Genomic DNA, 72,089 nt, shown 5'->3' with positions numbered 1-72,089 from the left:
TCCTGCCCTCAGAAACCTAGTACAACATCATTCAGCCAAAAGGCCTCTTAGATCATCAAGCAAACTACTACTAGAAGTCACCAACAGCTACAATAGCTTTGGAGATGCACTATATAGTAGTTCAGTGGCTAAAAAATGTAACTCTGTTCCCCACTAGCATTCAAAACACATCATCCAAAGCTTCCTTTAAAGACCTCATCAGACAACATCTCAAGCAAAGTTGGCAGTGCCATGATTGCTCCCCAGGCTAGTGAAAGTGGATAAGGTACACATAATAAACCTAGAGTACTTGATTAAGATTGAAAACTATTCTCACAAACACTGGCTAATCTACAATGTATGTATTCTACCTATGTTCCAAATTTCAGCTGTACACCACAAATCTATTAAGTACCTTTATTTTTAAATATTTTTTGTTTGTCTTCTCCACTGTAACTGTTGATGCACTGCATACCACTGTAAAAACATGTCTTTTGTAATTTGTGTGTATACTGATCATGTCTAAATGTATCTGTAATTTTTGTATGTGGAGCTTTTCTCCCCGGGCCTCTGCTGAAAAGGGGCCTTTTCGGCTCAGTCAGACACCCGCAGTTAACAAATGTAAAATAAATAAAATAAATTACCGCTATTGTCAGAAATTGCTTATTCTTAATTATTATTGCTCTAGATAAGTAGTTTGGTGCTAGTTTGTTATTTCTGCTTTATTCTGCCTGTTTTTCTGCTGTTGGCCATCGTTTCCCGCTAGGCCTTATTCTCCCTATCCCGCCTGCCACCTAACACTTTTAATAGCCCATTTTAGTTAGAGGGCTCTTTTTACCTTTATTTTCTGTATTTTAAAAGTTGTTTGAAGACAGTTTGTTTAAATTAGAGAGCTGCTTTACCATTAGCCCATTTAGGTTAGAGAGCTTCCCCTTCTTTCAGTCTTCCAGGCATAGCCCGTTTAAGTTAGAGGGCTGTATCCTCCTTTTTTTCCCTGTCTTTTGCAATTACAGTTGATTGTTTAACTATTGTTGTGGCTGCTGCTGCTGTTAAAAAAAAACAAAAAAACTACTCTAGCTTTTTTCATGTTACTACCCCTTGTTCAGGATGTCTTCTAAAGATTTGGAACTCTCTGGTATAAAACAATGTGAGAAATGTGGAGAGAAAATGTCCCTAACTGATAGACACACTATTTGTGTATATTGCCTAGGAGCTGTCCACCTCCAGGAGGCTTGTTCAATTTGTCATTCTTTTAATCACAGGGATCTTCTGAAGGGGAAAAATCAAATTAATACTAAGAGGTCTCTTAAAAAAACCCTTTTCGGAAGCAATACAAGAAGGTCTGGGGTCATCAAAGTCTGACCAGTCTACATCTTCAAGATCTGATAAGCCTGGGAAGAGGTCTTCCTCTTCCCGTACTCAATCAGAGCTTTCCAAAAATATTACTAAAATTTCGACACTGAATCCTAAGGCTTTTGGATCCGAAAAATCTACTGCTCTGGCACCATCAGTCTTGGTGCCGGTGGAGTTTGAGTTGCAGACCTGGTCCCCTGTTTTGGAGCCGTTCTCACCTACTCTTAGATCACCTGTACTCCAACCTTCCAAATCTCCAGCCCCCTCCACTTAGTCTTCCAGGAGCCTATCCGACAATGACATGGATCAAGTGGTACAGATCCCGGCATTGGCCAAGCTGTTATCGGATCCAACCCCGAGGGCTTTAGATCTGACCACATCCTCCACTTCTGCTTCGATTACTCCTTCGATCCGACCTCGGATTTTGGAGCCGGAATGTTTGGAGCTGATATTGGTGGAACCATTGGAACTGCGACTTATTACGCCATCTTTGGATCAGATCATTGCTCCAACGTCCTCTGCTCTAATGGAGCTCAAGGAGTCTAGGAGCTGACTCTCTGTCTGGTCGGGTCCGGGGAGGTGAGTCGGATTGGACTGTTGTCAGGTCTGAACTTACTTCTCGGGGCATCGGCTAAGGTGAGCACGGCTCCTACCTCAGCCTCAGAGCTATCCTCCTTGATTCCAGGGATTCCCCTCAGCTGCTTTGCATACAGGGATTTCCTCAGGTCAGGGGTTGGGGACTTTTGAAGTGATGAGAGTGTTGTCTCCACAGGCAGTTCTGCTATCATCTCTGGACATTCTTCCCCCAAAAGCACCGGTGTCTGCTTCTATACCCTTGCATTCACAGGGATGCAGAGATCCTAGGCCTAAGAATGCCCCACAGGTGCCCTTCACTCTTCTGAAACATTTCCAGAGTACCCCTCTGAAGAGATCCCTCGGAAGAGGTTATGTAAGAGGAAGCATCCAGACTCCTCAGTGGAGTCAATCACTTCAGATACAGACCTCGATGAAGCTGAAGGGTCCCCATGGTTGCCTCCTGATGATGTCTCCTTTGGAGACATCTTAGAAATACTTAAACAGAGAGGCGGCTGGAAGTCCACCAACCCTTCAGCAGAGGAGTCTGTATACCTGAAGGCCTTTGCATCTCACCCTTCCTCCTCGTGGGTGTCTCCGCCTTTCAACAAATGTCTGGGTTTAGTTTCTCAAAAGGCATGAGTGTCTCCAGATTCAGTGGAACCTGTTTCTCTGAGGCCAGATAAGTTCATCACCTCCCCCTCAGACAAAAACCTTTTAACTAAGGGAGTCCCAGTAGATGTTATGGTGGTGGTGGTGGCAGCCACCAAGAAGGAACCCTGAGACGACTTCTGTTCATCCACTAAACAAGGAGTCTCGCACAATGGACAGATATGGAAAGCCCATTTTTTTCTTCAGTGACTTTTGCTCTCAGATTGCTGAATTACCTGACCTACTTTACTAGATTACAGAGAGATCATCTGAAGGAGTTAGGAGATACTCTCCATGGTTCAGTAGCTGAAGGGCTGTCAGAGAAAGTTTCATCTCACCTCTCTACCTTAAATTCAGTGGTCAGCTCTCCATGAGACTGATTTCTTATGCAGCAGATGGAGCGAGTAGAGCAGCGATTTCAGGAATTTCCCTAAGGAGACATTCTTGGATGCACTTGTGTGACTTCGCAGAACACTTTAAATCTTTTTCTGTGAATGCCTCATTCAATGGCTCATCTCTATTTGGCCCCAAAGTCAACGGCACACTAACCAGGTGAGAACAAGAAGGAAAGGCTTTCTCTGCCATAGGAGTCCGTTTTTCCCTACCTACCAGACCATATCCCAAAGGTCAGAAAAGAAGTGGAAATATGTGGTTTCGAAAATCCCAGAGAGCTTTCCAGGACACACGTGGTGAATCTTCCCCCAGGGGCAGAGGGGGAAGTAGTAATGGAAGACACCAACCATGTGGCAGAGGGGGTCTGCAGAATCAGGGTGACAGAGAGTCTTTCTATGGTAAGCCTTTTCAACTCTCCTGAAGGGAGGCCCGCTTGTCCATCTCTTGAGGCATTCAGGGGCTGCTTATCATTGTACTCAGAAGTCTGGTTACGAATGACAAAAAACAAGTGGATACAAAGCATTATATCCAGAGGTTACTCCATACCCTTTTATTTCCCTGTCCCAAACATAAAAAAGATCCCAAACGTTCCACCCAGTTAGAGGGAACAGGCAGCATTAGAAATTCAAAAGTTGCTAGACAAAAGAGTCATCCAAACAGTCCTAGCAGACTAAATAGGATCTGGAACTTACTTAAGATTTTGTTTAGTTCCAAAGAAAACAGGGAACTGGAGACCAGTTCTGGATCTCAGAAATCTAAACAAATCTGTAAGAAAGTCCAAGTCCTGGATGGTAACACTGCAGTCAATACTCCCTTTTGTGGGACAAGATGAGTGGGTGTGCTCGATAGACCTCCAGGATGCATACTACCACATAAGAATGGACAGGTGATCCAGGAGACACCTGTGCTTTCAAAGGAGCCAGTCACTATCAGTTTTGAGCTCTGCCCTTTGGCCTCACTACAGCTCCCATAGTGTTCATCAAATGTGTGGCAGTAGTCGCTGCTCACTTGAGGTGCCTAGGATTCCTGGTGTTTCCATATTTAGATGACTGGCTCTTAACCACCACCACCAAGCATCTACTAATAAAAGAGAGAAACACCACCTTGCAACTCTGTTATTACCTAGGAATTACAATAAACTACAAGAAATCTGCCTTGCTGCCTTCTCAGCATGTCGTTTTTATAGGAGCAGAATTGGAGACAAGGATGATGGCCAAACTTTCTCCAGAAAGAGTGCAAGTTCTACGACGTCAGGTTTTAAATATTCTTACAAAGAAAAAAGCACAAGCAAGGACAGTCCTAAAAGTCTTTGGGACCATGACAGCAGCAGTAACCTTGATCCCATTAGCATGTCTGCACATGAGAATTCTCCAATGGCTACTGTCCACTCAGTGGTCAGTCCAGGAACTGCCTATGTCCCACAAAATATTGGTTTTACTCCTCCCATGTGAGTCTAGGTCAGCCATTTGTACTTCCCCAACCATTAGCCAAGGTGGCCATGGACACCTCTCAGATAGGATGGGGGAGGCATTATCTGGGAAAGACAGTCCAAGGCACTTGGCAGGATCAAGAGGCCCATTTACACATCAATGTCGTAGAGATGAGAGCGGTGCTACTTGCCTTGCAAGCATTGCAGGACTCTCTTCCGCTGGGAACTACTGCAATACAGACAGACAGCATGTCAGTTGTATGGTATATAAACAAACAAGGAGGAACCAGATCTTGTCCCCTTTGTTGAGAGGCCCTGAAAGTATGGCAGTGGTCGACCTCCTCCCAGCACTTTCTGATAGCAATGCACATCACGGGGAAATCCAAAGTGATAGCAGACAGACTTTGCACAGCAATTCTTATGCCTCATGAGTGGTCCCTAAAACAGGAAGTAGAGGAAAAGATTTTCCGCAAATATGGCCAGCAACCTTTTGTGACATGCATGAATGCCAAATGCAGCAGCTGCCTTGCCCTTATCCCCTCTCCGGGGGTGTCACAAAGGGATGCACTTGTCCACGATTGGCTCTCGGATCTCCTCTATACCTTTCCTCCCTTCCCATTAAGACTCAGTTGTGCAGAAAGCCAATTGCTTCAGAAAGGACTTGATACTCATTGCTCCATATTGGCCTCGTCAAATCTGGTTCCCCTAAATATGGCCTCGTCTTAGGGAGTAGCCTTGGATTCTGGACCCAGTTCCAGACCCTCTGACTCTTGCATCAAGAACGCTCCATCCTTCCCTTCAGACTCTCTAATTGACAGCTTGGCTGCTCCAGTTCCAACCATAGCCAGGTTTCCTAACCTCTCTTCATCAGTTAAACACATCCTAATATCTTCTCATAAGGCTTCAATGAGAAAGATATATAGAAGCAAATGGAAAAGATTCTCATTATGGGCTTCTCATAATCATATTGACCCGTTTTCTGCCCCAGTAAATTCCATACTAGAATTCTTGGCAAAACTATTCAATGAAGGCACAGCCGCAACTATCATTAGAGTTCAGCTAGCAACGATATCCAGTTTCCATTTAGATGAATCAGGCCTCAGTATTATGTCTCACAGATTAGGCAAAGCCTTTCTTAACGGTACCTTATTATTAAGACCATCTATCAAAGAGCCAGCATCATCTTGCAAACTCAAATTCTTGACATGGAAAACTATTCTCTTGATAACAATTACTTCTGCTAGAAGAGTGTCATAGCTGCAAACCTTGTCAATAAAGCCCCCTTATTTGATATTCCATAGGGACAGGATATCCTTATGAACAAATCCTTCCTTTTTGCCAAAAGTATGTTCAGAATCAAATTTGAACCAATCCATAGAGCTGCCAGTCTTTTATTCAAATTATGAGAATAAGGCAGAATACATGTTACACCAACTGGATGTGCATAGACAATTATGTTTCTACTTATACAGGACTAAGGACTTCAGAAAATCTGACCAACTATTTATATATTGTTCAAATTCAAAGAAAGGTACTCCATTCTCTAAAGTGACACTTTCATAATGGCTTTCATATTGCATAACCTTTGTTTATAAATCTCAAAACAGAGATCTTCCCCATAGAGTTAAACCCCACTCTACAAGAGCCATTGTAACTTCTTCTGCCTTTCTGGCTAGACTACCAATTGATACCATTTGTGCTTTGGAAACATGGGCAAGACCACATACCTTTATCATTCATTACAAAGTTAATTTGGCCTCCAGGAACAGGGCCTCTTTTGATTCCATGGTTCTGAAGAATATTCTCCCTTGACCCACCCAAGAAAGATGGTGCTAGGGATGCTGTCCCATCCTGGTAAGAATGAAGATGAGATAGGACAATAGCACATAAAGAAGTTATGTACTCACCATAATGTTCTATGTGTGTTGTACATCTTCACATGCATTCTTACATCCCACCCTCCTTTCCCTAGCCTTTTTACTCCTGGAAAACCTAGTTGGCGCAATTGAGTATCATTACTCTCTGACCTTCTTTATTGCTCTCTAAGTTACTAAACTGCCTTTATTTTGTATTCTTTTATTATAACTGCAAAAAAGATCTGGGGAGCTTTCTTAGTGCATGCTGAGATAGGGTTTAGCCACAAGCTAGTGGAAGACCTTGAGCTTGTATATAAGGCTGAGTCGGATCTGCACCCATCTTGGTAAGAATGAAGGCGAAGATGGATAACACACATGGAATGTTATGGTGAGTACATAATTTATTTTTTGAGGTAGGTGAGGTTTTTGGGAAGAAAGAGTAAGTGTTTTGTCTTTTTAGGGTTAAGAATAAACTGGTTTTGAGAAAGCCAAGTTTTGACAGAGTTAAAGAATACTTGAGAGTAGCAGAGATAAGATCAGAGGGAAGTGTCAGAGATGGTGATGACCGTAGCGTCATCTGCATATTGTATGAGGAATGACTGGGTGCAGGAGGTATGGAGAAAATTAGTGATGATATTAAAGAGAAATGGGCCAAGGATAGATCTGTGGTGGACACCCATCTTCACTGGGAGAGGAGGGGAGAGAGCTGAGAGCCATCTCACTGATTGCTGGTGGTCAGAGAGAGAGCTGGAAAACCAGGTTTTCTCAAAAAGACTGGGTTGTCCAGTATCCAAAGTCACTATAGCTAAATGGATAACAGATTGTATTTTCTAGATTTGTTTTGAAAAATGCATGATATTATCCAAGCCTTCTAAGGCTAATTCAACCAGATCCGTGACCACATCATCCGCTTTTTGGTCCAGAACATCTGTTGACGACATTTGTGCTATAGTTACATGTTCCAATACTCATATTTTTGTTTCTCGTTAGAAAATTGTATATTATTACTAGAAAGAGAGCCTGCTTTGGTTCAGCAGTGTTTCAGAATGTCCTTCCATGAGGGCTACTCAAGAGCAACTTAGCTGGGGACTCTATCCTATAAGTTGAAGAAGAATAAAAAGGAAAACATCAGATTTAAAATTTATGATCTGATGTTGTCAGTTTTCATTCATTCTTCAACTAATGGGTTGGATCCAATCCTTGGATCGGACTCAGGCATTACATTAGCTCGCGGCCTCCAAAAACTCTAGAGCTCCGTCCCTAGTTATAATGTACTAACCCCCAACATCTGTCAGATCTCGTTTGACACTTTCACTTCTAGACATAATTGCCTTCAGTTCTTGAGTGTAGAGTGAGAGATACATCTTTTGTTGATATGTCTTATCTAAAAACTAGTTACTTATGACTACTTATTTCATCTTTAATTTTATTAAGTCATTACAGCTGTAGTCCTTTATTTCATACACCTTTGAGTGTACGCTTTCCTACCCTACTCCTTCTATAGTTAGTGTATACCTGTTTCCTTACCATAGTTGGTATTTTTTCCACTTTACAAGTTAATTGTATTTCTTCATTACCATTGTTGGTACGTAACTTTTCCTCCTCTTTCTAGTTAAAAAAAAGAGTTTAGTTGAGTACTTCTGTTATTACTTTAATAGTTTTCTCTCTTCAAAATGTCTGAAAAGGTCCTTCAGGATTTAAAGTGTGATACGTGTGGGCACAAGTTGCCTTATTCCGATGCTCACAGTCTTTGTGTTTATTGCTTCGGCCAGGATCATTTACAATAGGATTGCAGTATCTGACATGGGTTCAACCCCTGAGCACTAGCTGACAGGAAAAACAAATTGATTTTGAAAGGCTTGCTGCCAACTTCTTTCTCCAAAGCCACTACTGGGGCTCAATCCCCAAACACAAAGCTAGAAACCCTACAAAAAGTCTAAACCTTCTGAGTCTTCAGCCTCTTCTTATAGGATCATAGGTGGTTACTAGGCTAATGGCTCCAGGGCCCTTACACGCCTAGCCAAGTTCAACCCATGTTCCCAAGAGTGTCTGGCTTAAGCAGACACTAAAATCATCACTTATTGCCCCTGTCCAAGAGGGACGCAGGTGGAACCCCTGGGGCAGATTTCCAATTACCCATCCAATCATCCAAATTATGCTTAAATAGGGCCAATGACGGGCTTTGTTTAACAGGAATATGAAGCCTGTTCCAAAGGTGGGGCAACTTCTGAGAGACAAATCTGTCTCTCCAGCAATTTCTGCTGATGTCACATACCAGGTCAAGGTCCTTTAAGAGAGCGACCCATGTGCTGTTTGATTTGTGAATGTGCAACATTTCCATTAAAGCTGGGTCAGAGATTGCTGTGCTTGCAATGCACATGTCACCTCTGAGCAGTCTGTACAACACAGGGTAAAGTGACAATGATTTCAGTCTGTCCTCATAAGACAGATCTTGAAGATCTTGAATTTTCTTTGTAAGGAGCCTTTCTGGTCTCTCCAGTTGTTGCAAGTGTTTGGAAAGGAACATACCAAAGGGAGTGTTGTACTCTATTATAGGCCTGATGTGGGAAGAGTACAGGGGGTTATAACCTCTTTTTTGTGGAGACAGTGCCCTTACTTATGAGGCAAGCAATATAAAATGCCCTTCTTACCACTGTGGAGACATGGTGATCGAAGTTAAGGTTGCTGTCAACCTATGTGACTAGATCTCCTACCTCTTTGTGCTTAGGGTATTGCTATTGATGTGTGTAGAACAGAGCTTGTGCTGTAACTTTAAGAAGCATTTCCAAGTTTAGGCACGTGCATATAAATAGTGAGCACGTGCAGGTAGCAGTGCCATTTTTAGGGAACAGCCAAAGTGTTAACATGTGTGAGTGTTGGTAGTCAGTCTGTTTATTGCTTTATTTAAGTTTAAGTTACTAACCCTCAATCCTGATGTGTTTGTACATAATAAAGCTGCTTGAACCAAACCCACAACTGTTCATCTGTTTTATCCTGACCAGACAAGTGACATGGTGTCAGAAGTGGGAATAAGACTGCAACGTCTTCAAGCCTTGAGGCACAGAGTTGACAGTGAAGATATATTGAGCAGGTTGGGTTATACAATGCTCAAACAATTAAAAAGTGGCCAGAATGGAACTTCAGGCAACCAAAAACTCACACAAATGATTTATTTTGCAAAGAAAATAATACAAAGCATTTTTAAGGCATAAAACACATAATTAATTAAATGAGAGGCACAAAACGCATTATTGGTTAAACAAAATGTTTGAAACCACAATATTTGATACAATTATCAGAAAGCTCATATAGGGTTCAGAGTTGCCTCCAGTTTGCATAACAAGCATGTTTACAGTAAAACAAGCACAAGAGAAGTATAATGTGCATGATATGAAATCAAATGGGCATACTGAGGGAGGATGTAGAACAGAGCGTGTGTTGTAAATTTAAAAAGCATTTCCAAGTGTAGGCACGTGCATATAAATGGTGAGAATGTGTAGGCAGCAGTGCCATTTTGAGAGAACAGCCAGAGTTTTAACATGTATGAGTGTGGTAGTCAGCCTATTTATAAGTTTATTTAAGTTTAAGTTGCTAAACTCAATCCCAATGTGTTTGTACATAATAAAGCTGCTTGAACCGAATCCACATTTATTCATCTATTTTATCCTGACCAGAGGATAGAAACCAATACATAGAAGATTGATAACAGATTATATGAAGTTAAACAGACAGTATGTAAAACTAATAGGAGTGACGCGTTCAGTGGAAAACTGCAGAAGGAATGTGGGAAGTTTTGAAGGAGAAATTGTTTGAATGCTAAAAAATAAAAAAATGTTTGACATCAGGATCTAGGCACACAACATCAGGAGGATATATTTCTAAAAGAACAAGATACTTGATTAAGGTGATATACAAAAAATATAAGAAATGAAAAAGAGGTTGAACTACAACTTTGAAAAATGAAATAAGAAAGCTGGACAGACAAATTAAGCATACTCTGGGATTCTTTTACTTACAGCATTCTGAGTGAGCAGACAAAACAAACATATCTCACACATTCTTCCTCCTGATTTTCGTTTTCCTACTGATTTTTTTTTTTTGAAGCTTTAAATATCATGGGGGGGGGGTTCATAAAGTTTACCTCAAAGTGTAGACACAGTGTAATCTTTCTGAGTGACTAGTGTACAAATAGTGTAGGTAATAAAAGAAAATTTATATAAAGATATGTTATTTTGTCCTATCTCGCCGTCATTCTTACAATGATGGGTTCGGAACCAATTCTCGGCTCCGACTCGGCCGAATACATAGCTGAAAGTCTCAAACCTGGCTCTTGCCAAGAAGGTATCCCACAATGCAGTGGTGTAATTCCCCATATCTCGTTTGCCACTTTACAAGGTTGGGTGCGGTCATCTTGGCCGTGGCTAAGTTGTGACAAATTTTCTCTTATTTTTCCTCTAAACTGCTATATTTGATAATACATAGCTTATCGTTTAATTACAATGATGGGCTCTTAAAGCTAACTTTTGGAGGAAGCTATCCAGAGTCCTTCTTCCTCTTCTTCTTCTTATAAAAAGGAAAAATCTCAAAAATGACATTCACCTGTAACATTGTTTCAGTCGGAGCTGCCAATCAAACTACCAAAAATCTCCAAGGCCACTATCTCCTCAGCTCCACAGTCCTCGGAGCCATCGGAGGTCATATTAGTTGAAAAGCCTGTTACTTCTGCTCCAAAGTCCTCGGAGCTGCAAGATACCTATACTCGGAGCCAGTCCATGGATATGTCCCCAGTTTCTCCGATGTTGAGATCTGCAATTCTACACAGGTCTCACTCTCCATCCCTATCTTCCAGGTCCAATCGGAGCTTATTGGACGATGACATAGAACGGGTGGTGCGCAGGATCCTGAAGTCGCCAGTGCTGACTCAGTTATTCTCGGCTCCCACCCATTTAGTCTCGGAACCTACTTTAACAGTTATACCCACTGTTGTTCCTCCTCTGAGCCAAGCTGGTCCTTCAGAGCCAGAGTGCTTGGTACTGTTTACTGTGGATCCATTGGTTCTGGGACCCCCTTTGGTCTTCACGGAGCCGACATCTGCTCTGACTCTCTCTGTGTCGTCTGGGGAGTCTGGGAGCCAGGGCTCCCTGATCCACCCCGGGGGGATTCTTGGCTCCAATCTTCTTCGGCGCTGAGTCTACCCCTGGGGGCGTCAACCCAGGTTAGCTCGGATCCCACATCGGCCTCAGGTCTGATCTTATTGGTTCAGGTGCCTTCCTCTGTTTCCTCGGAGCCAAGAGAGTCTTCAGAGCTGGCGGAATCCACCTTTGAGCTGATGAGGAGTGTGTTGTCTACCCATTCAGCACCACAGAAGGATACTAGTACTCATCCCCCTAAAGCACCGGCTACTGTCTCGGCACCACCCATTCCACAGGACAGCAGAGATCCAGAGCCTCAGGATCTCCCAATGGGTGAACACCTCTCCTCCAAGGCCTCCCCAGAATATCCTTCTGAGGAGCCACCTTGGAAGATAGTTTGCAAGAGGAACACGTAGACTCCCCAGATGAGTCTGTTACTTCAGACACTGACTTCGATGAGTTGGAAGGGTCCCCACGGTCGTCCTCTGATGATATCTCATTTGCAGATATTCTAGAGATCCTGAAGCAGAGAGGCAGCTGGCAGGCCACCAGCCCTTCTGATGAGGAGTCAGTGTACCTGAAGGTTTTTGGATCTCAACATTCTACCTCCTGGTTGTCTCCGCCTTCCATTGAGCTAATGGACCTGGTTAGTCGAAAGACGTGGGAGTCACCTGACACTATAGAGCCAGTTCCTCGGAGGCCAAACAAATTCTTGTCAGTTCCTTCGGGAAAGTATTTTCTAATCAAGGGGTTACCCATAGATGCTATGGTGGTGGCAGCAGCCACCAAGAAGGAACTTGTAGAGACTTCCTCATCTGTTCATCCTCTGAATAAAGACTCTCGAACGATGGACAGATATGGGAAGCGTGTCTTTTCATCTGCGACATTCTCACTGCGATCGCTGAACTTCCTATCCCACTTCACAAGGCTACAAAGAGATCTCCTGAAAGAGCTAGGAGATACTCTACAAGGTTCATTAGCTGTGGGGTGAATGAGAAGGTCTCCTCCTCAGCTGTCCACCTTAAATTCCATTGTGAACTCATCCATGAGGCTGATATCCTATGCAGCTGATTGTGCGAGCAGGGCAACGGGTTCTGGAGTTTCTCTCAGGAGACACTCTTGGATGCACTTGTGCAATTTTGCGGAGCCCTTTAAGTCTACTTTTACTAACGCCCCTTTTGATGGTTACTCACTCTTTGGACCCAAAGTAAAAGACACTCTCACCTGATGTGAGAAAGAAGGAAAAACTCTTTCTGCTTTTGGAGTATGTTTTTCTGTACCTTCAAGACCTGCTCCTAAGGGTCAGAAGAGTGGGAAAATGTGGTTAAAAAGATCCCAGAGAGTTTTCCAGGATGCACGGGATAATTCCTTCCCCAGGGGCAGAAGGGGAGGTAACAACGGTAGATGCTATCCCAGAGGCAGAGGGGTCCACAGAACCAGGGTGACCACGATTCCTTTCCTGGATGCCCTTATCAGCACTCCTGAAAGGAGGCCCGACTGCTGTACTCTGGAGGCAGTTGGGGGATGTTTATCCATGTACGCAGAAGTCTGGCAAACTATCACAAGAGACAAATGGGTACTAAAAATAATATCCAGAGGATACTCAATTCCATTCTCCCATCCTGTGCCACAGACCAGAACAATCCCAGATGTTCCACCCAATCTAAGGGAGCAAGCAACTATAGAGATTCAAAGGATGCTACAAAAAAAGTCATCCAAGAATTCCCCACAGACCATATAGGATTTGGAACCTATTCAAGATTCTTTTTGGTGCCAAAAAGAACAGGGGACATATTAGACCTAAACAAATTAAACAAATCTGTCAAGAAGTCAAAGTTCTGAATGGTGACACTGCAATCTATACTTCCGTTTTTAGGGAAAGATGATTGGATGTGTTCGATAGACCTTCAAGATGCTTACTACCATATAAAAATGGACAGGACATCAAGAAGGTACTTATGGTTCCACTGTGCTTAAAGGTATACTGCTGTGAGCCACCCAGGGTAAAGGTGCTAGGGACAGTTCAGAGCTCTACCCTTTGGTCACACTACAGCCCCTAGAGTGTTCACCAAATGCATGGCAGTAGTCACGGCTCACCTGAGGCATCCAGGATTCTGAGTGTTTCCCTATCTAGACGACTGGCTCCTATCTGCCACCACCAAGCGTCTACTCCAACAAGCCAGTGATTTAACTTTAGACATTTGCAATCAGCTGGGTATTACAGTCAACTTTCAAAAATATGCCTTGTTGCCCTGTCAACATATTACATTTATAGGCACAGATCTAGACACATCTTCCAACAGAAAGAGTTGTAGCACTCAGACAGCAGATACTTCACCTCCTTCCAAAGACCAAAGTGAAAGCAAAGATAATTCTAAGATTACTATTAACAATGGCATCCACGATTACACTGGTCCTTCTTGCCAGAATGCACACGAAGATCCTTCAGTGGCTGTTGTTCTCCCAATGGTCACTTCAAGAGCTTCTGATGTCTCACCTTATCAGAATAACAGAATCATGCACGAACGACTTAAGATGGTGGATGCACTCCACTCATGTGACCATAGGGAGACCCTTTGTTCCACATCAACCATAGCTACGGTGACCACGGATGCTTCTCAGATAGGGTAGGGGAGCATTATCTGGGAAAAATAGTCCAAGGTACATGGCAAAAACATGAGGCTCACTTGCATATAAATGTCGTAGAGATGAGAGCAGTACTTCTTGTGTTGCAAGCACTTCACGACTCTCTCTCTCTCTCTCTCTCTAGGGACAATTGAGATACATTCAGACAATATGTCTGTGGTTTGGTACATAAGCAGGGGGGGAATCAGATCTTACCCCCTTTGTTGAGAGGCCCTAAGAGTTTGGCAATGGGCAGTTTCTTCTCAGCATTTTCTAATAGCAACACACATTCCTGGGAAGTCCAACATGATAGCAGACAAGCTGAGCAGAGCAATCCTGATGCCTCACGAGTGGTCTCTCAATCACAATGTATCTGAAATGATTTTTCCGAACATGGGGTCAGCCTTGCTGCAATCTCTTTGCCACTCCCATGAATGCCAAGTGCAGCAACTACTTTACCCTAATCCCCCCTCCGGGGGAGACACCAAGAGACGCACTTGCTCACGATTGGCCCTCGGGACTTCTGTATGCTTTTCCTCCATTTCCTGTCATACCCAGTGTCATTCAGAAAGCACAGTACTCGGCAAGCAGGATAATTCTCATTGCTCCTTATTGACCTCGCCAAGTTTGGTTCCCCTTCCTTTGGCCTCATCTTCAGGAGGAGCCTTGAACTCTGGACCCAGTGCCATATCTGCTGACTCAGTGTCAGGGGAGCTTCATCCTTCTCTCCACACCCTAAAATTGGCAGCTTGGCTGCTCCACTCCCCAATTTGGTTAGGCTTCACAATTTCACTCCTACAGTTAAACATATCTTAACATCCTCGCATGAAGCTTCCACTAGAAAACTGTTTTCTAGCAAATGGAAACAGTTTTCCTTTGGGCTCAAAACAGGAACATTGATCCTTTTCCTGCACCTATCCATTCTATTTTGGAATTTTGGCAGAACTGTTCCAACAAGGTTCAGCTGCAGCAGCCATCAGGGTTCAACTCACTGCAATATCAAATTTTTACATTGGTGATTCTATTTCTAACTTAATATCACACAGGTTGTGTAGAGGCTTCTTAAAAGGTGCCTCCTTATTAAGACCTCCCTTTAAGGAACCCCTTTCTCCTTGGGATTTAAATTTTGTTCTGTCTTATCTCATTTTGAGCTCTCGTCATCTTCAGATCTGAAGTTCTTTTCCTGGAAGACCTTGTTTCTAGTGGCTATAACTTCTGCTAGAAGAGTATCGGAGTTGCAAGCTCTTTCAATTAAACCTCCATATTTAATTTTCATAAGAATAGAGCATCTTTGCGAACTAATCCATCTTTTCTACTGAAAGTCTCTTCTCCAAACAACATAAGTCAATCTATGGAGCTTCCAGTGTTCTTTCCTAATCATAGCAACAAGGCAGAATACAAATTACATCAACTAGATGTGCATAGACAACTCAGATTCTATTTGCATAGGACCAAAGACTTCAGAAAATCTGACCAATTATTCGTATCCTTCTATGATGTGAAAAAGAGAGGCTCATTTTCTAAATCTACTCTTCCCAATTGGCTTTCTAATTGTATTACATTCATCTATACCTCAAATCACAGAGATTTACCTTTCAAAGTGAAGGCTCATTCCACTAGAGCAATGGTTACATCATCTGCCTTCCAAGCCAGAATTCTCATGGATAATATTTGTGCAGCAGCCACTTGGACCACTCCACATACTTTTATCGCTCATTACAAAGTGGATTTAGCTTCCAGGGCCTCCTATGGTTCCACTGTGCTTAAAGGTATACTGCTGTGAGCCACCCAGGGTAAAGGTGCTAGGGACACTGTCCCATCATTGTAAGAATGAAGGCGAGATAGGACAACATATCATAAAGAAGTTATGCAATCACCATAACGTTCCATGTTTGTTGTCCATCTCGCCATTCATTCTTACAAAACCTCCCTCCTTCCCCCTGCAAAAGACTCCTTGTGGACCTGGTAGATGTTTTTTTACTACCTTCAGGAGTTCTTTGTTTCAGTTTGTTTCTCCTTCTATTAGGTATAGTATATACTTGTATATATTTGTATATATGTATATAGTGTACATATCATTCAGTAGTAGCAGCAAACAAGATCTGGGGATTACACCACTGCATTGGGGGATACCTTCTTGCCACGAGCCAAGTTTGAGAGTTTCATCTATGTATTTGGCCATGTCGGAATGAAAGGTGAGATGGACAACAAACATGGAATGTTATGGTGAGTACATAATTTATTTTTCAGCATAATAGAAAATCATTTTATAGATACATAAGATGTAGAAGGAGTAAAGATGTACAAATTGATAAACTGTGTGTAGATTCTGAAATTTATTCTCAGACAATATAGTTTATAGATATAGTTACAAAATCTTATGCAAAACAGTTTGGCTCCACAAAGGGGGGTGATAAATTGTTCTAGTGATATTCAGGTAACCTCAGTTACTATAATTAAATTAGATTATATTGAAAAAGAACTATGCAAACTGGATCCAAACAAAATGCAGGGAGGAGATGGAATTAATAATAACGACATGAGAATACTTTAGCAAGAACTTAGTTCCATTGTTTGTCTTACTTCCCCACAAGGGGTGCTAGCATCCTGGATCTGATGCTTACCAATATGGGGGACAACTGTTGCAGCCCCACTGCGATGTCTTCCCTAGTGAGATCTGACCACAAATCAGTCTCATTTGAAGTAAGTATCATACCTGACCCCCCCCCCCCCCCCAGCAGCAATTAAACTAAAAAACATCTCCAAAGCAGATTATAACCTCTTATGGGATGGTATAAATAGATTCACTACACCTCCCCCCTCAGATGGAACTGGCAACTATGCAGTGTTCTACATCAATGCTTTATACAAACACCTGTATAACTGCATTGACTCGGCCATATCTGATAGGACCAAAACAAGCTCCTCAAGGAAGAGCAGACCTGCCTGGTAGACAACTGCCATCAACAAGTTTTACAATAAGAGAAAAAAATTGCTGTCTAAGAGTAAGCGTGAGTGAGCCTTAAACTGGAAGCACTCCCTCTTTAACTTAAATAAGCAAATAAGACTTCTTGTGAAGTCCACCAAAGCAAACTACAAATCCATATTAACGTCCTCTACTAAGGCCATCAGTAAGGCATTCTTTAGTTCCATCCATAACCTAAAAGGAAAGGCTTATGCTGAACTGGTAGTCATTACATATACTGAACCTGTGGACATAGCTAACCTGTTAGCCAATAGATTCTGTGAAAACTCCACTTCCCTCTCCCCGCCATATGTAACCCATGACATTCCTACCATCTGTCCTCTACCTTGTATCTCTGAAGAGCAGGTCGTAAACTCCCTCTCTAAGGTAAAAACACAGCATCTATGGGACCTGATAAAATTCCAGGCTGCATCCTACATGGGCTCAAACAAGAATTAGCAACATTATTGGGTACTCTTTTCAATCATAGTCTAAGCACCAGCTTCATCCCAGCTGAATGGAAAAAGACCACAGTTATCCCCTTGCATAAAGGTGGTGCTTCCACTGACCTTGCGAACTATAGACCTATTAGCCTGACTAGCCTTATCTGCAAGGCCATGGAGCTAATCATCATGGACCTTATCAACAAAGATACAGGTAATCTCCATCCCTTGACCTACTCAATTTGGATTTGTCAAAGGGAGATTATGATTAAACTTCATGGACTTCTTTGAGACAGTAACCAAGACCCTGGATGAGGAGAAATCTGTCCGTGCAGACTACCTAGACTTAGCCAAGGCTTTTGACACTGTCCCCCACTCAGACATCATTAACAAACTCACCCAGCTAGGTATCAAAGGTAGAAAAATGCTTCCACAAAAAAAAAAAATGTCAGAAACTTCAAATAAAAATTTGTGTTCACTAATACAACAGATATGTGAAAAACATTATTTAAACCAAGAAAATTTGATCTGTGTGGAAAAAAAGAAGCATATGAGGAAGTGCAAAATATAAACAACAAAACCTGAGATTTTTGAAAAGTATAACAAAGAAATATGGACATGGGAAAGAAAGACAGAGATATGATGCAAAGTCAAAAGCCAAATTAATCAACAACAACAAAAAAAAAGACAGCCCCAAAGATATTCAAAGAGAAATACAGGCAAAAAGACATCCAGATATGGAAATGTTCACAATAAAAAAATATGAAGAAGAAGAAATGTAGAAAAGAAGATTAGTAAAGTAGAAGTTAAAAAAAATAGAAGTTGAAGTTATGGAATACCTGTGAAGTAAAGGATTTGGTGTAGCAGGTCTAACACAGGTTACATCACTGCATGATGGAACGAGTCCCCAAAGTAAGGAGAAACAGGAAGATCAGGAGACATGAAGAAGAAATATGGACATGGGAAAGAAAGAAAGATTTAATATGGTGCAATATTTATGCAAAGGAGAAAGCAAAACTGATTGTTGCAAAAAGAGCAGCACCAAAGATATTTGAAGAGAAATACAGGCAAAGGAATCCGGACATGGAGTAATGGAGAAGGTAAAGAAATAGAAACTGAGGATCTGAAGTAGGAGAATTGATTTGTCAGCAACCTGTGGGTATGGATCCAATATCGGATCCGAACCGGCATGGTTTATACAGCTATGGATCCGAGCTCCTAGCTCCTCCCCTCACCCATAATGCCCTGCTGTCCCTACATGACCTCAGATCTAGTTTGCCGCGTTCATGGTGACAGCTGGATTTTGAGCTCCTGTCAGCTAAGTGGTTTTTTGGTGTTTCTATATACATTTTCTGTCAGAAAATTATATTTTTGTGTGAAAGTTGTAGGTTTTCCCTCTTTTGAGAGAGTTTTTTGTTAATTTGGTTAAATTTTAGTATCCCTCCCCTCGTTGGTACGTAGCTGTGTGCTTGTGGTTTCTTTGTGGCCTTCTGTTTGAGTGATTATTTTAAGTTAATTTACTTTAACTTTCTTTAGTTTAAAAAAAAAAAAAAAAAAAAATGTCTGAGGCCCCAAAGGCGATATTTTCAAAATGCTCCGAGTGTGGCCATAAGCTATCCCCTGCTGATGGCCACACTCAGTGCATTCGATGCCTTGGGGTTGAACACCTCACTTCTGGGTGTTCAATCTGTGCAGGGTTCAACCCCAGGGCATTGAAGGAGCGGAGGTCGAAGCTGGTCTTGGCGAGCCTTTTGCCCCCAGACTCGACTTCGGCCTCCGCCCCGTTGGTAGTTACCGCTCCGGCGGTTCCTGCCGTGCCTGCTCCCCCTCCTCCTCCCGGGATTCAAACTCCCTCTATGGGATCGGAGGAGAGGGAAGCCAGGAAGAAGGACCGGAGAGAGAAGCACCACAAGCGGCGGGCCGAGACCTCCGTCTCGGCCCCGCCGGCTAAGCGGGCTTCTCCCCTGGCCTCTCTGGCTGCTGGATCTCCTCCTCCTCGGCTCCGGTCCCCTTCTTTTTCACCGGGGCCTGAGGAGGAGGAGACCCGATCTCCTTCGAGGCTATCGAGGCGGTACTCAAGGCCTACCTCGGTAGCCTCATCGAGATCGACCTATAGTCTCTCTGACGCTGATCTGGACCGGATGATGCGAAAGTTCATCCAGGCCCAGATGCAGATGGGAGTGCTCCTGCCTCCCCCCCATGGGGGGGAGCTCGACCCCCTTTTTCAAGCCCATAGCTCCTTCTCCGACCCGCTACCCAGGCTCGGAGCCGGGGGTGGGTCGGCGCCGACAGTACTAGGTACTTCGGATCTGACCCTGCCCTCGAGTGTGTCGGATCCGACCTCTCGGAGCCTTGGTCCGAGCTTCGGATCCGGGGGACTCAGTGTGTCTTCGGCGCCATCCGTGTCGGAGCGCACTGGTCCCTCGGATCTGAGGGGCTCAGCGCCGGCTCCGATCCACTCCTCGGATCCGAGGAGGAGCTGACTGTCGGATCCTTTGGTCGAGGCCGGCTCCCCTTCGGCTTTTGATGTAGTGGAGAGGGCTCTGTTGAGGGCTTCCGGACCCCCGGCCCTTGCTTCGGCTCCGTCCCGCACTCCATCTGATCTGGGTCAGGCTTCCATCACCCGGCCACAGGGACAGCCCGCTTCACTGCCCCAAGCAGTTTCTTTGGAACTAGACACAGCTTGCGAGGACTCCTCGGACAGCCCCCCCAAGGAAGCACCTCGTAAGCACACGTGTAAGAGGAGGCACATAGACTCCCCCGAGTCTTTGACTGAAGACACGGACTTGGAGGAAGGGGAAGGCTCCCCAAGATCACCCCCTGAGGATGTCTCCTTTGGAGACATCATGGAAATGCTTCGTATAAGAGGTGGGTGGTCTGCCCCAAAGTCTTCCTCGGACGAGTCTGTGTTCTTGGAGGCATTTGAAGCGGGCCCGTCTACCTCTTGGGTGTCCCCTCCTGCCGACCCCCTGGTGGACCTCATTACCACCAGGGCGTGAAAGGAACCAGACACCGTGGAGCCAATCCCCAAGAGGCCGGACAGGATTCTCAGCCCCCCTGCAGACCGTGCCCATTGGAGTAAGGGACCCCCGGTAGATGCCATGTTGACGGCAGCAGCCACCAAGAGGGAACTCGCTCAAGAGAGCAAGGAGTCTCGGATGATGGACCGCTTGGGGAAGCGTATGTTTAGTTCAGCGACCTTCTCAGTGAGGGCACTCAACTACCTGGCACATGTCATTAGGATGCAGCGCGATCTTATCAAAGAATACGCTGCATCCCCCCAGAGTCCATGTCGGAGGAGGACAAACTTTTGCACTCCACCCGTATGGCCACTCTCCGTTCCGTGACCAATACCTCTATGCGGTTGCTTTCCCATGCTACAGAGGGAGCTGCTAGAGCTGCAGGAGTGGGCCTAGTCATGAGACGTCAGGCCTGGCTCCACCATTGCAATTTCACGGAGCCCTTCAAGGCGTCATTCGCGAACGCCCCTTTTGATGGTTCTGCCCTTTTTGGCAAGACGGTTCACGACACCTTGGTCCAGAGCGAGAAGGACGGGAAGACGCTGTCTGCCGTCGGAGTCCGCTTCTCGGTGCCCCAGAGGTCCCACTCTAGGAACCAAAAGGGCCAGAAGAAGATGTGGTTCCGGAAGTCGCAGCAATCCCAACCCACTCCGGACAACCAGTCCTTCCGTGGCAGAGGAGGACAGGGAGGACGCCGCCCTAGGGGCAGAGGGGCTCCCAGGAATTTTGGGTCCAGAGAACCTTTCTCTGAACGGCCCGCGCAGCAACCCTGAGGGGTTTCCCGACTGCTCCACTCTGGAGGCAGTCAGGGGACGTTTTTCGGAGCACCTAGCGGCATGGGAGTCCATAACATTAGACCGCTGGGTCCTCCAAATTATATCCAGAGGATACAAAATCCCATTTCTTCACGTCCCAAAACTAAAATCCCTCCCCGATGTTCCACCCGATCAGAGGGAGGCAGCCTCAGCAGAAATTGGCTATCTGCTGAGGAAAAGAGCCATCCAGCCCGTCCCCCCAGACCAGCTTGGATCAGGGTTCTACTCCAGGTTCTTTTTAGTGCCAATAAAGACGGGGGACCTAAGACCCATTCTGGACCTGTCCCTATTAAACCTGGCAGTTCCCAAGGAGAAGTTCCGAATGGTCACGTTACAATCCATTCTCCCCCTTCTGGGAGAAAATCACTGGATGTGCTCCATAGACCTCAAGGATGCGTACTACCACATACTAATGGACAGATGATCCAGGAGGTTTCTTCGCTTCCGGCTGGGAGCCAGTCACTACCAGTTCAGGGTCCTTCCCTTTGGTCTCACCACAGCCTCCAGGGTGTTCACCAAAGTATTAGCAGTGGTTGCGGCCCACCTGAGGCTTCAGGGGGTGCAGGTCTTTCCGTACCTGGACGACTGGCTTCTCACCACCCCAACAAGGCATCTACTTTCCTTGGCAAGAGATTCCTTTCTTCGCCTAGCTCCCCGGCTAGGCATCACGATAAATGTAGGAAAGTCCAACCTGGCCCCTACTCAGTTAATAGAATTCATAGGAGTCAGATTAGACACGAGGAATTCAAGGGCCTTTCTCACAACCGACAGAATTCGGAATCTGCAACTCCAGGTGCGGGCCATCCTCCACTCAAGCTCGGTTCCAGCGGAATTGGTCCTGAGGGCACTAGGCTCTATGGCAGCAGCGATTTCTCTTCTTCCACTCGCCCGCTTGAACATGTGGGTACTTCAGTGGACACTTCAAGTACAATGGTCATATCTTTCTCTCCCCCTGCATCATCCCATTGCAATCAGCAAGGCATGCAAGCGGTCTCTCTTGTGGTGGCTCCACTCCCCGGATCTCCAAGGAGGCCACCCCTTTTGTGCATCCCCCCTCTTGCCACAGTGACCACGGATGCCTCCCGCCTCGGATGGGGGGGGCACTTTGCGGGCCGGATGGTCCAAGGCACGTGGAACGATTCAGAGACCTCCCTGCATATCAATGTTCTGGAGATGAGAGCGGTGCTCTTGGCGTTGCAAGCACTCCAAGCCTTTCTTCCCCTGGGAACAATTGTGATTCAATCAGACAACATGTCGGTGGTCTGGTACATCAACAAACAGGGGGGAACCAGGTCTTACCCCTTATGTCGAGAAGCCATGAGAGTGTGGGAATGGGCGATCGCCTCCAACCGCTTTCTCATCGCAATGCATATTCTGGGCCAGTCCAACATCCTTGTGGACAAACTCAGTCGCACCATTCTCTCCCCGTACGAGTGGTCTCTCAATGCTCAAGTAGCGAAACGTATCTTCGCACAATGGGGGACTCCTTGTTGCGATCTCTTTGCTTCTCCCTTAAACACCAAGTGCGACAGTTTTTTCTCTCTAATCCCATTTCCAGGGGATTTCCCCAGAGACGCTCTGGTGCATGCTTGGCCTCCCGGACTTCTTTATGCGTACCCCCCCTCTGCCTCTGATGCTCCAGGTACTCCAGAAAGCCTCTCGGTTGGGGAGCAGGATGATCCTCATAGCCCCATTCTGGCCTCAACAGATCTGGTTCCCTTACCTGAGGTCTCATTCAGTGAATCCACCTTGGATTCTAGATCCCATTCCGGATCTGATTTCACACCCGTCGAACCTACCAATTCCAAACCTGGACAACTTGAAGCTGACTGCTTGGCTGCTCCAGTTCCACTCCTAATCAGGACTCCCGGTATCTCGTCCCCAGTTAAGGCCATTCTGGTAGCGGCTCATAAACCTTCTACCAGAAAAGTTTACCGCAGTAAATGGAAGCGCTTCTCCATTTGGGCGGAGCGGCAAGGTCTGGATCCCTTCACGGTTCCCCTGCCTTTGGTTCTAGACTTCCTTACTACTCTCTTTAATGTTGGCGCCAGTAGTTCCACGGTCAAAGTCCAGCTGGCGGCCATTTCTCACTACCATGTTGGTCATGACTCTGGGCCTCTTATGTTGGCCAAGTTATGTAAAATCTTTCTAAAAGGTACCTTTCTGCTTAGACCCCCTGTCAAGGAGACGGTTCCTCCGTGGGATCTTTCTTTAGTTCTTCAGGCCTTGACCGCTCCCCCCTTCAAACCTGCGGCCACAGTAGATCTAAAATTCTTGTCTTTTAAGACTGCATTTTTAGTAGCCATTACTTCAGCTAGGAGAGTTTCTGAACTTCAAGCTCTGTCCATGAAACCGCCTTACTTGGTCTTCCATCCGGACCGGGTGTGCCTCAGGACTAATCCCTCTTTTCTTCCTAAGGTAGCTTCAGAAGCGAATATTAATCATTGTATCAACCTCCCTGTTTTCTTCCCTAAATATCAGAACAAGGGTGAATACAAGCTGCATTCCTTGGATGTTCATAGGCAGCTTCGTTTTTATCTCAACAGGACAGCTGGTCATAGGCAATCCGACCAATTGTTCATTTCATTTGCCAAATTTAATCTGGGGAAACCAATTTCCAAAGTCTCCTTGTCACGCTGGATTTCACAGTGTATTCTATTAGCTTACCAAGCTTCTGGGAGGTCCGCACCGGAAGGAGTCCATGCCCATTCGACTCGGTCTGTTTCTACCTCAGCGGCCTTTAGGGCTAGGGTTCCTCTGGATGATATTTGTTCAGCAGCCACTTGGGCTTCATCTCATACCTTTATTTCTCATTACAAGCTGGATATCACATCTAGAGGTAGAGCATCCTTTGGCTCCGCGGTGCTCCGGAATATCCTTCCATGATGGCCGCCCAAGACTCAGGTAGCTGGGGACTCTGTCCCACAGGTTGCTGACAAATGAATTCTCCTACTTCAGATTTAGAAGTTATGTACTTACCATAACGTTCCATCTGAGTAAGTGGATTCATTTGTCTGCAACCATCCCGCTCTCCTATCCCCCTGGCCTTGTCAGTTTCCTGCATAGAACGTGTTACCCTTTGTTTAGGGTATTTGGTACGGGGCAAACTCGATCTGAGGTCATGTAGGGAGAGCACGGCATTATGGGTGAGGGGAGGAGCTAGGAGCTCGGATCCATAGCTGGATAAACCATGCCGGTTCGGATCCGATATCGGATCCATACCCACAGGTTGCAGACAAAAGAATCCACCTACTCAGATGGAACGTTATGGTAAGTACATAACTTCTAATTATGGAGTACCTGAGAAGCAGTGGTGGCTGGTGAATTCAAATCAAAGGAGGGCTGCAGGCGACAGATGAATGGGTGGGGTCAATTGGGAATGGGTGTGGCCAACTAGAAAGGGGAGGGGCTATGCACAAAAACTGTAACCTTAATTAAATACGCTGCCCTGGATGCCAAAGCATCATTATGAGAGTCCAATCAAGACAAAATGAAGTGTAGAAGAAACAAATATTTCAGTGCATTGGCTGCATGACAGCTTACTTAATATCTAGATGGAAACAAAAAGCTTGTGAGGCATGAAAAAAATTACTTTTTAAATACATTACTGGAATTCCAGTCAAAATCAAGTATAAGAAAAACAAGCAGCACTCAACTCAAACCACTTCTCCTTGCACTGCAGTTATAATTACAATTTATATTCAGTTTTAGTAAAGTACCAAGTAACATGCTAAAAGTAGCAATCTCTCTGATACCCCCACTTGTAAAAATGCTTCTTATCCGAAAAAGACCTGCTGCCTCACAACAACTATCTACTTGTTTCATGTGGAAAACATGATCAAAGTAAAAAATGAAAAGCAAACAAGAAACAAGCTCAACATGCATTGCTTAAAGGATTACTGCACAGGTTATGGACTACACACGATAGACTGGCATTCTGTTTAGTTTGCAGGTAAAGCCTGCAAATATGACTGCAAATCTCCAACAAATGTAATGAGCTTCTTAAAATAATGTAATCCTGTCCTTTATTACAAATACTGCCATATGCATTTCAATACCCAAGGCTTATACATTATCTAGTTATGTAAGTATTCTCTGCATGGCAACAACAGAAAGGCTTTCATTGTTGGCAATTCTTTAATAGTATCCTTATTAAAGCTTACGTGCATCTTACAATCTCAGACAAGCTTACCTGATGGTCATTAAAGCATTGCTACTTAAACACAGAGCAACAGGCATTTTCTGAATAATAATAAACATAGATCAACAGTATAAAAATATGACAGAAACCAGACCATTCTGCAAAATCAAGGACAGATGAAAAGCCACTATAGTTTTTGTGTCTACCTTGGATGGGGGGGGGGGGGGATACTCTGCACATTTACACTGCATAACTGCTCATTGCCTTGCTTGGACACATCCAGAGTCACTACATTGGGGAGTGGGGTGCAACAAGTATGTCACAATTTGAAATGTCTCTGGCTGACTGTGATGGCCCTGACCAATTTGTCATACCTCTCAACCTCAGAGCATGAAATCTGGACAAAGCCATACATAGAAGTGGGACAAAGGCCCAAAAATAAGGAACATTTTTAAATATTGCTCTTATAAACTTAGAAAGATAATAGAATAGTAGGTTTTGTATTAGTATGAATTTTATGATGGGTATGAAATCTGAAACTGAAATGTCTGTCATTATTTTCTAACTTCAGTCTTTAATGATTTGCCACTAATTTGCCAAAAAATACAATTTTGTGAAAAACGGACCAAAAATGCGATGCAAAAATATAAAATAGCCACACAATACAGCTGGGAACCTGTCAAAGAAGGGACACTTTTTTAATATTAGTACTGCTAATGTGAGCAGCTGACATAATAAAATAATCTACATGCATTTCTAAAATAAAAGTAATCTATAACTCTGATTATTACAGTTATTTATTAATTGTAAACCCTCCACATTTTCTTCCAAAATTGCCATTTTGTGGATGGATTATTAGGGGAAGAGCATCATTTTGAGCCAAATTCGGGGACAGTTGAGAGGTTTGGATATGCCTAATTCTATAAAGCAATTTATTTGCACGTACCTCTCAACCTGTTAATGCAGGAAATCTGGACAAGGCCAAATATATTGGGGGAACATATAAACAGTACTAAAAATTGCTCTTGTATAAACTGAGACAGTTGATAGAATAACATTAGCATGCATTTTTCTGAAGGTTATGAAGTCTGGAACTCAGTGTGTCATTATATAGTGACTTAATTCCTAAATTATTTGCCAGAAAACCACAAATTTTATGAGGAACAATCCAAAAATAAGAAGCAAAAATCTATTCATTCTGCAAAAATCTGGACGGTTGAGAGGTATAGTTCAGCCGGGTTGTCTTTGAGTTTGCTGCCCTTCCCCCTCACAAAATCATGGTCGAATGGAGCCTCCCCCTGCAGACATTCTAATGAACTATTACTTGGCTATTTCACCCGATTTACTATAAACACTAATTGCATACTGCTTTACTTCTGCAATGATTTGGACTTCATTTGAAAGTTTTATTTTGCATTTTAGAGCGCAAACACTAATCGATATCTGCTAAACAAAGCAATGCAGTCTCACAATGAAAACAGACTTAGCATTAAAACTTCTCTGCCCATGAAACTCACATTCATTGAAACCGCATTGAAACCCACATTCAAAGAAAATACATTTTGCCAATGGCAGATAAAGATTAACTTTGGGTTTGGGCTGTTTTCAAATCACAGGCCCTTTGCACATGAAACATACACATGCTCTTTCATACACCTTCCTGATTGTATTACATTATATTCCTTGTACAATACAGTACAGTTTTAGAGGGCATTTTAAATTTATTGTTTTGAACATTTTCCGGTAAACAATGAAGCAAAATGCATGCACCAATAATGACAAAATGGCCCAATTCAGAACATTTCCATCATAAAAGTCTACTCAAACTTCTACAGTCCACCAGTATCACTAAATATGCACAATCTCTGAAGAAGTAATAGTCATCTAAATAATTCCACAATAAAGAGATCTGTAACTAATGAAGAGGCTGCTGCTAGCAAACAACTTTATATTTCATAGTTTCATCTACAAACAAAGTGCCTGTTGCCCTTGAGGAATAAATTGCCTATGTTACACTAAAAAATGATAAGCTAGTAATATTGCAATAGGGAATGGATGGTAAACTGATAGGTTCATGGTTACTAGGTATCTTCGCCAAAAAGGAGTTCAGCATCCACCCCCTTTGCAATACAGTACAGTATCAGCAATGCATCTATCTAGTGTGGGAGTAGCACCCACAGCCTTCTGCATCAAAAGCAAGTACACTACCTGTTGTGCTATTAACAATGCAAGCAGACTCAGCATAAGCATCACTAAACATTTGCTCCCATGCAGCTCTCAGCTCCTTGTAAAATCTACTCACTCAGCTGTATCTCTGAACTTTGCAGCACAAGAAATCTGGAAAAAAAACAACATTTATTGGGGGGGGGACAAAAGCCCAAAAACCAGGGACACATTTTAAACATTGCTTGTATAATGTTGGAAAGTTGCTAGAATAAAATGTTGGGTTACCACCATACATTTCACAGCCAAGTCTTGAACCCAGGACCCTGTGTAAAACAGTCAGAACAACATACCACTATGCCAAATCAGCTGTTTTGTGAAAGGGAGGAAGACTGAAACTTAAATGGCTACCATTTAGTAAATTCAGTTCTCACCATAGCTGTCAACCTCTTATTTATTTTATTTATTATTTATTTACATTTGTTTATCGAGAAATTCCGACTGGACGCAGGTCCTTTTTCAGCGGATGCCCAGGGAGAAAAGCTCTACATCATGTACATGATAAATAGAGATACAAAGTTGCAGCAATAGTAAACAATATTACAGGTTGTTGGCTTTAATACTTTAACAAGATATTGATTATGAACAGTATATGCAGTAAATGTTGCAAGTTAAGATATTTTCTTGTTTATAATATTAGTAACAAAGTTGTCAGACAAGATCTTAAAGTATGTAAAGACAGCTAGCTAATTCTGACTGTGGTTAGTAGTGGCGGTAGTATATAGTTGGGTTAAGAGTCTGGGTGGGGGGGGGGGTTAGTCTGGATTAGAACAAGGACAAAGCCAGTGCAAATTTAAATGGAATTTGAGTGCAGTCTTGAAAAGGCTGCTGGAAGGTAGAGTAGTTATAGAGGGTGGAAGATTGTTCCAAAGTTTAGATATGGTACATGAAAATATGGCTTCTCCTGCTGAGTTTTTTTGTTTTATAACAGTGAGTTGATTTTTGTTGCTTGATCTTAGGGGCCTAGTGGAGTGATAGGGTTGAAGAAGGGTTTGAAGGGAAGGAATGTTATGGGGGTGGTTAATAAGTTTATGAGCGAGGGTGAGTTGATTAAATTGAAGAAGTTGTGGGAGTTCTAGCCAGTTAGGGAGATACAATGATGGCTGCTGTGGGAGATTCCAGTGGCAAATCTAACAATTTTGTTGTAATGAGCATCCAGCTTGTGTAGGTCTGTCTGTCTAAAGTTGGTAAGTATGGGGGATGCATAGAGTAGGATGGAGGATTAGCTGGGAATTGGCTATGGAGATTCTAGCTGCCTTGGTTAGCCCCTCTTAGCACAAAACACATGAACAAAGCCAATAATGGGGAAATACAGCCCCCAAACATATTCAGTGAATTCAGTTCTTACCATAGCTCTCAACCTTAGCAAAAAACACCTGGACAAAGCCAATAATGGGGGAATACAGTCCCAAAATAGGGACAAATTTCAAATATCCATCTTATAAACTTAAAAAAATGCTAGAATAAAAGGTTTTGTGTTACCATGTACTTCCTGAAAAATATGAAGTCTGAAATTCAAATGCTTGTCATTTTTATTTAACATTTGTTAACCAGGAAAGTCTGACTTGGAACAAAAGCCAATTTTCAGCAGAGGCCCAGGGAGAAACACTCCAGACACATGTCTTTGTAAGATGGGAGGACACTAGAGCAGCCATAGGAAACCCACACAAACACAGGGAGGACATGCAGACTTCACACAGAAGGCACTCCAGCCAAGAATCAAACCAGAGAACCTTTAGCTGTCAGACAATACTACCACTGCACTACTTACTTTGTAAGGACATAAAACTACAGAAACCACAGATTTTATGAGGAACAGAACAGAACAAGTATGAGGTAAAAAATTTGCAAATTTTTTTACAAATGGTGGTGGGTAGGGAATTCAGGCTCTTGCCACCTGGGCCCAAGGTACAGGGTTCAAGCTTGTTCTCTACCCACCTCCTTATAGCACATGGGGCATTTCATACACACACACACACACACACACTTTGTATTCCTTACCTCAAAGTCTGTAAAACAAGTTGTAACATCCACAGCCCTCGACTACGCATCCAAGCATGTCCTTCCATCTAGTCTGCGATGATGAGAGCAAGTCTTCCCGCGAGAGCGGAGTAAGCTGGGTGCGAGCCACCCCTGCTGCGACGTGAAGAATTCAGTGTAGAAAACCTAACTCAACATCACTGCAGGATAGAGCAATGGACATCCAAATTAAGGAGAAACCAGTAGAACAGGAAGCAGCTGGTCAGTTGCCATATGAAAATATTTTGGAGCATTCCACAGGAAACCAATATAAATGTTCAACTTGAAGCTGGACAGTAAGGGAAGGAACAGGAAACTGTGGCAAGTCTGACGCAGTCAATGTTGGAGTGATATGCCAGTGAATTCCCATATGACAGAGCAACAGACACAGGATGAAACTGAAAAGAATGTGCCACAGGAGGATGCTATAGAACTTTCTACAGAATGCCAGCAGGAAACAGAACAAAAAATGTGCCCTCAGTTTAGAAGAAAATGACCTAAGACAAGAGTTGCTTAATTTAATAGAGATAGCTCGACCAATTAAGATCAGTGAAAGAAGTAGTTTGCAGATCCATAAAACCCAAAAAGTCAGAATTTTGATAAAAGAAATGAACACAGAAATTAGGACTGTCCATAGAGACCCATGCGATATAAGGTAAGTAAACAAGATATATTACTGTGCAGCTAAATTAATAACAGATAAAAATTCTACCACAAGAACACAGGGTAGTAAGGGAAAGAAAGGGGAGAAATTGAATACCGTTATGGAAGTATCGAAGAGATAAAACTGTAAAGCAATTAAGACAAGAAGTGTCACTGTTAGAAGAGTATAGAAGAGGGAACAGATCAACAAAAATACTCAGAAAGATAAACTCGATGAAAGCAATGTACAGTATTAGATCAGGATATTTCTTGCACCATTGTAAATAATAAACTAAAAATCTCAGCACAAGCAGAAAAACTTAGACGATACACAGATAAGGAGAAGTACAAAATAAACAATTTATTGATGACCCCAAAATGTTCTGTAGAGAATTGGAAAACAAAGCAAAAGGAATTGAAAGACCACCCAAAAAAGTAGAAATAGATACATTTTGGAGAAATATCTATGAAGATCCTGTGGAACATAACAAAGAAGCTAAATGGACAGAAGAAGTAAATGAAAGAATAATAAGTTCAAAGGTACAGGATATGAAATGGGATGAAGAAACGGCCAGAGAGATTGAGATAAAGTTAAGAAAAGCCTCCAGTTGGAAAACCGCAGGCCTAGATGCAGTTCCTAACTTCTGACTAAAAGTATTAACATCTTTGCACAAATATTTAGCCATGAGTAAGAACAATTTATATGCGCAGCCCGAACAGACACCAACTTGGTTAACAGGAAAAGCAATGCTCCTACTTAAGAGTAAACCTGCAGGTTATCCTAAAAATTATAGACCAATAACTTGCCTTCCATTGACTTATAAGCTATACATTGGAATTGATGCTGACAGAGTTTATAGTCATTTAAAAGAAAATTCAATCATGGCAATAGAACAAAAGGGTAATAAAAGAAAGTCATATAGAACAAAGGATCATCTGTTGCTAAATAAAGTCATAATGAAGAACTGTAAAATGGGGAAGAATCTAAGTATGGCATGGATTGACTACAAAAAAGCATTTGACAGTATCCCACATTCATGGATAAAAGGGTGCTTAAAAATTTATAAGATACACCCTGCACTGATCGACTGCATTACAGTGACCATGAAACAGTGGCAGACCACTTTGCAATTAAGCCATGATAAAGGACAAATTATTATTCCAGAAATAAAAATTCAAAGGGGGCATTCTAGGGTGACTTCCTGTCACTGCTGCTGTGCTGTCTTGCCTTTAATCCATTAAGCTTTCTACTTAACAGATAAGGCCATGGCTATAATTTGGCTCCTAGAAAACAACAGTGTAAAGACCTCTCATCGTGTCTCTGTCAACGGTTTAAAACTGTATAGCTCATCAGATGAGGAACTGAAAGCACAAATGCAAGTAGTCAAAACTTTTTCAGATGATAAAAGAATGTCATTTGGTCTTGATAAATGTGCAAAAGCAACCTTTAAAGCGTGAAGACTACAACACCAAGAAAACATCAATTTGGGATGTGATACAAAAGAAATAAATATTTGGGAATTCATGAAGGATCAACAGTAAAACATGAACAAATGCAAATAAAACTTAGTAAGGAATATTTTAGAAAACTTAATCCTGAAAACAGCTTTGTCATCTAGGAACAAAATTCAAGCTATAAACCATTTTGCTGTTCCTGTCCTAACACCTTATTGCTGGTTGTGACATACTAATGGCAGAAGGATTGTATTATAAAAGGCATAATAATGTAGCAGGACTGTTGCACTGGGGATTGTGCAAACATCATAATATTGAAGTAGCTGAAAAACACTGGAAACATGAGCCACAAAGCATCATAGAAAATGGTGAAGTCTATATCACATGGGATCACCCATTACCAACACATCAAAAAGATAGATGGACGAAAACCAGATATAGTGGTCCATAAAAGGAAGACAAAAGTAGCATTGATCATTGAAATCGCAACACCCAGGGACTACAGTGTCTTGTGTACAGAGAGACACGAAGTCAGAAAATATCAAGATTTGCAGGCAGAAATGAGAGCAATGTGAAAGAAAGATACCCAGACATTTCCAATAGTAGCAAGAGCAACGGGTCTTATGAAAAAGTATCTACAGTCATATTTTGATATGTTACCAATACATGTAACTCCATAAGAATTGCAGGAGGAGTCATTACTGGGTACATCGCGGGTGCTACAAAGAGCACTTTTGACTGACATCAAAGACTGAAACAACACTAATTTCTTGAACTTTAATCTTACTTTGACTTAGGAATGGGGTCCATTTTGGTTATGGTATTAGAAACCCAAAAGATTTGGAGAAACTAAAAAAAAAATAGGTATCAACCCTTATATTATTAGGTGGGTCGCTAACTGGCTCACTGATAAAACCCATATAGTCAAAATAGGGGAATCCACCTCCAACAGCAGACCTGTAGCCAGTGGTGCTCCACAGGAATCAGTCCTAGGACCTCTACTGTTTGGAATCTGTTTCTCCAAAGTACAAGCTAAAACTAAAGGTCTGTGGCTGTGGCTTGCTGATTACTGCAAACTGGGAGAGTCAGAATCTCCAAATAATGTCAAAATTCTACAAGAGGGTCTTAAACAAATGATTGGTGCCAAAGTCATGGCCTTAAACTCAATGCAAAAAAAGTATTATCATCCCTTTCTGTAAGAGTGATGTTCTTGCTAACTGCCACATCAATAACAACACCTTAAGTATACACTCAGTGGTGAGAGACCTGGGCACACAGGTTAATAGCAACCTTAGCTTTGATCACCATATCTCCACAGTGGTATGAAGGGCATTCTATCTTGCTCATCTCATAAGTAAGGGCATTGCCTCCAGAAAAAAAGGAGTTACAACCTCCCTGTACTCTTCCCTCATAAGACTAATAATTGAGTACAATGCCCCTTTTGGTATGTATCTTTCCAAGCACCTACAGCAATTGGCGAGACCACAAAGGTTCATCACAAGGACAATTTAAGGTCTTCAGCATCTGTCCTATGTGGATTGTCTGAAATCACTGTCACTTTATTCTGTTTCATACAGACTACTCAGAGGTGATCTCTGCCTTGCATAATAAGGCAGTCTTTGACCCTGCTTTATTGGAAATGCATATCCATAAGTCAAATGGTACACAGGTTACACACTCTAAAGGCCTTAACCTGGTATTTGACATAAATAGAATCTGCTGGAGGGACAGATTTGTCTCCTAGAGGTTACAACACCTCTGGAATGGACTCCCACATCTTTGTCAAGTACAGCACCTCATTGGCACTCTTCAGACACAGTCTGGATGATTGGATGGGTAACCGTAAGTTCACCTTAGGGATTCCACATGTGTCCCTCTTGGACAGGGGCAATAGGTGCTGATCGTGGAAATAAGGTTAAAACTTGGCTAGGCTTGTAAGGGCCCTAGGGTCATTAGCCTCGTAAACTCCTATGATCCTATGTGTCTGTTATTTACTAGGCGATATAAATATGGGGAGATTCTTCAAGACTAGAGACATGCAGTTTTTAAACTTGTCATAAAGAAAGAGGGGAATAGGAGAAACCCAGAGTCATACAGACCCAAAATGGGAATAGGAGAAACCCAGAGTCATACAGACCCAAAATGGGAATAGGAGAAACCCAGAGGCATACAGACCCAAAAGGGGAATAGGAGAAACCCAGAGGCATACAGACCCTTAAGTTTATTTTCATGTTGTAGAAAAATAATGGAGAAGGTAATATTGTAAATGTTGTTCTCAGAATTGGAAAGGTTGAAACTTGAAAACATATATCATCATGCATATGTTGAAAATAGATCTATTGCAGTCTGTAATATGATGATGTGATGTTATTTTCATTCATTCCTCAACTGTTGGGTTTGGATCTGAACCTCAGATCTGACTCAACCTCTTCTTCCAGCTTGTGGAAAACTGAAACTCTCAAGCTCCTCCTTTACCCATAATGCCGTAGTTAGCTAACATACCTCAGATCTCATTTACCACCTTAGCATATAGATGTGATCACTGTTTACTGTCAAGTATAGTGACATTTTTCTTGTTTGTTAAAAACTTTATAACTTTATAAACGTATTTCCTTCTTTTATCATACTTATATCTTTCTAGCTTCCTCCCTTTGACCACTTAGTTATTACTTACTTTTGTAATTCTTGATTACCATCACTGGTATTCTCTCCAAAATGTACTTTTTAGTACATCTTTAATTACAATTGCTGGTATTTTTCCCCTTTTCCTGTTACTTACAAAAATTATTATTTCCTTCTTTATAGTATTAGATAGTGTATAGTGTTTGAAAAATAATTGAAAAACCTTCGGATTTTAAAAAATGTAAGGCCTGTGGCCATAAAATCCCATTCTCTGACATGCATTTCAAATGTGTATATTGCTTAGGCCCAGTGCATCTTGATTCTAACTGCAACTTTTGTAAGGCTTAACCCTAGAGCATTGAGTGATAGAAAAAATAATTCTAAAAGGTTTGCTCCCCTCCAGATCTGCATCAACATCATCTGGGGCTCAAACCCTCAAGAACTCTGACCAAAAGCATTCAAGAAAGCATTCCCTGGATCCAACCACTTCTTTGGTTCCGGGTTCCGAACCTCCTTGTAAAATTTTGAAAGCTTCAGATCTGAAGTCCAGATCAGATAAATCACCTAGAATCCTCACCGCATTTGGTCTCAGATCCAGTCTCCTCTCAGCTACCTTCCTCCTTTTTGGGGCGGTTTCCAAGGCTTCACCATTGGAGACCGTCTTTGACAGCATCTTCTATACCTTCTTCCACAAGTTTGACCAAAGCCGATGTGGACAGAATGATGAAGAAATTCCTCTCAATGTCGATTCAAATGGGGGTTCTTCAGGCTCTGACCCCATCAGGTCCATAGCCCTTATTAGTAATGCTCCTCCATTATTGTCTTCTTCTCTGAAATGACCATTGCTTTTGGAGCCATCTGATCCTAAGATTCTGGAGTCATCCACATCAGATCCAAAGATACTAGTATCTTTGACTCTAGTGGTGTCTGTGAGTGGACCAACACTGAGCTCTACAGAGTCAGCTGACTCTCAGAGTTGTAGCGTCAGTATAATATCCGGGGTGTTGATGTCAGCTCCAAAGCGATTGGAGCTGTCTCTGCCCCTCCTCTAGTAATATGTCTTCAGGGCAGAGCGAGTCTGTGGTCCATAAGCATGTCTTCACAGAGTCATCATCTCTCCAAGGCATTCTGCATTTGAGGTAGTGGAGAGAGCTTTCTGTGTTCCTATAGTTCGGACATCTATTCCCTCTTCTGCTCCTACTACCCAACCCCATTCATCTCTGCATCTAGAGCCTCAACCAACTGTGACACATGGACAGCCAGCCCAAATTAGTCACCAGTATACCAAGCAGGTTATACTAATTTCTTCAACACTTCTCTGGGGCATCCCACCAGAGAAGTTCCCATTAAGAAAAAGTGCAAAAGGAAGCACTTGAACTCTCCACAAAAGTCTGTCACAGAAGATACTAACTTTGATGAGGGGGAGGGGTCCCCAAGATCACAACCTGATGACATCTTATTAGGAGACATTCTAGAACTCCAAAAGTAAAGGGGTGGTTTGTCACCCAACAACCCTTCCCAAGAGTTTTTTGGAGCTGACCTATCTATGTCCTGGGTAACTCCGCCCACCAATGAACTCATTAATTTGGTCTCTCGATGAGTATGGAAGAAGCCTGTCACCATTATTCCTATCTCCAAGAGATCAGATAGGATCTTGGCACCACTGAAGGAGAGAGAGTATTAAGGAGAGAGAGTATTGGAGCAAGGGAATATCAGTTGATGACATGCTCATAGTGGCAGCCACATAGAAGAAACTAACTGAAAAAAGTTCCTCTGTCACCCCCCCCCCCCCCCCAATAGGGAGTCTGTGGCACTGGACAGATTTGGGAAGTGTTTCTGTGTCTATGCTTCAGCAACCTTTGCCCTTTGGTCAGTGAATTATTTGGCACACTTCACAAAATTACAGAGGAATTTCATTAAGGAACTTAGCAAATCCCTCATTGTGAACATATCCTCCAAGGCAGAGAGCACTGTTGCCTCACAGTTGGCTCCCCTTCAGTCCATTTCCAATTTTTCTATGAAACTTATCTCCCATGGAGCTGAAAATACTTCATAGACGGTGTATTCAATTGGGAGGCATGCCTGGATGTGCTTCTGTAATTTTGTAGAACCCTTCAAATGTTTTTTCGTCAATGCTGCTTTTGACTGAAGTTCCTTATTTGGCCCGAAAGTAAAAGACACACACTGTAGGTGTGAGCAGGAAGGAAAAACACTGTCTGCTGTGGGCATACGATTTTCAACCCCTTGTGATGATGTGAGGTATTGCCAGCTTTTACTGAAGAAGTGGATGTGTAACGTATGCCAGCACAGCTACCTGGAATTTTGTAAAGAATTGTATGTCATTTCTATATCAAATTGATTTATACAGATGTTTGTCTTGAAAATGTATTTGTAAAGCTGCTTGTGTTAAAAGTGTACTAACAGTGTGCCCTGCTGAACTGAAAAAGAAACATTGTAACTGCTGAAATGTATATATTGTAACAAAGGATACTTGAAGAGAAGAGCTTAGTCTCAATCCACTTAACTTTGAAAATAGTTTGAAATTAAATTACTGGACTGAGGCCATAAAGATTATATCTTACATTTCTCTGTGCAGCAGACAAAAAGTCTGTTCTAGGAAACTTTCTGCATTGTCTTTGAGGCAAACTAATTGTTACTCTGGAAGGGTGGAGGTTTGACATTTTTTTACTTCTAGGAGCTGCAGCAGATCTTTTCAAGGCTTTGTGTGTGTGTGTGTGTGTGTGTGTGTGTGTGTGTGTGTGTGTGTGTGTGTGTGTGTGTATTGACATATATGTGCTACACCCTTACAGCTTCTATCCAAGGAAGGTAGCACAGAAATGAGAAGTCAAATGACCAGATGTATGTGATGTCATTCTGTAATCCATCACTAAAAATTATATTTTAATACTAGGTGAGACTGAAGTCTCATGGCATTCTGTTTTTGAACCTGGTAAAGAAGGAAGACTACTTGCCTACTTCATCTTGCCCTGCTCTAGTAAGTGAATAGGAAATAGTAATTCTTTAGATCAGTCAGGAAAATATAGTGAAATTAGCTAAGTACTGTTTTTCTGTATCTGTGTGAATCTTTTCATCTGTGTTATTTTAATATTTCCTATGTTTGACACTCCAGTGTCTACTCTAAATAGATATTTAGTATTTTATGTTCTTTTCTTATGTATTATTAAATATATTTAAACATTTCATTGTGGATGCTCTTTTAGAGAATATTTTAATCTCTGAGAGTACTTATATATTTTGGTGACAACTCTTGTTGCTCCTGAAAGCCTTGCTGTTGGTCAAACTATAATTTGTATTAATATTAATTTCACTCAGTATAATTGGGTAGCCTTGCAACAGCCTTAGGGTAGTTGGCTCTGGAGTGTCTGATGGTAGTGTAACTACCTTATAGTCTGGACATAAGGGGGTATAGCTAGTAAATCTGTCCCAGCCTGTCCCAAGTGTGTGTGTGTGTGTGTGTGTGTGTGTGTGTCAACTGTGTGGAGCAGGGACACAAAGCAATGGTTTCACAGAGAGGATGCTGGAGAACTTGGCTTGGACACTTGGCTGAGGTCTCAACTCTGTTGTTGTGCCAGTGGACAGTCTTACTGGGGACCTGGAGGGAGACAGAGAAATCCAGACCCTGGACTGAACGTGTTCCCTGTGTGCTCTTAAGTGAAGGTGTGCTTGATGCAGAGAGCTGCATCTGGAAATACTGGGTGTATCCATTTTTGTTCCAAGTGAACATCCTTCTCTAGTGCCAGTGGTGATGATTCAGGCTCCTTGATTACTGACCCAGAGTGGGGATGTCGCATATTGGTGACCAGTGGTCTGGATATTAATTGACCTTTTGTAGCCTGTAGACAGTTGTTACTAAAGGTGTGTTATGTCAGGAGCCACAGGATTAACATATAGAGTTTCATTATCCTAACAGTTTTATTTTTTGTGTTAGTTTAGTTTAGTCAGGGAAAGCAGGCAGAAATATCAGCAGAGGATTATGGCAAGCTGGCAAAGAGCCGGTTGGCCAAGGTGTGCGAAGCCAAAGGACTGGTGCATGCCAAGCCGACTAAAGAGGAAATTATTTGAACCCCAGAAACAAGAAACATCAGTAAATGTCTTCCACAGTTTAGAGAGGATGATCATTTTGATAGTTTTATTTATATATTTGAAAGAGTATGTAAACAGCATAACGTTGACCGAGGGCTCTGGGTACGATTCCTGACCCCTTTACTCCATGGTAAAGCTGTAACTGCTGTTTCTAAATTGTCTGATATTGATTGTTTAAACTATGATAAAGAAATGTTTACTTGAATGTTTTAAGTTAACACCTGAAGCTTACAGAAAAAAAGTTTTGTGAGCATAGACAAAAGGCAGATTAAAGTGTGTGTGATTATACTGATGAGTTAAGCACTTGTTTTCATAGGTGGGTGAATGGGTGTCAGGTCACCACTTTTGAAAGGCTGGCAGGCCTTTTGTTGAAGGAACAAGCCCTTAACACTTTGCCTGAGGACATGAGAAACTGGTTTGTAGACTGAGAATGGAACAGAAGAGATGAGCTGGGGAAAAAGGGGGATCTCTACTTAGCAAGCAAGGAATCACTGCACAGGAAAGTGATGCCAAGTGCTTTACATGGATGTAAGGTAACCCATGGTGGGCAGGTTAAACCATCCCAACAGAGTCCACCAGTAACAGGGGTAGGCACTAATTGAGGTACACAGCCGGGATCAAGGGTCAAATGTTTTAAATGTAACCCAATGGGCCATGTGTCATATAGATGTCCATGGTAGCAAAGTGGGGAACAAAAGGTGGGGGAGTCAGCAAATGGGAATAACAGTATGCCAGTATTAAGGGTTCAGGCACCTAGGCAGCGAGACATTTCCCTGTGGTACATTTAACTGGGGACACATGACAGAAGTGACAGTCAGCTGCAGAGAAACATAGCTGTTTGCAAATTCCCTGTGGGCAAAGAGAAGAATGTGGTGCTATGCCCACAACTTCAAGAACCAAAGTCACAGGGGAAAACAATGTCCATGGTCCCCAAGGGAACAGGAAACAGCAGGCAATATGGCAGGCATCAGCAGTAGGCTGGCCTGAGGGCATGTGAGTGGCACTACAAATGCAGTGCACAATGTGCAGTACCTTTATAATTGGTGTATGTGGACCATTACCCCCTTTACATTGTCTAGGGAACATTGCCTAAAATGCATACTGGAGCATAAATGTGACTACAGTAGCTTACAGGATTTCCTCCATGCTGTAGCACACTTCTACATGTTGTAGTTATATAAGTATGTACTCTACACTGAGCACAACACTCATTACTTCTTCTGCCTCCATGCATTTGGTTATTAAAGCTGTGAGCATGGCAGTATGTGCTTCTCTTTGCCCACAGGGAATTTGCAAACAGCCATATTTCTCTCTAGCTGACTGTCATTTCTGCCATGTGTCCCCAGTCAAATGTACCACAGGGAAATGTCTCACTGCCTAGGCGCCCGAACCCCAGTATTAAATTGTCTGGAGACAACAGCAGTACCAAACTATCAACAGAGTTTATATCTGACCTTAATGGATGGAAAACAGGCTACTGCTAAGGGAGAGACAGCCACGGACATAAACATTTTAAAGCATGCAGTGGTTAAAGAAGAGCAGTACTTGCTTCAGCAGTCCACTCCAGTGAGAGCTTTAGAAGGCCTTCATTTCAAATGCCTTTGGCCAGGGTTCACCTTGACTGGGAGTGTGGAGAAGTAAGCAAGCAAGTGGGTGTGTTTGAGCATATCCCTGCAGATGTCTTGATAGGGAATGATTCTGATAATACAGTACCATGTGTGCATGCAGTTACATGCAGTCAGGCTTGGAGACAGGCGTGTGAGGCTGGTAGCCTGAGGAAGGCTCAGACAGACCAGTGTGGTGGCTATTTCAGGGAGGGAGCTACTCTGTAGCAGTGAGCCTGAAGGTGAGTCATAGCTGCTGGTAGGTACTGATGTTCCCTTGGACAGAGTGACTGCAAGGGCAAAAGTTAGTGGTAGTGCCCAGGCTGACAGTGAGACACCAGTGTCAGAAAATACCAGACTTCCTGTGGAAGGGGAGCTGGAAATAGTTACAAAGATACATTTGTGACATACTCAGCTCTCTCGCACCCTACAGTAAGACTCTTGAGGGAGGCAGCGAGGGAGGCACCTGATCCTCAAGGAAAAGGGGAGCCTGATACTGGAACAAAGTGTTTCTGAATAGAGAGTGGACCCCTGAGGGTAGGTTAGAGGATGAGGTAATACAGCAGTTGGTAGTGCCTAGAGCCTACCATCTGGCAGTTATAGCCATAGCCCATGACATTTCTTTTGCAAGTCATATGGGCGTAAAACATACCAAGAGACATATTATGCAGAACTTTTATTGGCCTGGGATTGCAACAGATTTAACAGAGTACTACAAGACCTGTGAGCAGTGCCAAAAAGTAGACAAGGCATGAGACAACATCAAAAGTCCTTTGATGCCTTTGCCTGTGACTGAGAAGCCATTTCAGAGGGTAGCTATGGATATTGTGGGGCTCTTGGTGGCTCTGTCCTCCATCAAGGCAGAGAAAGTAGCAAATGCTTTGTTAGAAATTTTCCAAAGTGTGGGTTTCCTGATAGAAATACTTGCTGATGGAGGTGTCAATTTCATGTCAGACTTGTTGGTTTCTCTGTGGAAGTGCTTTGGGGTGAAGCACCTAAAGTCTACTCACTACTATCCCCAAACTAATGGTCTTGTGTAAAGGTTGAACTCTAAACTAAAGACCATGCTACAGGCATTTGCAGACCAATTTAAGAGAGAGTGGGACAAATATTTGCCCCTTCTGCTCTTTTCATACAGAGATGTACCCCAGGAATCCACAAGAGGTTCACCCTTTGAATTGCTATATGGGCATAGGGTGAGGAGGGCTTTAGATGTGACTCATGATGAGTGGGAGGGTGAGTATGAATTCCACAAGGAGTCTGCTGTGGCATATGTCCTAAACCTCAAAGTCTTAGGGAGCTCATGGGCTTGTCCCTGGAGAACCTGGCAGGAGCCCAACAGAAAAGGGGAGCTCATGGGCTTGTCCCTGGAGAACCTGGCAGGAGCCCAACAGAAAAAGGTCTGGTATGACAGGAATGCTCAAGCCCATGAGTGTACTGTGGGACAGCAGGTTATGGTTTCATTCCTGTCAGACACAATAAGCTGCAGGCAGCTTTTCAGCTGTTAAGTACATGGTAGAACTGCTTGGCAGGAGGCAGGGACACAAATTGCACCATGTTAACATGATGAAGTCTTACGATGATAGGGAGGCTCTAGTGCTGAGTATCTGCAGTGGATGGCAGGAGCAGTTGGAGGGGGATCTAGTGACTGATCTTCTCAGTGAGGCATGGACTGACACCTCAGTGGAAGGGGTAGCAATGTCCCTGTGGCTATCCCCTACCCAGGTTTGAGAAGTCCAAGGAGTGTCACAAGAGTTTGGAGGCATGTTCACTGGGAAAACTGTGTACACCCACCTGGTGCAGCACCATGTGGATACAGGACCCCAAAGGAATGCCAAGCAGGTCCCTTACAGGGCACCTGAGCAAGTCACACAGACACTGTGGGAGGAGATACAGGAAATATTTGAACTGGGTAATCCAGGACTCCAGCAGTCCCTGTGGCCTCCCCAGTGGTGGTAGTGCCAGAGAATGAAGTCAAAACCAGGTTTTGTGTGGACTGCAGGAAGCTAAATAGTCGCACAGTCAGATGCTTACCCCATGCCTAGGACAGATAAAGCCTTAGAGCAGCTGGGTAAGTGTCTGACCACTATTGATTTGACCAAGGGCTACTGGCAGATGCTCTTGACTCCCAGCAGTAGAGAAAGGTTGGTCTTTGTGACTCCTCACGGATTATACAAGTTCACAAAGCTGCTGTTTGGGATGAAAAATGCCCCAGTGACCTTCCAGAGGCTGGTAGATCATATCATAGTAGGAGCTGGACATTATGTTCTTGCTTACCTGGATGATATTGCCATTTACAGCCGTTCATGGCGTGAGCACCTGCAGGATGTCAGGGAGCTCCTGGGTAGACTGCAAAGGGCAGGGTTGACCTTTGTGTCAGGTGGGTATGGCAGAGGTCTCCTGCCTGGTACATCAAGTGAGGAGTGGTAAGATTAGGCAAGAACCTACCAAAGTGGAAGCCATTCAGGTGTGGCCTGCCTATTTTACCAAAAAGCAGGTGAGGGCATTCTTGGGGACAGTGGGGTATTATAGAAAGTTTGTTCCCAGTTATAGTAAAATAGCTGCTCCCGTCACAGACCTGACAAGGAAAAAACAGGCCAGACATGGTAAAGCTTAAATGGACTTTGGGCGGACCCCCTGTGTTTACCTAGTCCAGGTGGATGCTTCAGACCATGGGGTGGGGGCTGTACTACCAGGTTTCCTCAGAGGGAATGGAACACCCAGTGGTATATCTCAGCTGTACACTCCAACCTAGGGAAGAATGTTATGTAGCAGTAGAAAAAGAATGTCTAGCCATAGTGTGGACAATGCAGAAACTTCAGCCCTAACTTTATGGAAGGAATTCACTGTAGTTACAGATCACATCCCTTAACATGGTTAGATCATGCGAGCCAGCAAAATTCCAAGTTACTAAGCTGGAGCCTGGGGTTGCAGGCATATGTTATGACAGTGCAGCATGGTAGTGAGGTTAGCAGTGCCGGTGCAGATGGGCTCTCAAGACAGGGCATGGATTAATGTAATCCCAGATAGGCTCATTCCTCTCAGGCAATGCTTCTCAAGGGTCTCTTGAAAACCTAGCTTCAGTCTTCAAATGGGGAGAGATGTAACAATGTGAGGTATTGCCAGCTATGCCAGGAGAAGTAGGGCAGTGGATGTGTAACATATGCCAGCACAGCTAGCTGGAATTTTGTAAGGAATTATATGTACTTTGTATATTAAACTGATTTGTACAGATGCTTGTGTTGAAAAATGTATTTGTAAAGCTGCTTGTATTAAAAATGTACCAATAGTTTACCCTGCCGGACAGAAAAAGAAATGTGCATGTATTATTGTAACTGTTGAAATGTATATATTGTTACAAAGAATACTGGAAGAAAAGATATTAATCTCAGTCCACCTAACTTTGAAAATAGTTTGAAATTAAATTACCTGGCTGAGGCCATAAAGATTGTATCTTACGGTTCTCAATGCAGCCATAGACAAAAAGTCTGTACTAGGAAGGTGACTCCATAGTCAGACACACTGACGTCCCACTCACCAGACTGAACAAGGAGAGGGTCACAGTAAGCTGCCTGTCGGGCGCTAGAATCCGCCACATAACACAAGCACTCAGGTCACTCCACAGCAAGTACAAGTATGACTCAGTCATTGTCCATGCCGGTGTGAATGACCTGAGACGTACCTCCCTGGACTACATGAAAAGAGACATAGAGGAGCTCTCAGATTATGTAGCCCAGGCTGGTATGACCCTGACCCTGAGCAGTATCCTACCTTCACCAAGAATGATGCCACAATACAGAGACAAAATGATCAGTTTTAATAATTGGCTTAATTTCTGGTGTCATTCTAAGGGGATCCAATGTCTGTCTGCCTGGAATGACATGCTTGACAAGCCACTCTGCTTCGCAAGGGACGGCTTGCACCTGTCACCCCTGGGTTTCCGGATATTGGCAAAGGCTCTTGCCACCCCATAGTGCCTTTTTTAGACAAGGCTCAAATTCTAAACCCACCGCCCTAGAAAACAATAATGGAAAAAAACTAAGGGTAATGCTGCTCAATGCCAGAAGTCTAAATCTCAAGATGCATGCCCTCGAAGCCCTCCTCAGTATGGAGAACATCGATGTCTGTGCTGTGACTGAAACCTGGTTCAAGGCTCCTGAGAGCACCCCAGCACTATCAGGTTTTACCTCATATCATGCATTTCGGCCCCAAAACCCGGACCGTACCGCAAAAGGAGGGGGTGTATCCATATTCATCAAGGATACCCACACCTCCAGGCTGGTGGCAACTCACGAAGCATCAGAGACCATTCAGGTGCAATTAACCATAGGCAAAACTGCTCTACAGTTTGTAGCATGTTACAGGCCACCCTCTCAAACTCAGGAACCCCACACAGCCTTCCTGAAGACACTGGAGAGTATAAATGTCTCTCCAAACACCATCATATTGGGTGACTTCAACTACCCAAACATAGACTGGGAACATTACTCAAGCCCCAATACCCTAGCCCAAAGGTTCCTGGAGTTCATAAACTCAAATGCTATGGAACAACTTGTCACCATTCCCACAAGAGGTGAAAATATACTAGACCTGATCATCACAAACATGGGGACAAAATGCTCCACACCGAAGTATATCCCTCATTGGTGAGATCAGACCATAAACTAATCTCACTGGAGATCCACATCCCGCCCCACCCCAACAAAAGACCACAGTGAAGAACTTCTCAAAAGCCAACTTCACACTTAAGACTGGTGTGGTATCCTTCAAGGCCCCTGAGCCATTGGAAACCACAACCCACGCTGCTGAATCCCTTACAAATGCTTTCTACGAGCACCTCCAGGATTGCATGGATCAAGCAATCCCAAATAAAATCAAGACCCTTTAAACCCAATCTGGTGGACCCCAGCCATAAACAAACTTTACAACAAGAGGAGAAAGCTACTACAAGATAGAGCAAAATCCCTAAAAGGGAAGACATCTCTGATCAATACTAGTAAAAAGCTACGATCACTCATAAAATCATCCAAGGCCAACTTTGAGAGAAAAATCGCCAAGGACTCAAAAGACAATCATAAGGCCTTCTTTAGCTATGTTAGAAATCTGGGTGGAAACTCCCAGATATGCTCAGAATTAGTCCAAAATGATACAAAAATCACTGAACCCACAGACATTGCAAACATACTGGCAGACAGGTTCAGTGCAAATTTCTCCCCTCCCCCCCAAAGGAGAAATATCTATCCCAGCAGAGTGTAGCCTCCCAATCATCTCAAATGCCCAGGTGAGAGCTGCTCTCTCTAAAGCTAAAAACACAGCATCAATGGGACCGGATGGTGTCCCCGGCTGTGTGCTACACGAACTCAATGAGGAACTAAACCCACACATAAGGCTGCTGTTTAATCTTAGCCTTACCACAGGATACGTACCCAAAGAGTGGCGACGGCAACTGTGGTCCCACTCCACAAAGGCGGTGCTTCTACGGACCCTGGTAATTACCGCCCCATAAGCTTAACAAGCCTGGTCTGCAAAGCTATGGAGAGGATCATAATGGAACTCATAAATAAAGACATAGGGGACCTACAGACATTGGATCCTACCCATTTTTGTCAAGGGCAGATCATGCCTCTTGAACTTGGTCTACTTTTTTGAAACAGTCACCAAGGCCATTGATGAGGGTAAGGCAGTTCACACAGCCTACCTTGACCTTGCAAAAGCTTTCGACATAATACCCCACTCGGGTATCATAGAAAAGCTCACCAGCTTAAATGTAAACCCATATGTCACAAGATGGGTTGCAAACTGGCTCAAGGACATAACCCACAGGGTTAGAGTTGCTGGTGCCATGTCAGACTCCAAGCCGGTCACAAGCAGTGTCCCACAGGGCTCAGTCCTGGGCCCCCTCTTGTTCGGCATCTACTTTTCAGAAGTGCAGGCAAACATAGGAGGATTGTGGCTGACAAAGTTTGCAGATGACTGCAAACTGGGCGCCATAGTTGAAAATCCATCAGACACAGATATCCTACAGAGAGGTCTCATAGAAATGGATAACTGGTGCCAGAGCCATGGCCTTAAGCTAAATGCCAAAAAATGTATAGTCATACCCTTTGGTAAAAACAAGGTAACCCCAAGTTACCACATAGGTGGCAATCCATTAAGCATAGAAGAGGTTATCAGGTTCCTGGGGACCCAAGTTGACAGTAACCTTTTTTTTGACACTCACATTGCCAAAGTGGTTAGGAGGACCTTCTACATTGCCCACCTGATTATGAAGGGATTCACATCCAGATCAAGGGAGGTCATTGTTCCCTTGTACTCTTCACTTATCAGACCAATGATTGAGTACAATGCCCCATTCGGAATGTATCTTACCCGACACCTGCAGCAATTGGAAAGACCCCAAAAGTTCCTCACCAAAAGGATAAAGGGGCTCAAAAATATGCCATATGCTGCCTGACTGAAGAAACTCCAGCTCTATTCAGTCGCATACAGTCTGCTCAGAGGTGACCTGTGCCTGACATACAAGGCCATGTCCAACCCGGAATTAATGGACATGCTCCACCTCAAAAAATCCAAATCCACCAGAGCCACAAGAACAAGAGACTTAAACCTCAACACGGATATAAATAGGACGTGCTGGAGGGACAGATTCATCACCCAGAGACTCTCTATGCTGTGGAACAGAATCCTGGTCCATGTGAGACAGAGCACCTCGCTGGCTCTGTTCAAGAGGAATCTTGACCAGTGGATGGGAGATCGTAGGTTTACCCCGGGGATCATCTCTGTATCACTGCTGGACAGAGGCACGGCAAACTAATGGGTATAGTATTCTTCAACCTAAGGGGTGGTGAAAGCCACACAACTCTGGCTAGGCTTATAAATGCCCTAGGGCAGATAGCCTAGTATGAACCTATGAACCTATGAAGCTTTCTGCATTGTCTTTGGGGTGAGCTAATTGCTACTCAGGAAGGGTGGAGATTTGAAATTGTTTTATGACTTCCAGGAGCTGTAACAATCCTAGCAAGGCACTCTGTGTGTATATTATTGACACGTGCTAAATCCTGGCTAAATACTGACAGCTTCTAACCAAGGGGTGTAGCATGGGAACCAGAAGTCAGATAACTAGATGACATATGGATGTCATTCTGTAATTCATCACTAAAAATTATATATCTGAAGGAGTTAACTTCATTTGGTCTGCAACCTGTGGGATACGGATCCGATCTCGGATCCGAGCTGGCAACTTTACAAAGCTTAGATCCGAGCTCCTAGCTCCTCCCCTTACCCATAATTTCCTGCCAACCCTGACTGACCTCAGATCTAGTTTGTAGCACTTCTGAACAGCAGCTAGATTGCAAGCTCCTGGTTTGTTTAGTCAGATAAGTCCTCATTTCTTAATTTTCTATATTAAACTTGTGAGAGTGTTTTGTGCGGTTAGGTTTCCCTTGTCATAACCTCCTTTTTAGATAACCTTTTTGAATTCTAGTCAATTTTTTCCTCCCATCCTTCGCTGGTCGTAGTTTGTGTGTGTGTGTTTAGTGTGTTTGGGGCCTACTGAGTGAGTTTTTCTTTAGTTTAGAATGTCTGAGGCCCCAAAACCGATATTTTCTAAGTGCACCGAGTGTGGCCATAAGCTCTCCCCAGCGGATGGCCACACTCGGTGTGTCCAGTGCCTTGGGGTTGAACACCTTTCCTCTGGGTGTTCTATCTGTGTGGCGTTCAACCTCAGGGCACTGAAGGGCCGGAGGTCGAAGCTGATCCTAGCGGGACTCTTGCCCCCGGATTCGGCTTCGGCCTCTGGTGCTTCTGTGGCCTCCTCCCAGGCTTCGGTGGCGGCCACTCCTGCCTCTCTCCCCCCGGCTGGGACTCAAACTCCTGCTTCTGCGCCGGAGGAGAGGGAGGCCAGGAAAGTAAAAAAGAGGGAGAAGCACCACAAGCGGCGGGCCGAGGCCAGTGCTTTGGGCCCCCCCTCAGCTGAGCGGGCTTCTCCTTCCAGGGCTTCTAGGTCTCCCCCTTCTCGGCTCCGGTCTCCCTGCTTCTCATCGGGACCCAAGGAGGAGGAGACCCGATCTCCGTCGAGGTCATCGAGGCAGCACTCCCGGCCAGCCTCGGTGGCCTCGTCGAGATCCACCCATAGCCTTTCGGATGCAGGTTTGGACCAGATGATGTAAAGGTTCATCCAGGCCCAACTGCAGATGGGAGTGCTCCTGCCTCCCCCCCCTCCGGGAGGGAGCTCAACACACTTCTTTGCCCCTTCTCCGACCCGCTTCCTGGGTTCGGAGTGCTCCGAGCCATGCAATGTTGGATCCGGGGGTGGGTCAGCGCCGACAGTATCGGGTACTTCAGCTCCGACTCTTCCTTCGAGTCTGTCGAATCCTTGCTTGTCGGATCTGTGCTCTTGGAGCCATGGTCTGAGCTTCGGATCTGAGGGGGTCGGTGTGCCTTCGGCTCCGTCCAGGTCGGAGCACACTGGTCCTTCGGATCCCATGCTCTCGGCGCCGGTTCTGATCCATCAGATCCGGGCGAGGGTCTGCTCTCGGATACCAGAGAGAGCGGCTCTCCCTCGGCCTTCGATGTGGTGGAGAGGGCTCTGTTGAGTGCATCCAGGCCCCCGGTCCTTGCTTCGGCTCTGTCCCACACTCCCTCTCAGTTGGGTCAGGCTTCCATCACCCGGCCACAGGGACAGCCTGCTTTGATGTCTCAGGTCATTCCCCTGGAACAAGATGTGGCTGGTGAGACATCCTCGGACAGCCCCCCCGAGGATGTTCCTCACAAGCGAAAGTGCAAGAGGAGGCACTTGGACTCCCCTGAGTCCTTGACAGAAGACACGGATTTGGATGAGGGGGAAGGCTCCCCAAGGTCACCCCCCGAGGATGTCTCCTTTGGAGACATCATGGAAATGCTTAGAATCGGGGGGGGGTGGTCCGCCCCAAGGCTTCCTCGGACGAATCCGTGTTCCTGGAGGCGTTCGAAGCAGGCCCATCTACCTCTTGGGTGTCCCCTCCGGCCGACCCCTTAGTAGACCTTATCACCACTAGGGCGTGGAAGGAGATGGACACTGTGGAGCCAGTCCCTAAACGTCCAGACAGAATCCTAAGCCCCCCCACTGAGAAGTCCCATTGGAGCAAGGGACCCCCTGTAGATGCCATGTTGGTGGCGGTAGCCACCAAGAGGGAGTTAGCCCAAGAGAGTCCCTCGGTCCATCCCCCGAGCAAGGAGTCTTGTTCGATGGACCATCTTGGGAAGCGGGTCTTTAGTTCAGCGATCTTCGCTGTAAGGTCCCTGAACTACATGGCACATGTGATTCGGCTGCAGCGAGACCTTGTTAAAGAGTACCCTGCATCGCCCCCCCGAGTCCATGTTGGCGGAGGACAAACAGTTGTACTCCACTCGCATGGCCACTCTTAGGTCTATATCCAATACCTCTATTCGGCTTGTATCCCACTCTACAGAGGGAGCCGCTAGAGCCAGCGGAGTGGGCCTAGTTATGAGGCGTCGGGCCTGGCTCTGACATTGTGATTTCGCAGAACCCTTCAAGGCGTCCTTTGCAAATGCCCCCTTTGATGGTTCTGCCTTATTTGGCAAGACAGTTCGCGAGACTTTAGTCCAGAGCGAAAAGGACGGGAAGACATTGTCTGCCATCGGAGTCCGCTTCTCTGCTCCCCAGAGGTCCTTCTCCAGGAACCAAAAGGGACAGAAGAAGATGTGGTTCCGAAAGTCGAAACAGTCCCAGTCTGCTCTGGACTCCCAGTCCTTCCGCGACAGAGGAGGACAGGGTGGACGCCGCCCTAGAGACAGAGGGGGCCCGAAAAACTTTGGGTCCAGAGAAACCTTCTCTGATCGGCCCACGCAGCAACCCTGAGGGGTTGCCCGACTGCTCCACTCTGGAGGCAGTCGGGGGGCGCTTCTTGAGGCACCTGGCAGCTTGGGAGTCCATTACAACTGACCTCTGGGTGCTTCGTATCATATCCAGCGGATACAGAATTCCCCTTTCTCACATTCCCTACACTCCCAAACACCTCCCCGATGTTCCACCCAATCAGAGGGAGGCTGCAGCTGCAGAAGTTCGGCAGCTTTTAGAAAAAGGAGCTGTCCAGCGTGTCCCCCCAGGCCAGTCTGGATCAGGTTACTACTGAAGGTTCTTTTTGGTGCCAAAAAAGACAGGGGACCTAAGGCCCATCCTCAATCTTTCCCTACTAAACCTGTCAGTAACCAAAGAAAAGTTCCGGATGGTCACTCTTCAATCTATTCTCCCCCTCTTGTGGGAGAATGACTGGATGTGCTCTATAGACCTCAAGGACGCGTACTACCACATATTGATGGACGTACGATCCAGGAGGTTTCTCCGCTTCTGGCTGGGAGCCAGTCATTATCAATTCGGGGTCCTTCCCTTCGGTCTCACCTCAGCCCCCAGGGTGTTTACCAAGGTGTTAGCAGTGATAGCGGCCCACCTGAGACTCCAGGGAATGCAGGTTTTCCTGTACCTGGACGACTGGCTCCTCACCGCCCCAACAAGGCATCTACTATGCTTAGCCAGGGACTACTTCCTCAGCCTTGCTCTGCAACTAGGGATCACTATAAACTCAGACGTGTCCTCTCTCACCCCGACTCAGGTGATAGATTTTATTGGGGCCAGACTGGACACCAACAGGCAACTAGTCTTCTTAACTCCCGACCGGTTGCACACTTTGAGGGCACATGTGCGGGCCATCTTTCAATCTTCAAAACCTCCGGCGGGATTGTTTCTGAGGGCCCTGGGGTCCATGGCAGCCGCAATAAACCTTCTTCCCATGGCGCATCTGAACATGAGGATTCTACAGTGGACTCTCCAAGTCCAATGGTCCCTTCATCAGTACCCCTTGAGTCACCCCATTTCTCTCAGCAGGGCCTGCAAGAGGGCTCTCATTTGGTGGCTTCAATCGCCGGACCTCCAGGCGGGACGTCCCTTTGCCACGGCCCCCCCTCTCACCACGGTGACCACGGACACCTCTCATGGGGGCATTATTCGGGCAGGATGGTCCAAGGCACGTGGAACGATTCGGAGACCTTATTGCACATAAATGTTCTAAAGATGAGGGCAGTGCTGTTGTCGTTGCAAGCACTTCAGAGCCTTCTGCCTGAAGGAACCTTGTTCTCCAATACAGTAGGTATCCCACAGGTTGCAGACAAATGAGGTTTACCTACTCAGATGGAACGTTATGGTGAGTACATAACTTCATATTTAATACTAGGTGAGACTGAAGTCTCCTCTCAGTCTGTGTTTGGAACCTGACAAAGAAGGAAGACCACTCACCTACTTTATCTTGCCTTGCTCTAGTAGGTGAACAGGGAATAGTAATTATTTAGAACATCCTCCCAACTAGCTAACCTCAATATCCTCTGTCAGCTTATTTAAAAGCAAGCTTAAACCCTACCTCAAATCACACTGGCTATGCCCCTGTGTTAACCCAGACTAAGTACCTAACTATTAACTAGACTCCCACAATTCCTAGCTTCCCATGATCATGATCTTGTGTTGTCTCACTAATTTTTAGTGAGCTTAACCTTCCTTAGGATTTTTTTCTCATGTATAAGTATATACTGTGGAATGATCAAACACCTTCATATAGTATCACAACCTATGTGTTAAATAACACTATAAATCCATCCTTGTTTACTGATCTTCTATACTCTATCTACTGATCTCTAGTGTTTTTCTTTCTTAGGTTTTTTGAGACCTTAGTATCTCTTATCATAAATTACTAGGTGTATCTAATTTTGTAATATGTTATAAAGATTTGTACTACATCATTTCTAATGCAAATGTATTAGTCTTATTCATCTCTTGTTAGATAACGTTTTCCTTTTTCCTCCTGAAATATAAAATATATGATCTTAGGCTTGTACTATAATTGTTAAAACTTCTTATGTACCAAATTATACTGTTATTGTCTTTGTCTTGACCTTTTATGTTGTTGTAATTTGTGGAGCTTTTCTCCTCGGGCCTCCACTGAAAATGGACATATATCCAGCTGGACTAGCCCGGTCAACAAATGTAAAATAAAATAAATAAAATAAAGTAACAATTGCAATCCAGACAGACAGTATGTCTGTGGTATGGTATATCAACAAATAAGGGGGAACCAGGTCTTACCCACTCTGTCGAGAAACCATGAGAGTGTGGGAATGGGTGATCTCCACCAACCGCTTTCTCATTGCAATGCACATTCCGGGATGGACCAACATCCTGGCGGACAGACTGAGTCGCACCATTCTTTCACCTTACGAGTGGTCCCTCAATCCTCGAGTAGCGAGTCAAATTTTTGCCGTTTGGTGGCAGCCCTGTTGCGATCTTTTCGCATCTCCCTCAAACACGAAATGTAACAATTACTTCGCTCTCATTCCCCCTGCCGGGGAAGCCCCGAGGGACGCCTTGGTGCATGCTTGGCCACCCAGTCTTCTCTATGCCTACCCTCCTCTTCCCCTCATGCTGAAACTTCTTCAGAAAGCCAGTCGGTTGGGGAGCAGGATGATCCTCATTGCCCCATTCTGGCCTCGCCAAGCTTGATTCCCTTACCTCTGGTCTCATCGAGTGAATCCACCCTGGATTCTAGATCCCCTTCCGGATCTAATCTCCCACCCCCTGGGGCTCCCACTTCCCGACCTGGCCAGCCTCAAGCTTACGGCTTGGCTGCTCCAGTTCCACTTGTAGCTAGGACTCCCGGTATCTCTTCTCCAGTTAAAACTATCCTAGTAGCAGCGCACAAGCCCTCTACTAGGCAGGTCTATGGTAGTAAATGGAAGCGTTTCTCTATCTGGGCAGAATGCCATAATTTGGATCCTTTTACAGCCCCCTTGCCTGCAGTGCTGGACTTTCTTTCAGGTCTTTTTAATGGCGGAGCTAGTTGTTCTACGGTTAAGGTTTAGTTAGCAGCTATCTCTCATTATCACGTAGGTACTGAAATGGGTCCTTTGATTACTACAAAATTGTGCAAAACATTCCTAAAGGGCACCTTTCTTCTTAGACCTCCAATAAAGGAAGCGGTACCTCCATGGGATTTGACCTTGGTATTACAAGCACTGACAGCTCCTCCATTCGAACCAGCGTCTTTAGTAGACCTCAAATATTTGTCTTGGAAAACAGCCTTTCTTGTGGCTATTACTTCAGCCAGGAGAGTATCTGAATTGCAAGCTCTTTCTGTGAAACCCCCATACTTAGCCTTTCACAAGGATAGGGTTTACCTCAGGACCAATCCCTCCTTCCTCCGGAAGGTAGTTTCTGAATCTAATATTAACCAATCTATGAATTTGCACTCTTTGGACGTGCACAGACAACTTAGATTTTACATTCATAGGACACCTGGTCATAGACAATCCGACCAGTTGTTCATCTCCTTTGCCACATTTAATCTAGGTAAACCGGTCTCGAAAGTTTCCTTATCGAGATGGATTTCACAGTGTATCATTACAGCGTATCAAAATTCCGGCAGGCCCGCACCTCAAGGAGTTCGTGTCCATTCAACTAGGGCTATGGCTACATCTGCCGCCTTTAAATCCAGGGTTTCCTTCAATGATATCTGTTCAGCAGCCACTTGGACCTCATCTCATACCTTCATCAATCATTATAAATTGGACATTACCTCCAGAGGGAGAACTTCTTTCGGCTCCGCAGTGCTCCGGAATATCCTTCCATGAAGGCCGCCCAAGGATTAGATAGCTGGGGACTCTGTCCCACAGGTTGCAGACCAAATGAAGTTAACTACTTCAGATTAAGAAGTTATGTACTCACCATAACGTTCCATCTGAGTAGGTAAACTTCATTTGTCTGCAACCGTCCCCCCCCCCCTCCATCCCCCTGACCTTCAGATGTGTTTCTTGTCATATAGTGATGTACCATTTCTGATAATGTAGTTAGTTATCCACTATAGTGCTTGCGGGCAAACTTGATCTGAGGTCAGTCAGGGTTGGCAGGGGATTATGGGTAAGGGGAGGAGCTAGGAGCTCGGATCTAAGCTTTGTAAAGTTGCCGACTCAGATCCGAGATCGGATCCATATCCCACAGGTTGCAGACAAATGAGGTTTACCTACTCAGATGGAACGTTATGGTGAGTACATAACTTCATATTTAATACTAGGTGAGACTGAAGTCTCGTCTCAGTCTGTTTTTGGAACCTGACAAAGAAGGAAGACCACTCACCTACTTTATCTTGCCTTGCTCTAGTAGGTGACCAGGGAATAGTAATTATTTAGATCAGTCAAGAAAATATAGTGCGATTAGTTAAGTACTGTTTTTCTGTATCTGTGTGAATCTATTCATCTGTGTTATTCTAATATTTCCTGTGATTGACACTCTGGTTTTTCTTGTAAATAGATATTTAGTATTTTTATGTTCTTGTCTTATTTATTATTAAATATGTTTAAACTTTTCATTGTGAATGGTCTTTTAGAGAATATTTTAATTTCTGAGAATACTTATATATATTTGGTGACAGCTCTGGCAGCTGCTGAAAGGCTTGCTGTTGGTCAAACTACCATTAATATTAATTTCAGTCAGTATAAATGGCTACCCTTGCAAGAGCCTTAGAGTAGATGGCTCTGGAGTGTCTGGTGGTGGTGTAACTACCTTATTGTCTGGACAGAAGGGGGCAGAGCTAATAAATTTGTGCCAGCCTTTCTCAACTGTGTGTGTGTGTGCGTTTGTGTGTGTGTGTGTGTGTGTGTGTGTGTGTGTGTGTGTGTGTGTGTGTGTGTGTGTATATACATCAAATCTCAAAAAGTGCATGTGTGTCAGTACTGGTTTCATGGACAGGGTGCTGGAGGACTTAGCTTGGACACTTCTTGGACTGGCTTGAATAGTGGTGAGGATTCAGACTCCTTGATTACTGGGCCAGAGTGGGGACGCCACACCCCTTCAACAGACCTTTTCTGGGAACCAGCGAAACAGATGGAAAATATAGTTCAGAAAGTCCCAGGGTCCCTTCCAAGATCCACGTTGAGACAGTTCCCACAGGGGCAGATGGGAGAACTTGAATGGAAGATTCTGTCATCACAGAAGAGGTGGTCTGCATAACCAGGGATCTAGAGATACTTTTTCTGACAGATCCAGTCATAGCTCCTGAAAGGAGCCCTGACTTTCCATCTCTGGAGGCAGTCAGGGGTCGTTTATCCCTGCACCAGAGAGTCTGGCTGATGGTAATATTTAGAGGTTATGTAATACCATTTTCCCATCTGTCCCCCACTAGTGGTAAACAAAATCTCCAATATTCCACCCAGTCAGAGAGAAGCAGAAGCACTAGAGATTAACAAGATGCAAGAAAAAGAGAGTCATCCAAGAAGTACTCCCAGACCAGAAAGAGTCCAGAACTTGCTCAAAATTCTTTTTAGTGGCAAAGAAAACAGGGGACTGGAAACAAATTTTGGGTCTCGGCAATATGAAATTTTTCATTTCAATACACAAAGTTCCATATAATCACAGTTCAGTCCATTTTGCCTTTTTGGGACAAGGATGACTGTATATGCTTGATAGCTATCTAGGATGCATGGTATCACATAAAAATGAGCAGGTGATCCAGGAAATATCTATGTTTCCTGTTGGGAGCCTGTCATTACCAGTTCAGAGCTCTGCCCTTTGATCTCACCACATCCCCCAGGGTTTTTACCAAGTGTATGGCAGTAGTAGCAGCTCACTTGAGACTGCAGGGATTCCAGACATTTCCATATCTAGACAAATGGCTCATAGCCACTCTGACCAGGCATCATCTGATTCTAGCTTGACACAATGTGCTCCATATATGCTCCCGCCTTGGTATTTCAATCAATTACAACAAATCTCATCTTGAACCAACACAGATATTGAAATTCATTGGCGCCTTGCTCAATACGATAACTCAAACAGCCTCTGTCTCTCTGTCATACGTTCAGGCTATTCACTTCCAGGTCAGAAAGATCATTCAAAGTTCTTCTCTTTCAGCTTGAATAATCCTTCAAGTTTTGCAGTCCATGTCAGTGCAGTCATCTTAGTACTGCTGACAAGGTACCATATGAGGATTGTTCAGTGGACATTGGCAACTCAGTGGTCCATTCTCTACCAACCTTTATCCAGTCAAATCAAAATAACACAGGCTTGCAAATACCATCTTCTGTGGTGGATACACTCCAGTCAAGTACAAGAAGGTTGTCCCTTTGTTCTTTCCAACCCAAGTCAGCAGTGACCACAAACTTCTTCTAGATCAAGTTGGGGGGGCACGTCTTGGGAAAGACAGTCCAAGGCACATGGTTCCCTGAAGAGACCAATATGCATATCAGTGTCCTGGAAATGAGAGCTGTCCTCTAAACATTGCAGGCCTGCTAAGATAATCTCCCCAGTGGGACTATTGAGATTCAGACCAACAATATATCACTGGTCTGGTACATCAACAAACAAAAGGAAACCAAATCTTACCCCCTGTGTTGAGAAGGTCTGAGAGTGTGGCAGTGGGTGATCTCATCCAGATGATTTCTTATAGCAACTGACATTCCAGGGATATCCAGTGTGATTGCAAACAAGTTAAGCAGGCCCATTGTAATGTCTTACAACAGGTCCCATTGATGAGGACAGCCATGCTGCGATCTCTTTGCTTCTCCCCTCAACAACAAATGCAGCAGGTCCTTTGCCCTGATACCACCAGGGGAGTCACCAAGGGGTGCTCTACCTCACAATTGCCCCCCCTGGTCTCCTTTATGCCTACCCCTCGTTACCTCTAATTTCCAACTTTCTTCAGAAAGCATCTTGATTGAAGAACATAGTTATCCTCATTGCCCCTTACTGGCCTCGTCAGATTTGGTTTCCCTTTCTTTGGCCTCCTCTACTTCATCCTGCATGGATTCTGGATCCAACTCCAGACCTATTGCCTCAGTTGACAGACATGACACATCTGGACAGTCCAGTCCTAAAACTGATAACATGGTTTCTCCACTTCCTTTGATTGCTGCACAACCCAGGCTCTCCTCCCCTGGGCATTATATTTTCTTATCATCCCACAAAGCTTCCACTAGAAAACTTTATAGAAGTAAATGAAAAAGGTCTGTCTTTTGGGTGCAAGAAAGGAATCTAGATCCCTTTTCAGGACCAGTTCCTGAAGTTCTTGACTTTTTAGCTATTATTTTTAATTAAGGTGCTAGCTCTTCTGCTGTAAAATTACAACTAGTTGCCATTTCCATTTTTCTTGTATAGGAGCGAAGAACTCATCTTTAGCATCCTCCAAACTTTGTAAAGCCTTTCTAATGGCATATTTTCTTCTTAGACCCACGTTAAAACATCCCACTCCTCCTTTGGATTTGAACATTGTTATACAGTCTTTAACATAATACCCGTTTGAACCATCAGCTAAGTGTGGACTGAAATCCTTAAACTGGAAAACTATCTTTTTAGTGGCCATTACCTCGGCTAGAAGAGTATCAGAATTACAGGACCTGTCATCCAAAGCTCCTTATTTGATTTGTCGTAAGGACAGAGTATCACCACAGACAAATCCTTCCTTTCTTCCTAAGGTGGTGTCAGAAAGCAGTATCAATCAAACTGCCAACCTTTCAGTCTTCTTTGTAAATTTCTCAAAAAAAAGAAGAATATATACTGTATTACACCTTTTGGACATTCACTGACAATTATGGTTTTATTAATGTAAAACCAGAAATTTAAGGAAATCAGAAAAATTATTGGTCTGTTTTTCTGAATCAAAATTAGGCAAACCAGTTTCTAAAGTGAGTTTAGCCAAATGGTTAACTGAATGTAATGCCTTTGTTTACAAAACATTGGACTTGTCTTTACCAAAACCAGCAAAAGTGCATTTCACAAGGTCTGTGGCAACTTTTTCCGCATTTTTATCCAGATATCTGTGCAGTCGCAGCCGGGGCCAATCATAATACCTTTATTGCTCATTACAAATTGGATCTGGTCTCTAGGGTAAGAGCAGCCTTTGCCTCAATGGTGCTCAAGAATATCCTTCCATAGAGTCCTCCTGGGATATAGGTACCTAGGTACTCTGCCCCAACAGTTGAGGAATGAATGAAAATGACAACTCCAGATAAATTATGTACTCACCATAATGTTCCATCTGTGTTTTCAATTTTCATCCTTCCTCAACTCCCCTCCCTCCGTCCCCCTCCATGTTTAACTTTTGGAAGGATCGAAAGATGCTGGGGAAATTACTGTTCCTTTGTTTGTTCCAAATTCTGTTGTTTTATCATTTCCTAATGCTTACTGGTTTAAGGGGCAGCAGGCAAGATCTGAGGTATGTTAGGTGACTTGGGCATTATGGGTAAGGGCGGAGTTCGAGAGTTGCAGTGTTCCACAAGCTGGAAGAAGTGGCCAGGTCAGTCTGAGGTTGCGATCAGAACCCAACAATTGAGGAAGAATGAAAATGGACAACACAGATGGAATGTTATAGGGAGTACATAACTTGTTTTTCAATTAGAATATAATAGTTTTGAATGAAAAATTGGGTTGTGATGTATTTTATATATATTTAACTTCATCATTTTACAGGATCATACACAAACACTGATCAATAAATTAGAAGAACTAGGTATTGATGTACTCTTGATAAGCTGGTTAGCTGAGTGGCTTACACATAGGACATGCAAGTATACAGCAAGAGGACATGTGAAATTCAAGGTTAAAGTTAAGTATCCCACAGGGCTGTTTCCTAGGCCCATACTTGTTTAGATTGTATCTTTCTGGTCTATCTTTTTCATCTGAGATGTTCTACAGTCTATATGCAGATTACTTGAAATTGGGTAAACTGATTACATGTGTTACAGACAGGGTATGCCTGAAAAAGAACTTGACCTAATTGACACAGGAGAATAATATGCTGATAAATGCATTAAAATCTAAGTAGATGAGATCTAGGAGACATAAATTGAAAGGTGAGTTTTTAATGCGGCACACAGTGACTGAAGCTATAGAGCCATTTAAGGACTTGGGTATATGGGTAGATCCATCTTTGAGTTTTTCTAATCATATCAACAAATTGGTTGATGATAGTTATAGAACTAAAGCTTGTATAGAATGATTTATAAAGTCTAAGAAATAAGAAATTATTAAGTCATTGCTTGTTAGTTACATTAGTCCCATACTTGAGTATGGAATAACAACCTTATAAGAAGACAAGCATGAGTAAATTGGAAAAACTACAGTAGAAATATACCAGTGGTATCCATGGATGTGAAAATAAGCAGTTATGAAAGACTTAAATATCTGAATTTGTACAGTGTCTTATATAGGTATTTAAGAGGTGGCCTTATTCAGGTATATAGGACATTTAGCAACAACTACCTCTGGAAATGTTTGGAGTTATTAAAATGTTGCACAGAATCATCTGACAACCTATGTTGAAGATTCTGTAGGAATCAGAAGTGTACTAATTAGTTTTGTGAGAGGAGCTGATGCATGGAGTAGACTCACATTACATTAAAGCAAGCACTAGTTTAGATATTTTTAAGAACAGCTGAAGTAGTTTACTTCATTTGATCTTCAAATCCGAAGACCCATGGGTTGAAGACAAATGAAGTACAACTTCTCAGATGGAATGTTATGGTGAGTACTTAACTTCTTTTTTGGTATATTGGGAGGCTAGAAAGGCATTAATGCCCATGCTTGACATATTTGTATTTATGTATGTATGTATGTCTGTATGTATCATTAGAAGAATGAGAAGCAGGGTCCTGTTCTCTATGCTTGCTCACTTTCTTTTGGACAAACTTTATTTCCACCTTAGCGTGTTCTGCATCAAAAATGTCTTTAATCCTCCTACCAAAAGTATTCTGAATACAAATGGGTACAGCAGCTTGATTCTCACACTTGCTTCTTGAAATGCCCTGATTGCTGGGGTAAATTCTTACTCTTCTTGGAGTGCAGTGAATAATTTTCACAAACTCTGTGATGTCTCCAGTTTTCATTACTTTTCCTTTCTGCCACAGTTTTGTCAGGATCAACTTTTACTGCTGGTAAGATTGTCTTTATTAATATAGGTCTTGACTGCTTTATCATGGCCATGTTTGGGGCATACAATCAATGTTCTCTTTCATTTAACAAATCCTGTTGTGGAGCACCGGTCTAACTGCTTATTTGTGCTTTCATAAAATTGTCTTTTGCTTCTAATTTGTCTGGTGCAGTAGAAAATTTTACATCTGATGTTGTCCTTTTCATTCTTTCTCACGAATGGGTTCATATCCAATCCCCGGATCTGACTAGGCTGCATACAAAAGACTTCAGATCCTAATCTCGAGCTCCTCCCTCGACCCACAATGCTCTGTTCTAATCTAAAACATCTTAGATCTCATTTGTCATCATTGTGGTAAGACGGAAGATTACTTCTCAAGCTTGTAAGAAACTTTGTTTAAATTTAGAACTTATTCTCCCTAAAACTTTCTTCTCTTTACTTTTAGGTGTTGTAGTTTTTCCTTTCTGCTTCTGTAACAATTGCTGGCATTAGGGAATGCACCTCCTTGTTTCTTCTGTTCTGAATGTTTCTCTCAGCTTCCTTGTCTCTCTTATACATAATAATTTCCTCGCCTTAGTATAAAGGTTAAAGTTTTAACTTCTTAGATGCATGCATGGTATCTTGTTTAACTTCATGCTTTCCCTTGTACCTAGTATTGCTGTGTCTTTTTGTGGACATAACTTTAGTGCTTCCATTGCCGGTGACCTACCATCTCAACAGTCAGACAGACACATCACCCTCATTATAAAAGGCTCTTTACCAGATCTGATGTTGTCCTTTTCATTCTTCCTCACTGATGGGTTACGGATTCAGTCCTCGGGTCTGACTTGGCTGCATTTTCCAGACTCTAGATCTTAATCTTGAGCTCCTCCCTCCTCCCATAATGCACTATGCCACCTCTAGCTCCCCAGATCTCATTTGCTGCCAGAAGTGGTAAGACGGAAGATTCCAAAATCTCGAACTGTAAGGACTTTAGATATATTTTTGGTTATTTGTTGATAGTTCCTTCCTCCCTCTTGGTTGTTTGACTGGAGTTCGGTTTTCTTTGATTTATGTTTTCTTTGTATTGGTTGGTGTCTTTATGGCTGTTCTTTGACAATTTAAGTACTGGTAACTTTTTTGCTTAAGGGTTCCATTGTATCCATATGCCTTCCACGCTTTTGGCTTTCTACTTTCTGTGTGGTCTGGTTTACTGGCTTAAATGGTTTCTTTCACCCAGTTGTCTCTACGCTGCATTGGAAGCCTTCTGCCTCTCAACTCGGTTCCTCCATCTTGCTCTGACTGTGAGTGCTGCTTTTGTTCTTGTTGTTTCCTATGATGGCTTCTGTCGGTCTGCACCTTACGTTTTGCATTTGCTCTGTATGTAACTTGGAATGGGAGATAACATATTAAAATTGTATCATTTCCCTTGGTCTCTTTAGATGCATGCTGGGTCAGATTCCTCTGTTGGGCATGCTTTTCTTGGGCAGAGCATTTTCCTTCTAGTGCCATCAGGCAGCTAACAGATGTGAACAGCTTGCTTATGACATCCTGTAGCTTTCTGCTCTCTACCCTCTCATCGTCTCAGCCTATTACAAAAGTGCTGTGTCACTCTTGCCTGCTTCCCAGTTAAATTTTTCTTTGTTTATTCCAGCTTATAAGAATGCAACCTCTGAGATCCCTTCCTTTGTGGTTTTTCTGTGGATCTGTTTCAGAAGGTGAGCATTCCTAGGAGGCTAGATGTTGGACCTTGGGCCATAGGAAGCAGGGGTAGTATGCAGAACCCAGTGCTCCAGACAACCTTCTCTGACAGATCCTGTCAGCGCTCCTGAAGCACTATCCTAATGCCCATCTATGGAGGCCATCACGGGATGCTTTTTTCGTGATACCTGGACTCTTGGACCAGCTTAACAAACTTTGCCTGGGTGCTGAGCATAATATCCAGAGGTTATTGCACTTCCCTTTTTCCCATATTGGATGGGGATTACCTGTTTTCAAATCCACAGACCACTGGGCATTACTATAAATTCTGATAAATAGAATCAATCTCCTATACAGACTTTGGAATTCATAGTCTCTCCTCTGAATACCACAAACCAGATAGCATCTTTGATTCTTCAGCACATCACATCACTAAGAAATCTAGTGTGGGACTTGCTGTCACTTCCATTCCCCTCCAACAAGATTGAACCTACAAGCTTGTGGTACTATCCCTTTTTCAGCCTCTATCTGTTCATGTAAAACCAATTTACAAACATCATTTTTGATGGTGGATTCGGTCCCCTCTACAGCCACAATGACCATGGACACTCCCATCTGGAATGGGAAGCAGGGGAAATTTCAAAGGAAATTTCCACTTAAAAGATAGTCCTAGCACATGGTTTCCCCTGGAGTCCAGGTTGCATACCAACTTCCTAGAGATGAGAGCTATACTCTCATTACAAGCCTTTCAGGATGTTATCCTCCTGGAAACTATCACGATGCACACTGCCAACATGTTAGTAGTTTAGTATAGCAACAAATAAAGGGAACCTTTTCTTATCCTTTGGGAGAAAGACCACAAGGGTTTTGGGAATGGATGATTTTCTTCAGACCAATTTCTAATGGCAACACGTATTCTGATAAAATTCAGCCCTCTGGCAGACAGACTCACTATGCCTAGTCTGATTCCTCAAGACTTGTTCCTCAGTCAGTCAGTTGAGAACCTGTTTTTTTTAGCCATTGGGGCCATCCTTATTATGACTCACTTGCTTTCCCCCTAAGCATCAAATATATCAGATACTTCATTCTATCTCCCCTCTGAGGTATTTCCCCAAGGAATGCTTGGGTTCCCGATTGCCTCTCTCCCAGTCTTCTATATGCTTACCCCCCCTACCCTTGATCTTGAGGTTTCTACAAAAAAAGACAGCAGATTGAAGAGTGCTGTCATCCTCATTCTCCTTTTATTTTTACCCTCCTCAGGTGTGGTTCTTCTCTGTCTCAGGTCTCATCTAAAATATCCTCCATGTATTCTGGAGCCCACTCGGGATCTCTTATGTCATCCTTGTGAGATCCAGCATTCTGATCTGCATGCCCTCAAACTGACCGTGCAGAAGTTTAATTTCTGTTTCTAGTGTTTCTAAGATGGTGCCTGCTCACTTCCCTTGTACGTGACATTAGCCATCCGGTTCACAATCTACTATATCATTGCTTACCCTGACATAAAAAAAAAAATAATAATAATAATAATTATTATTATTATTATAATTGTGACAAAAGGAGATAGTGCCAGAACAGATAGTTGGAAGTTTGTAAATAAGTATATGTTATTTGTGAATATCAACATGATTTATATATGATGCCTGTGTTACAACTGTATTAGAAATGTATGTCATGTGTATATCAAACTGGTTTGTACAGATGTGTATTGAAAAGGTATTTTATAACGTGCTTGTGTTTGGAATGCATCCACAATGTGTTGTACTGGAGAGGAGAGAAATGTACATGCAGTATTGTAACTGTTTAAATGTATATGTTAACAGAGCAAACCGAAGGGTTAACCCCAGTCCACCAAACTTTAGGAAAATATCTGAAATTAAATTACTTTATAGGCTAGGCCGGAGATGCAAAGTATGTACTGGGAAACTTTCTGTATTGCCTTTTGGGCGAACTAATTACTAGTCTTGAAAGCATGAAGGAATGCAATTGTTTTATAATTTCCAGCATCTGCCAAAGATCTGAGTAAAAGCCCTTATCTATATATTTTTACAGGTAGATGCTAAATGCTAACAGCTGCCAGAAATGGTTGCTTTGGCCTGCGAACTAGAAGTCAGATGACAAGAAGTGATGCCATTCTGTAAACTATCCCAGCAGTAATATTTGAATTATTAATTTGAGAAGTCTCTTAGTGAGACAGAGCATTCTGTATTCTGTCTGTGACCTGACAACAACTAGAAGATCCATTCACCACATCTGCCTTACTCTATTAGTAAGTTCTTGTGGTTTAGTAATTCTCTTAGATACAGTCAGGAATATAGTGAAGCTTAGTTTAGATATTTTCTTTATTTGTGCGAGCCTGTATAGCAATGTTAATTTAAGTATTTCCTGTGGTTTTGAGCTCTGATGTCACTGTGAAAATGTATTTAGTACTGTCTTGTTATTTTATTATTTATTATTAAATATATTTTAACCTTTCAGTGTGGCTGATCTGTGTAGAGATATTTAAGTTTTGAGAGTACTTGCATATTTATTTGATGACAGTGTGTGGGCCACTCCTAACAGCCTTGCTCTTGGTCAAACTACCATTTGTATTACTATCAGTATTACACAGTAAGATTAGACACCTTTTGTTAAGGGCCTTAAAGTAGCTGATAAGGTGTTCTGGTGGTAGTGGTAGCTACATTATAGTCTGGGCAGAAGGGAGCATAGCTAGTAAACCTGTGCCATCCTTTCCCAGGGGTGTGTGTGCATCTCTGGAGCCAGTCGGGGGCCGTGTATCTTTGTACCCAGAAGCCTGGTGCAACATCACACAAGACAAGTCGGTACAAAGGATAATTACCAGAGGATACTGTATTCCCTTCTTTTTCCCACCTCCTCAGACCAGAAGAATCCCAGATGTTCCACCCAATGACAGGGATTTAGCAACTATAGAAATCCAAAAGTTGCTCGAAAAGGAACTTACTCCAGATTCTTTTTGGTGGCCAAATTAACAGGGGACTTGAGACCCATCTTGGATCTCAGCAAGTTGAACGAATCAGTAAAGAAGTCCAAGTTCCGAATGGTCAAATTACTGTTGATATGCCCGTTGTTAGGGAAAGTTGTTTGGATGTCCTCCATAGATCTCCAAGAGGCGTACTACCACATCAAAATGGACAGAGCATCAAGGAGTCACTTATGCTTCCGACTGGGGGGCCAGTCATTACCAATTTTGCGCCTAGCCCTTTAGTCTCACCACAGCTCCCAGGGTGTTCAAATGCATGTCAGTGGTAACAGCTCACTTGAGACATCTTGAATTCCAAGTGTTTCTGTACCTGGACGACTGGCTCCTGACTGGCACTACCAGGCATCTACTATTACAACTCAAAAACAAAACCACAAACTTATAAATACCACCATTGCAGGTCGCTGCACCTCTAAAAAGCTCCTAGTAATCCAGAGGTTATATTCAGGACTCCTAATAATCCAAAAAATGTCTGTAAAGAACGGCAATAAACGAAAATACCAAACAGGAATTTTATTAAGCTTAAAACCAAGCTTTTCCTCGGCGCTCTGCACCAACTTCTTCAGAAAGCAAACTAAAAACAAAGAACAATACATCTGTCCAATTATTTAAGCATCATAGCTCCACTCAAACACTCCCCCTTGTGGACACACCTGAAAATTGAGCATCAATGCACTTAAAAAACTAAACCACAGAAAAACTGTGCATCACCATTTGTATAAGATCAACATGACCAGCCCTGAATATTTGTAATCAAACTAATACTCTAAATTTATGCCACCAACATAGCATGTATACAATCTTAAATACCTGGTAGACACTATAAACACACAAGTGGTAAACCCAGGAAAAGTATATGTGTGTAGCGCCTGTTTTAAAAAAGCCATGTAAATAAATCAAAATGCCATTCAGATGGTAACACAACTCGATGGAAGACTACAAACCATGAGTTGATATAAAATACACAAAATATACAAAATACATCTATGAGTGTACCTTGGAAATGTATGCTTAACATTGTTATGTTGTTATCATAACCATCTGATAATAGTAGCAGTATTAGTAGCAAAAAAAAAGTAAGTTATATATTATATATTGATTGTATATTGTGTGTAGCGGCTGGTACTAGGAGGCTGACGTCCCTTACATAAAAGACTATTCTGATGAACGATCAAACTACACATCCCCCGCTTAAAATAATGGACCACAATGTAACCATTGATTAAGACATTAAAAAAATAAAACCAATAATAACAAACTAGCACTAAACCATTTTAACAATCAAAAAACGAAGAAAGAAACAATCCCCATAAAATAGCTAAAAAGGTGGTCATTCCCAAGGGGATTAAATCAGTCTAAGAAGCTTCACCTAACTAGGCTTCTCAGTTTAAGAAAGCAAGTAATAGAAAGCATGCTGTTTAGTCCAGGTAGGTGGTAAGCTTCCAATTTGAGTTGCCACATCAACTCCTTGCATTCAAGTCTCAGAGAATCAGGACCCCCTGTGCCTCCATCACAAAGTGACGAACACTTACATGCCATCAAGAAGGGGAAAGAAGACAATGTGCTGGCTAAACACATTCTAGACAACCCAGGTCATGAATTTTCATTTTTGGTGATATTCTAGCTGGGATGTAATTTTGGAGTAATTTTTGCTGGGTTTAAGTCAAGATCTGATGATGACATTTTCATTCATTCCTCAGCTGTTGGGTTCAGATCCAATCTGGCCACTTCTTCCAGCTTGTAGAGCACTGAAACATTCAAGCTCCTCCTTTACTCATAATGCCCTTGTCACCTTACATCCCTCAGATCTTGTTTGGCTCCATAGCATCTGCTTGTGGTCACGGAAAAACTCTCAAGTGAGCTCTAATAGTCTAATAGTTTTTGTGAGTTAACTACTTTTGCTATATAATTCCAATAATTTATATATGTATTTTGTTCTTTTCTCTCCCTTTGCTCTTAGAAAGTTATCTCTAAATACTTTTCATCTTTTCTTCTCATTATACTTGGAGTATTCCTTAATATTATCACTAGTATCCTGTTCCTCTTTAGTACTTTTTGGTACTCCCCTTTCAGTAGAAATCATTGTTGATAATTTCTTTTCTTTACTATTTATTAAAAAATGTTTTTCTAACTTGCTCTTCCTTGTTTCTGCTTATTATTTCTCACAAACCATAAGGGCTTAAAAATGCGTGGCATGCAGTCACAAAATACCCAACTCAAATACACATTTAAAGTGGGTTTATTGCTTAGGACCTTTTCACCTGCACTCCAACTGTGATATTTGTAAAGGGTTTAATACCTGTACTTTGATAGACCAAAAGAAGAAGTTGATTCTTAGCAGCTTGCTGATCTCTAAAATTGCATCTACAGCCTTTGGGGCTCAAACCCCAAAAAGTTTAGACAAAAAAAAATGAAATTCTCATACAAAAGAATTTTGTAAGAGTTCTCCATCTCTTACAATGTCTGCTACTTCAGCTCTGTTATCCAGGACTCCTGTTCAACAGCCCTAAAGTCAGATTTGATGGCTTTGGATCCAAAACCTAGATCTGATAAATCACCACAGATCCAGTTGCCTCAGTTATTGCCGGATCTGATCACATATCTGCTTCCATCTCCCTTTTTTGGCACAATCTCCTTGGCATCATTCAAGACCTTTATCCACGGCCTCATCCATTCGATTTTCCAAGAGCCTTACTGAAGCTGATGTGGACAGGATGATGAAGTTTCTCAGGGCACAGATACAAACGGAAGATCTGATGTTGTCAATTTTCATTCTGTCCTTGACTGATGGGTTCAGATCTGAGGTGTCGAATCCAACTCGGCCACTGTCAAAGCTCATGCAATCCAGAATTCTTAAACTTCTCCCTTACCCAGAATGCATCCTCCCATTTCTCCATCTCATTTGCCGCCATTAGGTGAAAGATACTGTTGTTTAAATCTGAAGCTACTTGGGATAGATAAGTGCTTGTATTTTTTTCTTCTACTACAATCTTTCTTTAATTTTTCTCTTTATTGTACTATACTCTAGATAAGTATTAGTATCTCTTTCTCCCTGTTTTCTCTCCCTTAACCTTCTACGTTTATTGTAGCCTTACTGCCTTTGTATGTAGTCCCTTTTCTTGCTTTAAAAAAAGAGTTAACCTATTGCCTTGTTGTTGTTACCTTTTGTGGTGTTGTTGCAGTTTATTTTGTGTAGTTTCTATAACTGTTTGTTCTCAACATGACTGAAAAGGAAAAAAACACTTATTGGTTTAAGAAGTGCGGGAAGTGCGGACAAAAGATTCTGTTCTCTGACTCGCACACCCTTTGTGTCTACTGCCTTGGTCCCCTCCATCTGCAAGAGAGTTAGCAGAAGGCAAGAATAAATTAATCTTGAAGGGTCTTTTACCATCTTACTTTGATGATGCCATCTCCGGAGAGACATACAAAAAGTTGTCTCAATCATCTCCGAACTCTTCTTCTATTTCCTTGAAGACCTTGGAGAAAACTTCAAAAAGGCCTTCTTTGGATCCAACAGTTTCCACAGATCTGTCCAAAAAAAAAGAAAATTAAATTATTGGATCCGACCCCCTCAGGTCAGAAAAAGGTAAAAAGTATGTCTTTGGATCAACCCTTTCTTTGGGTCTGAAGTCTCCAAAAACTAAGGATTCATCGGATCCAAATATGTTGGATCTTCCTAGAATACTGGACATACTTCCTAGGCCAAGGTACTCCCCATCTCTGGACTCTGTCCCATCGAGAGTGCCTTTGATTCTCCTTCCAGTCAGTACTCTCGCTCTTCAAGGAGCCTTACAGTAGAAGATGTGGAGAGAGTAGTGAGACAGATACGTGCGGTGCAGAGCCTCCTAGTTGTTGCTTATTCTCCTACCCCTACAGGTCAGGAAGCCCATATATCCAAGACTCCACCTCTGACTCTTCTTTCTCTGACTTCCTTTGCGGGTTTAGAGCCCTTGAATCTGAGTTGTCCAGGCCCACTTCCTTCTGGTCCGAAGATCACTGTATCCTCGGATCTGAAGTTTGCTCTGAGCTCCTTCATGCCATCAGGTCCAGTGAGCTCTTGGAGCTGATTCTAGGTATTTCATTTGACACTGAGGGCTTTGAAGCCATCTTTACACCTTGGAGCTTTGGCAAGGGTTAGTTCAGCTCCTACTTCTGTCTCAGGTATCTTTTCTCGGAGCAGGGAAGGACCAAGGATCAGAAAGCCCTCCTTTCAGACTCGGCTTTCTATCCCTCTCCTGGAAGGTCAGCCTTTAGGACTTTGGAGAGAGCCCTGTCAGCTTCCATGACCCAGACAGGTCCTATCTCTTTGGGTTCCATATCTTCCCCTGCTATGCATCAGGAGTCTCAGCTTACTCTCCCACAGGGACAACCTTCGTGAGGAATCATCAGAAAGGTGGAAAGATGTTCAAAAAATTACAAGGCTCTTTCCAGTACACACGTGGAGATTGATTCCACAGATGTAGAGGGGGAACTCAAATTGTAGATGCCGCAATTACGGCAGGGAAGGCCCACAACATCAAGGGTCTAGAGAACCATTCTTTGGCAAACCCTTTCAGTGCTCCTGATTGGAGGCTCAGTTGTCTTCCTCTTGGGTATAGAAGATCATATCCAGAGGATATGTAATTCCACTTTCCTTTCCTCCTCCAATTTCCAGGAAAATCCTCAATGTTCCACCCAATCAGAGGGATTAAGCAGCCATTCAAATATGAAAGCTGCTAAACAAGAGTCATTCAAGAGTTTTTCCCAGACCAGAAAGGATCTGGAACTTACTCAAGATTCTCTTTAGTGCCAAAGAAAACGGGACTGGAGACCAATTCTGGATCTCAGTAAACTAAACAGATTTGTATGAAAGACAAAGTTCCAGATGGTCACAGTTCAGTCCATTCTTCCATTTTTGGAAAAGGATGACCGGATGTGGTCAACAGTTCTCCAGGATGTGTACTATCATATAAAAATAAACAGGTGATCCAGGAGATTCTTACACTTCTGGCTAGGAGCTAGTCATTATCAGTTTAGAGCACTGCCCTTTGGTCTCACCACAACCGCAGGGTGTTCACCAAATGTATGGCAGTAGCAGCAGCTCACTTGAGACTGCAAGGATTCCGTGTGTTTGCATAATTAGACGACTAGCTCATTATCGCTCTAGGCAGCCATCAACTCATTATGGCAAGAGAAGAAGCCATCCATACTTGATCAAGCTTAGGAATAACCATACATTTCAAGAAGTCAAATCTAGAGCCAATTCGAATTCTAGAATTCATAGCAGCACTGCTAGATTACAAGGTCAATAATAGCCTTCCTTCCCCTTCCCAGAGTTCAAACTTTAAGGTCACAAGTCAGCAAGATACATTGCAGTACCACAGTCTCAGCTTGCCTAGTTCTACAAGCTCTAGGATCAATGGTAGTAGCAATAGCCCTTTTTTCCACTAACCAGGTTTCACATGAGAATTCTCCTATGGATGTTGGCATTTCAGTTGTTGATTCTTCAACTACCCTTGTCTGCTCCAATACGAATTACCAGTTCATGCAAGAAAAGTCTGATGTTGTGGATTCAATTGAATCAGTTGCTACAGGGTCATCCATTTGTCCCCTCGCAGCCCAAGGCCATAGTGACCATGGATAATTCTCTGCTAGGGTGGAGGCGGCATTACCTGGGAAAGACAGTCCAAGGCATGTGGTCCCCCTGAAGATGCCAATTTGCATATCAACATACTGGAGTTGAGAGCAGTGCTTTTAGCGTTACAAGCCTTTCTGGATGCTCTCCCATCAGGAACGAATGCAGTTCAAACAGACAATATGTCAGTGGTTTGGTACATCAGCAAACAAGAAGGAATCAGATCGTACGCCCTGTGTCAAGAAGCACTAAGGCTGTGACAATGAGAAATATCTTTCAACTGCTTTCTCTTAGCAACACACATTCTGGGGAAGTAAAACGTGCCAGCAGACAAGCTGAGCAGGTGCGTTCTGTTACCTCACCAATGGTCCCTCAACCAGAAAGCTGTGGAACAAATTTTCTGCAAGTGGAGCTAGCTTTGCTGTGATCCTTTTGCATCTCCCCTAAACAACAAGTGGAGCAGCTATTTTGCCCTAATCTCCCCACAGGGGGAGTTACGGAGGGATGCTCTTCTCCATGATTGTCCCCCCTGGATTACTTTATGCATATCCCACAATTCCCAAGTTCCTTTAGAGAGCTGCCAGGTTGAAGACCAAGATCATTCTCAATAACCCCTTTTGGCCTCGATAGACTTGGTTTCCCTTCCTGTGGTCTCACTTAATTCACCAACTCTGAATTCTGGACCCTGTTCCAGATCTCTTGTCTCACCTGACAGGCATGATACATCCGGACCTCCCAAACCTTAAGCTGGCAGCTTGGTTTCTCCAATTTCCATAATAGCCAGACAATTGATGCTCTCTTTCCCTGTTCATTACATTTTGTTGTCTTCCCTTAAGTCATCCACTAGGAAACTTTATGCTTGTAAGTGGAAAGGATTTGTACACTGGGCTATTCAAAAGCATGTAGACCCTTTCCCAGCCCCAATTAGATATGTGCTGGAGTTCTTGACACTGTTTTTCAATCAAGGAGTCAGTTGTTCAACAGTGAGAGTCCAGTTGGCAGCAGTTTCTTATTTCCACATTGGATTTGATAGCCATTCACTAGTCTCCCATAAACTATGTACAGCTTTTTTGCATGGCACAGTTCTTCTTAAACCCCCTTTTAAAGATTCCATGCCACAATGGGATCTCAATCTGGTCCTGCAGTCCTTGATTCGTCCACCCTTTGAGTCTGCCAATGATTGTGACCTTAAATATTTGTTTTGAAAGACCTTGTTTTTAGTTGCCATCACTTCTGCCACATGAATTTCAGAAATTCAGGCATTGTCAGTGAAACCTCCATATCTCATTTTCCATAAGGATAGATTCTCCGTACAAAATCAATGCATCTTTTTTGCCCAAGGTAGTATCACATGTCAATATTAATCAATGTATTAATTTAGCAGCCTTCTTCCCAAATTATTCCAACAATGGCAGATGCTTGTTACATTTACTAGATGTGCATAGACTATTATGTTTCTGTCTTCATAAGACAAAATATATTAGAAGGACTGATCAATTGTTTGTATCCTTTGCTGACTTGAAATTGGGCTCACCTTTATCTAAAGTCACCTTAGCTAAAAGGCTTATTGACTGAATTTCCTTTATTTATAACAAGTCAGGAATAGCTTTGCCTTACAAGGTACAGGCTCATTCTACCAGAGTTGTCGCTACCTCTTCATTTTTCCACTCAAGAACTTCCATGGATGATATTTGTTCAGCAGCAAGTTGGGCTTCCCCTCACACTTATCTCTCATTATAAGCTAGATGTGGTGTCCAGAGGTAGGGCATCTTTTGGCTCAAGTGGTGCTCAGAAA

This window comes from Protopterus annectens, chromosome 13.part0 (genome assembly GCF_019279795.1).
Source record: "Protopterus annectens isolate FY-2018-M chromosome 13.part0, PAN1.0, whole genome shotgun sequence".
NCBI classification, from domain to species: Eukaryota; Metazoa; Chordata; order Ceratodontiformes; family Protopteridae; genus Protopterus; species Protopterus annectens.
The sequence above is the reverse complement of the archived record's forward strand: the minus strand, read 5'-3'. Positions refer to the sequence as shown.